Consider the following 71,321-nt stretch of genomic DNA (forward strand, 5'->3'; position numbering starts at 1 on the left):
GTGATCCACAGAGAGTAGCTCAAACCTTCAAAGTGTCAGGCCAGCAGCAGGACATTAGCACTTTAGGGTTTGGTTGGGTGTGGCAGTGATATCACAAAGGCCTTATCCTGGACCTCAGCCTATGGGTCAAAGGTGTTAGGGAGGTGGTTACCTGAGAGAGAGATGCTGACATCAGCCAGGCAGGACAGGAGCGCAGGGCCAGGGAAACCTCAGAGACCCCTTTGGCTTTGCTTTAGCAAGTCTCCTTCTCGAGGTCTCCCTTTTTAGGACTCAGAGAGTATTAGGGTTCAAGTATGTGAGTGCGAGGAGGAACCTCTTTCGAGTTTCTCCTTTTATTGATTTTACTAGAAAACAGACGTGCCTGTTGAGAAGGTAAGAACCTTGGAGAGGTTTTTAACCTGCTCAGTCTGCAGTCTGATCCATCTGGTGCCAGCTGAATTCTAGGCATGGAAAACACTAGTTCAAGGTGGCAGAATTTTATAGCCCACCTGGGATTTTGTGCCATAGAATCACTGGGGACATTAGGGTTTGTCCTTTTCGTTTTACCTTTTCCTCCATCCCTCCTTGCTTTCTCTTGTTCCCCTCCCACCACCAGGAGTGGTGTGTGTGTGTGTGTTGCTGGGGGTGCTCTTCACCTCCCCTTGTGGGAAGTTGACACTGCAAGGGCTGTGCCTCTGTGGACATCAGCAACTCCCACTCCCTGCTGCAGGTACTGCTCTGGCTCACTGTAAATGGGGTGCTAGTGGAAGGGGAAATGGAACCCCCTGGCACTCACTAAAAGGGAAAGTGGTGGATTCTCCATCTCTTGATGTCATTGCATGAAGACTAGATGCCTTTCTGGAATGTGTGTGCCCAAAGAGTAACTATTGTACGATACAGGAAGCCTATGATATGCAGGGGCTTAGATTAGATGCTCTAAAGGTCTCTTGTGGCCATAAAGTCTACTAATTTTGGAACCACTGAGTGTAGCATTGGGAGCAGCCTCTGATGTTTTACTGTCTAGCCCACTTGCTTCCTAGAATGAAGACGCATTGAGTGGGGTGATCCACAGAGAGTAGCTCAAACCTTCATAGTGTCAGGCCAGCAGCAGGACATTAGCACTTAAGGGTTTGATTGGTGGCAGTGATATCACAAAGGTCTTTTGCAGGACCTCAGCATATTGGTCAAAAGTGTTAGGGAGGTGGTAACCTCAGAGAGAGATGCTGCCATCAGCGAGGCAGGACAGGGGCGCATGGCCAGGGAAACCTCAGAGACCCCTGTGGCTTTGCTTCAGCAAGTCTCCTTCTCGAGGTTTCTCTTGAGGACTGAGAGAGTATTAGGATTCACGTATTTGAGTGAGAGCAGGAGCCTCTTTCGAGTTGTCTCCTTTCCTTTTACTGATTTTACTAGAAAACAGACATCCCTGTTTAGAAAGTAAGAGCCTCCAAGAGGTTTTGGAACCTGCTCAGTCTGATCCATCTGGTGCCAGCTGAATTCTAGGCAGGCATGGAAAACACTAGTTCAAGGTGGCAGAATTTTAATCCCTCCCTGTAATTTTGTCTGGTAGAATCACTGGGGACATTAGGGTTTGTCCTTTTCGTTTTACCTTTTCCTCCATCCCTCCTTCCTTTCTCTTTATCTCTTACTTCTTTTGTCCTTTCTCTTGTTCCCCTCCCACCACCAGGAGTGGTGTGTGTGTGTGTGTGTGTGTGTGTGTGTTGGTGGGGGTGCTCTTCACCTCCCCTTGTTGGGAGTTGATCCAAAACTGTATGGTTGAAATAGTGCTTGGACTCCACTGACACTAGATGCTGCCATCGTGTGGTTTAGCATTAGTGTCTGGGATGACTTGGGGCAAGATCTCAACCTCCCCGCAACCCACTTCACTGCTGCCAGAATCCCACCTGCCCCCCCTGCTAGAGCCGCCTCCCTGCCCAACCTGGGTGGGGGTGGAGAAGAGGGTTCTGATAACTTGAGCTGTGGTTTGGAGGTGGAACAGCTGTCAAGGGCACTGAGGGGGAGGTAGCAGGAGCTCACCCTACAAGGACGGGGGTTGGCACTGGAGATTCCTAGAAAGGAGAAGACGACTCCATTCTGGGGTTCAGGAGGTGAATTCATCCCTCAGTGGTGGGCAGGTGCTGGGTGTAAATACTGCTGGTTCCAGGTGTCCTTAATTGCCCCTGATTCCTCGGGGCATTTGAGTCTCTGACAGGTTCTCGTTCCCTTGCAGGAGGAGGACGTCACGGCCAAAGGGATGCACCAGCTCCGCATCATCCGGCACTTACGCCATGTGCCTGAGACACTGCAGGGGCTGTTCCTCTGAGGCCTTAGCAACTCCCTCTCCCGGCTGCAGGTACTGCTCTGGCTCACTGTAAATGGGGAGCTAGTGGAAGGGGAAATGGAGCCCCCTGGCACTCACTAAAAGGGAAAGTGGTGGATTCTCCAACTCTTGATGTCATTGATTGAAGACTAGATGCCTTTCTGGAATGTGTGTGCCCAAAAAGTAACTATTGTACTCTACTGGAAACCTATGATATGGAGGGGGTTAGATGAGATGCTGTAAAGGTCTCTTCTGGCCAGAAAGTCTCCTACTTTTGGAAACACTGAGTGTAGTATTGGGAGCAGCCTCTGATGTTTTACTGTCTAGCTAGCTTGCTTCCTAGAATAAAGACGAATTTTGTGGTGTGATCCACAGAGCGTAGCTCAAACCTTGAAAGTGTCAGGCCAACAGCAGGACATGAGCACTTTAGGGTTTGGTTGGGTGTGGCAGTGATATCACAAAGGCTTTTTCAAGGACCTCAGCGTACTGGTCAAAGGTGTTAGGGAGGTGGTGACCTCAGAGAGAGATGCTGTCTTCAGCCAGGGAGGACAGGGGCTTACGACCAGGGAAACCTCAGAGACCCCTGTGGCTTTGCTTCAGCAAGTCTCCTTCTCGAGGTTTCTTTTTGAGGACTGAGAGAGTGTTAGGGTTGACGTATGTGAGTGCGAGCAGGAGCCTCTTTCGAGTTTTCTCCTTTCCTTTTACTGATTTTACTTGAAAATTAGAAGGTAAGAGCCTCCAAGAGGTTTTGGAACCTGCTCAGTCTGATCCATCTGGTGCCAGCTGAATTCTCGGCATGGAAAACAGTAGTTTAAGGTGGCAGAATTTTCTTCCCTCCCTGGAATTTTGTCCCGTGGAATCACTGGGGACACTAGGGTTTGTCCTTTTCGTTTTACCTTTTCCTCCATCCCTCCTTCCTTTCTCTTCATCTCTTACTTCTTTTGTCCTTTCTCTTGTTCCCCTCCCACCTCCAGGAGTGGTGTGTGTGTTGCTGGGGGTGCTCTTCACCTCCCCTTGTGGGAAGTTGATCCAAAACTGTCGGGTTCAAATAGTGCTTGGACTCCACTGACACTAGATGCTGCCATCCTGTGGCTTAGCATTAGTGTCTGGGACAACTTGGGGCAAGATCTCAACTTTCCCGCAACCCACTTCACTGCTGGCAGAATCCCTCCTGCCCCCCCTGCTAGGGCCGCCTCCCTGCGCAACCTGGGTTGGGGTGGAGAAGAGGGTTCTGATAACTTGAGCTGTGGTTTGGAGGTAGAACAGCTGTCAAGGGTACTGAGGGGGAGGTAGCAGGAGCTCACCCTACAAGGTGGTGGGTTGGCACTGGAGGTTACTAGAAAGGACAAGAAGACTCCATTCTGGGGTTCAGGAGGTGAATTCATCCCTCAGTGGTGGGCAGGTAGTCAGTTTAAATACTGCTGGTTCCAGGTGCCCTTAATTCCCCCTGATTCCTCGGGGCGTTTGAGTCTCTGACAGGTTCTCGTTCCCTTGCAGCAGGAGGACGTCACGGCCAAAGTGATGCACCAGCTCCGCATCATCCGCCACTTGCGCCAGGTGCCTGAGACACTGCAGGGGCTGCGCCTCTGAGGCCTTCAGCAACTCCCGCTCCCTGCTGCAGGTACTGCTCTGTCTCCCTGTAAATGGCGAGCTAGTGGAAGGGGAAATGGAGCCCCCTGGCACTCACTAAAAGGGAAAGTGGTGGATTCTCCATCTCTTGATGTCATTGAATGAAGACTAGATGCCTTTCTGGAATGTGTGTGCCCAAAAAGTAACTATTGTACTATACAGGAGGCCTATGATATGCAGGGGCTTAGATGAGATGCTCTAAAGGTCTCTTGTGGCCATAAAGTCTACAAATTTTGGAAACACTGAGTGTAGTATTGGGAGCAGCCTCTGATGTTTTACTGTCTAGCCGGCTTGCTTCCTAGAATGAAGACGCATTGAGTGGGGTGATCCACAGAGAGTACCTGTGTCAAGGCTGTATCCCCACTTTGAAGTTTAGGGTACAAATGTAGGGGCCTGCATGAAAACCTCTAAGCTTAACCACCATCCCAAGGCTAATTTCCTCCCCTGGGTAGCCTTGAGAAACCTTTCACCAATTCCCTGGTGAATACAGATCCAAACCCCTTGGATCTTAAAACAAGGAGAAATAAACCACCCCCCCTCCTTCCTCCCACCAACTTCTGGTGAATACAGATCCAACCCCCTTGGATCTAAAAGAAGGAGAAATTAACCATTCCCCTCCTTCCTCCCACCAACTCCTGGTGAATCAAGATCCAAACTCCTTGGATCTTAAAACAAGGAAAAATCAATCAGGTTCTTAAAAATAAGGCTTTTAATTAAAGAAAAAGGTAAAAATCATCTCTGTAAAATCAGTATGGAAATTAACCTTACAGGGTAATCAAACTTAAAAAGCTCAGAGGACTCCCCTCTAGTCTTAGGTTCAAAGTACAGCAAACAAAGATAAACACTCTAGTAAAAGGTACATTTACAAGTTGAGAAAACAAAGGAAAACTAACATGCCTTGTTTGAAATAGGAGAGACTTGTTTAGAAAGATGTGGAGAATCTGGATTGATGTCTGGTCCCTCTCAGTCCCGAGGGCGAACACCCACACAAACAAAGAACACAAACAAAAGCCTTCCCCTCCCCAAGATTTGAAAGTATCTTGTCCCCTTATTGGTCCTTTAGGTCAGATGCCAGCCAGGTTACCTGAGCTTCTTAACCCTTTAGAGGGAAAAGGATTTTGGAGTCTCTGGCCAGGAGGATTTTATAGTACTGTACACAGGACAGCTGTTACCCTTCCCTTTATAGTTATGACAACCTCAAACCTTCAAAGTGTCAGGCCAGCAGCAGGACATTAGCACTTGAGGGTTTGGTTGGGTGTGGCAGTGACATCACAAAGGCCTTTTGCAGGATGTCAGCTTATTGGTCAAATGTGTTAGGGAGGTGGTGACCTCAGAGAGAGATGCTGACATCAGCCTGGCAGGACAGGAGCACAGGGCCAGGGAAACCTCAGAGACCCCTGTGGCTTTGCTTCAGCAAGTCTCCTTCTCGAGGTTTCTCTTGAGGACTGAGAGAGTATTAGGATTCACGTATTTGAGTGAGAGCAGGAGCCTCTTTCGAGTTGTCTCCTTTCCTTTTACTGATTTTACTAGAAAACAGACATCCCTGTTTAGAAAGTAAGAGCCTCCAAGAGGTTTTGGAACCTGCTCAGTCTGATCCATCTGGTGCCAGCTGAATTCTAGGCATGGAAAACACTAGTTCAAGGTGGCAGAATTTTAATCCCTCCCTGTAATTTTGTCTGGTAGAATCACTGGGGACATTAGGGTTTGTCCTTTTCGTTTTACCTTTTCCTCCATCCCTCCTTCCTTTCTCTCTATCTCTTACTTCTTTTGTCCTTTCTCTTGTTCCCCTCCCACCACCAGGAGTGGTGTGTGTGTGTGTGTGTGTGTGTGTGTGTGTGTGGTGATGGTGCTCCTCACCTCCCCTTGTTGGGAGTTGATCCAAAACTGTATGGTTGAAATAATGCTTGGACTCCACTGACACTAGATGCTGCCATCGTGTGGTTTAGCATTAGTGTCTGGGATGAGTTGGGGCAAGATCTCAACCTCCCCGCAACCCACTTCACTGCTGCCAGAATCCCACCTGCCCCCCCTGCTAGAGCCGCCTCCCTGGCCAACCTGGGTGGGGGTGGAGAAGAGGGTTCTGATAACTTAAGCTGTGGTTTGGAGGTGGAACAGCTGTCAAGGGCACTGAGGGGGAGGTAGCAGGAGCTCACCCTACAAGGACGGGGGTTGGCACTGGAGATTACTAGAAAGGAGAAGACGACTCCATTCTGGGGTTCAGGAGGTGAATTCATCCCTCAGTGGTGGGCAGGTGCTGGGTGTAAATACTGCTGGTTCCAGGTGTCCTTAATTGCCCCTGATTCCTCGGGGCATTTGAGTCTCTGACAGGTTCTCGTTTCCTCACGGCCAAAGGGATGCACCAGCTCCGCATCATCCGGCACTTACGCCATGTGCCTGAGACACTGCAGGGGCTGTTCCTCTGAGGCCTTAGCAACTCCCGCTCCCTGCTGCAGGTACTGCTCTGGCTCACTGTAAATGGGGAGCTAGTGGAAGGGGAAATGGAGCCCCCTGGCACTCACTAAAAGGGAAAGTGGTGGATTCTCCATCTCTTGATATCATTGAATGAAGACTAGATGCCTTTCTGGAATGTGTGTGCCCAAAAAGTAACTATTGTACTATACTGGAAGCCTATGATATGGAGGGGGTTAGATGAGATGCTGTAAAGGTCTCTTCTGGCCAGAAAGTCTCCTACTTTTGGAAACACTGAGTGTAGTATTGGGAGCAGCCTCTGATGTTTTACTGTCTAGCCGGCTTGCTTCCTAGAATGAAGACGCATTGAGTGGGGTGATCCACAGAGAGTACCTGTGTCAAGGCTCTATCCCCACTTTGAAGTTTAGGGTACAAATGTAGGGGCCTGCATGAAAACTTCTAAGCTTAACCACCATCCGAAGGCTAATTTCCTCCCCTGGGTAGCCTTGAGAAACCTTTCAGCAATTCCCTGGTGAATACAGATCCAAACCCCTTGGATCTTAAAACAAGGAGAAATAAACCGTCCCCCCTCCTTCCTCCCACCAACTTCTGGTGAATACAGATCCAACCCCCTTGGATCTAAAAGAAGGAGAAATTAACCATTCCCACCTTCCTCCCACCAACTCCTGGTGAATCAAGATCCAAACTCCTTGGATCTTAAAACAAGGAAAAATCAATCAGGTTCTTAAAAATAAGGCTTTTAATTAAAGAAAAAGGTAAAAATCATCTCTGTAAAATCAGTATGGAAATTAACCTTACAGGGTAATCAAACTTAAAGAGCTCAGAGGACTCCCCTCTAGTCTTAGGTTCAAAGTACAGCAAACAAAGATAAACACTCTAGTAAAAGGTACATTTACAAGTTGAGAAAACAAAGGAAAACTAACACGCCTTGTTTGAAATAGGAGAGACTTGTTTAGAAAGATGTGGAGAACCTGGATTGATGTCTGGTCCCTCTCAGTCCCGAGGGCGAACACCCACACAAACAAAGAACACAAACAAAAGCCTTCCCCTCCCCAAGATTTGAAAGTATCTTGTCCCCTTATTGGTCCTTTAGGTCAGATGCCAGCCAGGTTACCTGAGCTTCTTAACCCTTTAGAGGGAAAAGGATTTTGGAGTCTCTGGCCAGGAGGATTTTATAGTACTGTACACAGACAGCTGTTACCCTTCCCTTTATAGTTATGACAACCTCAAACCTTCAAAGTGTCAGGCCAGCAGCAGGACATTAGCACTTGAGGGTTTGGTTGGGTGTGGCAGTGACATCACAAAGGCCTTTTGCAGGATGTCAGCTTATTGGTCAAATGTGTTAGGGAGGTGGTGACCTCAGAGAGAGATGCTGACATCAGCCTGGCAGGACAGGAGCACAGGGCCAGGGAAACCTCAGAGACCCTGTGGTTTTGCTTCAGCAAGTCTCGGGGTCTTTCTTTGAGGACTGAGAGAGTATTAGGGTTCACGTACATGAGTGCGTGCAGGAGCCTCTTTCGAGTTTTCTCCTTTCCTTTTACTGATTTTACTAGAAAACAGACGTCCCTGTTTAGAAGGTAAGAGCCTCCAAGAGGTTTTGGCAGCTGCTCCGTCTGATCCACGTGGTGCCAGCTGAATTCTAGGCATGGAAAACAGTAGTTTAAGATGGCAGAATTTTATTCCATCCCTTGGATTTTGTCCCGTAGAATCACTGGGGACATTAGGGTTTGTCCTTTTTGTTTTAACTTTTCCTCCATCCCTCCTTCCTTTCTCTTCATCTCTTACTTCTTTTGTCCTTTCTCCTGTTCCCCTCCCACCACCAGGAGTGGTGTGTGTGTGTGTGTGTGTGTGTGTGTGTGTGTGTGTTGCTGGGGGTGCTCATCACCTCTCCTTGTGGGAAGTTCATCGAAAACTGTGGGGTTGAAATAGTGTTTGGACTCCACTGACACTAGATGCTGCCATCCTGTGGCTTAGCATTAGTGTCTGGGATGACTTGGGTCAAGATCTCAACTTCCCCGCAACCCACTTCACTGCTGACAGAATCCTTCCTGCCCTCCCTGCTAGAAAACCTGTCGTATGAAAAGAGATTAGAGGAGCTCGGGTTGTTTAGTCTGACAAAACGAAGGCTGAGGGGGGATATGATTGCTATCTTTAAATATATCAGAGGGATAAATACAAGGGAGGGAGAGGAATTATTTCAGCTGAGTACTAATGTGGACACGAGAACCAATGGATATAAACTGGCCGTGGGGAAGTTCAGGCTTGAAATCAGACGAAGGTTTCTGACCGTCAGAGGGGTGAAATATTGGAACGGCCTTCCGAGGGAAACGGTGGGGGCAACGGACCTGTCTGGTTTTAAGATTAAGTTGGATAAGTTTATGGAGGGAATGGTTTAATGGTAAAACATAGTAGCCGAGGAAAACCAAGCAATGGTACGTAAATAGCATAATGGCAAACAAGGGTCAGGCTAGAGACTCTTGCCTACATGCTCGGGGTATTACTGATCGCCATATTTGGGGTCGGGAAGGAATTTTCCTCCAGGGTAGATTGGCTGAGCCTCTGGAGGTTTTTCGCCTTCCTCCGCAGCATGGGGCAGGGATCACTAGCAGGAGGGTCCCTGCCGATTGAAGTCACTAAAACACAGGATTGGGGACTTCAACGGCACAGTCCAGGGAAGGGTCTTGTGGCCTGCAGCATGCAGGGGGTCAGACCAGATGATCACAATGGTCCCTTCTGACCTTAAAGTCTATGAGTCTATGAGACCAAATACCATCCCTGATAGACATTTATCTAACCTCCTCTTAAATATCTCAAGAGATGGAGATTCCACAACCTCCCTCGGCAATTTATTCCAGTGTTTAACCACCCTGACAGTTAGGAACTTTTTCCTAATGTCCAACCTAGACCTCCCTTGCTGCACTTTAAACCCATTGCTTCTGGTTCTATCCTTAGAGGCTAAGGTGAACAAATTTTCTCCCTCCTCCTTATGACACCCTTTTAAATACCTGAAAACTGCTATCATGTCTCCTCTCAGTCTTCTCTTTTCCAAACTAAACAAAGCCAATTCTTTCAGCCTTCCTTCATAGGTCATGTTCTCAAGACCTTTAATCATTCTTGTTGCTCTTCTCTGGACCCTTTCCAATTTCTCCACATCTTTTTTAAAATGCGGTGCCCAGAACTGGACACAATACTCCAGCTGAGGCCTAACCAGAGCAGAGTAGAGCGGAAGAATGACTTCTCGTGTCTTGCTCACAACACACCTGTTAATACATCCCAGAATCAGGTTTGCTTTTTTTGCAACAGCATCACACTGTTGACTCATATTTAGCTTGTGGTCCACTATAACCCCGAGATCCCTTTCTGCCGTACTCCTTCCTAGACAGTCTCTTCCCATTCTGTATGTGTGAAACTGATTGTTCCTTCCTAAGTGGAGCACTTTGCATTTGTCTTTGTTAAACTTCATCCTGTTTAACTCAGACCATTTCTCCAATTTGTCCAGATCATTTTGAATTATGACCCTGTCCTCCAAAGCAGTTGCAATCCCTCCCAGTTTGGTATCATCCGCAAACTTAATAAGCGTACTTTCTATGCCAATATCTAAGTCGTTGATGAAGATATTGAACAGCGCCGGTCCCAAAACAGACCCCTGCGATACCCCACTCGTTATGGCTTTCCAGCAGGATTGGGAACTATTAATAACAACTCTCTGAGTACGGTTATCCAGCCAGTTATGCACCCACCTTATAGTAGCCCCATCTAAATTGTATTTGCCTAGTTTATCAATAAGAATATCATGCGAGACCGTATCAAATGCCTTACTAAAGTCTAGGTATACCACATCCACAGCCTCACCCTTATCCACAAGGCTCGTTATCCTATCAAAGAAAGCTATCAGATTGGTTTGACATGATTTGTTCTTCACAAATCCATGCTGGCTGTTCCCTATCACCTTACCACCTTCCAAGTGTTTGCAGATGATTTCCTTAATTACTTGCTCCATTATCTTCCCTGGCACAGAAGTTAAACTCACTGGGGTCTGTAGTTTCCTGGGTTATTTTTATTTCCCTTTTTATAGATGGGCACTATATTTGCCCTTTTCCAGTCTTCTGGAATCTCTCCCGTCTCCCATGATTTTCCAAAGATAATAGCTAGAGGCTCAGATACCTCCTCTATTAGCTCCTTGAGTATTCTAGGATGCATTTCATCAGGCCCGGGTGACTTGCAGGCATCTAACTTTTCTAAGTGATTTTTAACTTGTTCTTTTTTTATTTTATCTGCTAAACCTACCCCCTTCCCATTAGCATTCACTATGTTAGGCATTCCTTCAGACTTCTCGGTGAAGACCGAAACAAAGAAGTCATTAAGCATCTCCGCCATTTCCAAGTTTCCTGTTACTGTTTCTCCCTCTTCACTATGCAGTGGGCCTACCCTGTCTTTGGTCTTCCTCTTGCTTCTAATGTATTGATAAAAAGTCTTCTTGTTTCCCTTTATTCCCGTAGCTAGTTTGAGCTCATTTTGTGCCTTTGCCTTTCTAATCTTGCCCCTGCATTCCTGTGTTGTTTGCCTATATTCATCCTTTGTAATCTGTCCCAGTTTCCATTTTTGATATGACTCCTTTTTATTTTTTAGATCATGCAAAATCTCATGGTTAAGCCAAGGTGGTCTTTTGCCACATTTTCTATCTTTCCTAACCAGCGGAATAGCTTGCTTTTGGGCCCTTAATAGTGTCCCTTTGAAAAACTGCCAACTCTCCTCAGTTGTTTTTCCCCTCAGTCTTGATTCCCATGGGACCTTACCTATCAGCTCTCTGAGCTTACCAAAATCTGCCTTCCTGAAATCCATTGTCTCTATTTTGCTGTTCTCCCTTCTACCCTTCCTTAGAATTGCAAACTCTATGATTTCATGATCACTTTCACCCAGGCTGCCTTCTACTTTCAAATTCTCAACGAGTTCCTCCCTATTTGTTTAAATCAAGTCTAGAACAGCTTCCCCCCAGTAGCTTTTTCAACCTTCTGAAATAAAAAGTTGTCTCCAATGCAGTCCAGGAATTTGTTGGATAGTCTGTGCCCCGCTGTGTTATTTTCCCAACATATAGCCGGATAGTTGAAGTCCCCCATCACCACCAAATCTTGGGCTTTGGATGATTTTGTTAGTTGCTTAAAAAAAGCCTCATCCACCTCTTCCACCTGGTTAGGTGGCCTGTAGTAGACTCCTAGCATGACATCTCCCTTGTTTTTTACCCCTTTTAGCCTAACCCAGAGACTCTCAACACTTCCGTCTCCTATGTCCATCTCTACCTCAGTCCAAGTGTGTACATTTTTAATATACAAGGCAACACCTCCTCCCTTTTTCCCCTGTCTATCCTTCCTGAGCAAGCTGTACCCATCCACACCAACATTCCAATCATGTGTATTATCCCACCAAGTTTCAGTAATGCCAACAATGTCATAGTTGTATTTATTTATTAGCACTTCCAGTTCTTCCTGCTTATTCCCCATACTTCTCGCATTTGTATATAGACATCTAAGATACTGGTTTGATCTTTCCTCCCAGTTTTGTCTTGACCCTCCTTTCCCTCTGACAATATAGCCCACACTCCCTCTCGTTTTTGACCCATCTCCCCGGTCTCCATGTTCCCCACTTACCTGTGGGCTTTGCTCACCTGTCCCCGTCGAACCTAGTTTAAAGCCCTCCTCACTAGGTTAGCCAGTCTGTGTCCAAAGGTACTAATAACTTGAGCTGTGGTTTGGAGGTGGAACAGCTGTCAAGGGCACTGAGGGGGAGATAGCAGGAGCTCATCCTTCAAGGAGGGGGGTTGGCACTGGAGGTTACTAGAAAGGACAAGAAGACTCCATTCTGGGGTTCAGGAGGTGAATTTATCCCTCAGTGGTGGGCAGGTGATGGGTGGAAGTAGTGCTGGTTCCAGGTGCCCTTAATTCCCGCTGATTCCTCGGGGCGTTTGAGTCTCTGACAGGTTCTCGTTCCCTTGCAGCAGGAGGACGTCACGGCCAAAAGTGATGCACCAGCTCCGCATCATCCGGCACTTGCGCCAGATTCCTGAGACACTGCAGGGGCTGTGCCTCTGAGGCCATCAGCAACTCCCGCTCCCTGCTGCAGGTACTGCTCTGGCTCACTGTAAATGGGGAGCTAGTGGAAGGGGAAATGGAGCCCCCTGTTACTCACTAAAAAGGAAAGTGGTGGATTCTCCATCTCTTGATGTCATTGAAGGAAGACTAGATGCCTTTCTGGAATGTGTGTGCCCAAAAAGTAACTATTGTACTATACAGCAAGCCTATGGTATGCAAGGGGTTAGATGAGATGCTCTAAAGGTCTCTTGTGGCCATAAAGTCTACAAATTTTGGAAACACTGAGTGTAGTATTGGGAGCAGCCTCTGATGTTTTACTGTCTAGCCGGCTTGCTTCCTAGAATGAAGACGCATTGAGTGGGGTGGTCCACACAGAGTAGCTCAAACCTTCAAAGTGTCAGGCCAGCAGCAGGACATTAGCACTTCCGGGGATGGGTGGGTGTGGCAGTGACATCACAAAGGCCTTTTCAGGACCTCAGCCTATTGGTCAAAGGTGTTAGGGAGGTGGTGACCTCAGAGAGAGATGCTGACATCAGCCAGGCAGGACAGGGGCTTTGGGCCAGGGAAACCTCAGAGACCCCTGTGACTTTCATAGAATCATAGAATATCAGGGTTGGAAGGGACCTCAAGAGGTCATCTACTCCAACCCCGTCCTCAAAGCAGGACCAATTCCCAACTAAATCATCCCAGCCAGGGCTTTGTCAAGCCGGGCCTTAAAAACCTCCAAGGAAGGAGACTCCACCACCTCCCTAGTTAACGCATTCCAGTGCTTCACCACCCTCCTAGTGAAATAGTGTTTCCTAATATCCAACCTGGACCTCCCCCACTGCAACTTGAGACCATTGCTCCTTGTTCTGTCATCTGTCACCACTGAGAACAACCGAGCTCCATCCTCTTTGGAACCCCCCTTCACGTAGTTGAAGGCTGCTATCAAATCCCCCCTCATTCTTCTCTTCTGGAGACTAAACAATCCCAGTTCCCTCAGCCTCTCCTCATAAGTCATGTGCTCCAGACCCCTAATCATTTTTGTTGCTCTCCACTGGACTCTTTCCAATTTTTCCACATCCTTCTTGTAGTGTGGGGCCTGTCGGAGAAAAACAGAGTTCTCACTATTTGTTTAGGTACAGCAAGTCAGATGCTTTATTAACTCTCACAATTGCCCAGAGGGAGAGAGCTAAGCAGGTCTCTCCCAGGTAACTAATTACAGCAAGCATTTATACCTTTCATTACAGAAATAACGAGGGACAGCTGCGTTTTGTTTATACATAGGCCATCTTGATATCTCATTTCTTCACTTGTTTTGACTCTTGCCAACATACAATATTTTCTATACCTTATCTACACAAGGTCTTCTACACCTTATCTATACCAGGTCATAATGACTTCTTACACAGTTCTTTCTCACCTGCCTCACACATTCCTCGCTTCTACAAATCTCGCGTTATTAGGGTTACAGTTAGCCTAACTCTTGCTAACGAACTGTCATGCATTGCATCCCCTTCCTGTGAGCTCTTTCTCTGCTTCCACAGGCCCAAAACTGGACACAGTATTCCAGATGAGGCCTCACCAATGTCGAATAAAGGGGAACGATCACGTTCCTCGATCTGCTGGCAATGCCCCTACTTATACAGCCCAAAATGCCGTTAGCCTTCTTGGCAACAAGAGCACACTGTTGACTCATATCCAGCTTCTCGTCCACTGTGACCCCTAGGTCCTTTTCTGCAGAACTGCTACCTAGCCATTCGGTCCCTAGTCTGTAGCAGTGCATGGGATTCTTCCGTCCTAAGTGCAGGACTCTGCACTTGTCCTTGTTGAACTTCATCAGGTTTTTTTTGGCCCAATCCTCTAATTTGTCTAGGTCCCTCTGTATCCGATCCCTACCCTCTAGCGTATCTACCACGCCTCCTAGTTTAGTGTAATCTGCAAACTTGCTGAGAGTGCAGTCCACACCATCCTCCAGATCATTAATAAAGATATTAAACAAAACCGGCCCCAGGACTGACCCTTGGGGCACTACTCCGCTTGAAACCGGCTGCCAACTAGACATGGAGCCATTGATCACTACCCGTTGAGCCCGACGATCCAGCCAGCTTTCTATCCACCTTACAGTCCATTCATCCAGCCCATACTTCTTTAACTTGGTGGCAAGAATACTGTGGGAGAGCGTATCAAAAGCTTTGCTAAAGTCAAGGAATAACACATCCACTGCTTTCCCCTCATCCACAGAGCCAGTTATCTCATCATAGAAGGCAATTAGGTTAGTCAGGCACGACTTCCCCTTGGTGAATCCATGCTGACTGTTCCTGATCACTTTCCTCTCCTCTAAGTGTTTCATAATTGATTCCTTGAGGACCTGCTCCATGATTTTTCCAGGGACTGAGGTGAGGCTGACTGGCCTGTAGTTCCCCGGATCCTCCTCCTTCCCTTTTTTAAAGATGGGCACGACATTAGCCTTTTTCCAGTCATCCGGGACCTCCCTCGATCGCCATGAGTTTTCAAAAATAATGGCTAATGGCTGTGCAATCTCATCCGCCAAGTCCTTTAGCACCCTCGGATGCAGCGCATCCAGCCCCATGGAGTTGTGCACGTCCAGTTTTTCTAAATAGTCCCGAACCACTTCTTTCTCCACAGAGGGCTGGTCACCTTCTCCCCATATTGTGCTGCCCAGTGCAGCAGTCTGGGAGCTGACCTTGTTCGTGAAGACAGAGGCAAAAAAAGCATTGAGTACATTAGCTTTTTCCACATCCTCAGTCACTAGGTTGCCTCCCTCATTCAGTAAGGGGCCCACACTTTCCTTGACTTTCTTCTTGTTGCTAACATACCTGAAGAAACCCTTCTTGTTACTCTTAACATCTCTTGCTAGCTGCAACTCCAAGTGTGATTTGGCCTTCCTGATTTCACTCCTGCATGCCTGAGCAATATTTTTATACTCCTCTCTGGTCATTTGTCCAATCTTCCACTTCTTGTAAGCTTCTTTTTTGCGTTTAAGATCAGCAAGGATTTCACTGTTTAGCCAAGCTGGTCGCCTGCCATATTTACTATTCTTTCTACACATCGGGATGGTTTGTTCCTGCAACCGCAATAAGGATTCTTTAAAATACAGCCAGCTCTCCTGGACCCCTTTGCCCTTCATGTTATTCTCCCAGGGGATCCTGCCCATCTGTTCCCTGAGGGAGTCAAAGTCTGCTTTTCTGAAGTCCAGGGTCCGTATTCTGCTGCTCTCCTTTCTTCCTTGTGTCAGGATCCTGAACTCGACCATCTCCTGGTCACTGCCTCCCAGGTTCCCATCCACTTTTGCTTCCCCTACTAATTCTTCCCTGTTTGTGAGCAGCAGGTCGAGAAAAGCTCTGCCCCTAGTTGGTTCCTCCAGCACTTGCACCAGGAAATTGTGCCCTACACTTTCCAAAAACTTCCTGGATTGTCTGTGCACCGCTGTATTGCTCTCCTAGCAGATATCAGGGTGATTAAAGTCTCCCATGAGAACCAGGGCCTGCGATCTAGCAACTTCTGCTAGTTCCCAGAAGAAAGCCTCGTCCACCTCATCCCCCTGGTCTGGTGGTCTATACCAGACTCCAACCGTGACATCCCCATTGTTGCTCACACTTCTCAACTTTATCCAGAGACTCTCAGGTTTTTCTACAGTTTCATACCGGACCTCTGAGCACTCATACTCCTCTCTTACATACAATGCAACTCCCCTACCTTTTCTGCCCTGCCTGTCCTTCCTGAACAGTTTATATCCATCCATGACAGTACTCCAGTCATGTGAGTTATCCCACCAAGTGTCTGTTATTGCTTCAGCAAGTCTCCTTCTCGAGGTCTCTCTTTGAGGACTGAGAGAGTATTAGTGTTCACATGTGTGAGTGCGAGCAGGAGCCTCTTTGGAGTTTTCTCCTTTCCTTTGACGGATTTTACTAGAAAACAGACGTCCCTATTTAGAAGGTAAGAGCCTCCAAGAGGTTTTGGAACCTGCTCAGTCTGATCCATCTGGTGCCAGCTGAATTCTAGGCATGGAAAACACTAGGTTAAGGTGGCAGAATTTTATTCCCTCTGTGGGATTTTGTCCCGTAGAATCACAGGGGACATTAGTGTTTGTCATTTTCGTTTTACCTTTTCCTCCATCCCTCCTTCCTTTCTCTTCATCTCTTACTTCTTTTGTCCTTTCTCCTGTTCACCTGCCACCACCAGGAGTGGTGTGTGTGTGTGTGTGTGTGTGTGTGTGTGTTGCTGGGGGTGCTCTTCACCTCTCCTTGTGGGAAGTTGATCCAAAACTGTGAGGTTGAAATAGTGCTTGAACTCCAATGACACAAGATGCTGCCATCCTGTGGCTTAGCATTAGTGTCTGGGATGATTGGGGCAAGATCTCAACCTCCCCGCAACCCACTTCACTGCTGGCAGAATCCCTCCTGCCCCCCCTGCTAGAGCCGCCTTCCTGCCCAACCTGGGTGGGGGTGGAGAAGAGGGTTCTGATAACTTGAGCTGTGGTTTGGAGGTGGAACAGCTGTCAAGGGCACTGAGGGGGAAGTAGCAGGATCTCATCCTTCAAGGAGGGGGGTTGGCACTGGAGGTTACTAGAGAGGACAAGAAGACTCCATTCTGGGGTTCAGGAGGTGAATTCATCCCTCAGTGGTGGGGAGGTGCTGGGTGGAAATACTGCTGGTTCCAGATGCCCTTAATTCCCCCTGATTCCTCGGGGCGTTTGAGTCTTTGACAGGTGTGGTCCCGTTAGACTGGAGAATAGCTAATGTGGTTCCTATTTTCAAGAAAGGGAAAAAAAGTGATCCGGGTAACTACAGGCCTGTTAGTCTAACATCTGTAGTGTGCAAGGTGTTAGAGAAAATTCTGAAAGAGAAACTAGTTGAGGACCTGGAGGGTAGTGGCAATTGCGATAAATTACAACATGGTTTTACGAAGGGCAGATCGTGCCAAACGAATCTGATCTCCTTCTTTGAGAAAGTAACGGATTTATTAGACAAGGGAAATGCGGTGGACCTAATATACCTGGATTTCAGTAAAGCGTTTGATACTGTACCCCATGAGGAATTATTGGTTAAACTGAAAAACATGGGGATCGATATGAAAATCCAGAGGTGGATAAGGAATTGGTTACTGGGGAGAATGCAGCGGGTCGTATTAAAGGGTGAACTGTCGGGTTGGAGGGAGGTTACTAGTGGAGTGCCTCAAGCTTCGGTTTTGGGACCCATTTTATTTAATCTATTTATAACTGACCTCGGAACCGATTGCAGGAGTGGGCTGATAAAATTTGCGGATGATACGAAGGTGGGAGGCGTTGTAAATTCGGAGGAGGATAGGGATATCCTGCAGGGAGACTTGAATGAGCTTGTGAATTGGAGTATCAGAAATAAGATGAAATTTAATAGTGAAAAGTGTAAGGTGATGCATTTGGGGATGACTAATAACAATTTTAGTTACAAGATGGGGACGCATTGGTTAGAAGTAACGGAAGAGGAGAAGGACCTAGGGGTTCTTGTAGACCGCAGGATGACTATGAGTCGACAATGTGACGTGGCGGTGAAAAAAGCCAATGCTGTCTTGGGATGCATTAGGCGAGGTATATCTAGTAGGGATAAGGAGGTCCTGCTTCCGTTGTACAAGGCGCTGGTGAGACCTCATTTGGAGTACTGTGTGCAGTTCTGGTCTCCCATGTTTAAAAAAGATGAACTCAAACTGGAACGGGTGCAGAGAAGGGCCACTAGGATGATCAGAGGAATGGAAAAGCTGTCGTACGAAAGGAGACTAGAGGAGCTTGGGTTGTTTAGTCTTGTTGCCTGCACAGGTGTGCTCGAGGACAGCAACAGTGGGTTCGTTGCCCGGTGTGCTTCGCGTCAATAAACACACCAGGGGGAGAAGCAAACAAAGTTTATTTGGGATCCCAAAGCGGTGCAAGGAGACAGGCACGTCTCAAATCAAGCACATTAACAGGAACAGTTTTTCTTCTTTTATACATTTTGCAGTTAAGCCTCACCCCCCCCCCGCCCTTTCCGCTCTAGCCCTCCCTTTCTCCCCCCCATTCCTCCCTCTACCCCTTCCGTCCCTGGTAATAGTTAAGTCATTCTTGGCAGCTATAAGCCTAGCTTGTTAGTAACTTCTTTAAACCGTTATCTTGTCCTTTTTCCCTTCAGCCAGAAACATGCAGACCTCATTATTACTGCTTGAGCAGGGGGTTGCACACAGATAACTGGTTGCTTACATATTCCAATTGCACCTGGCTTTTGAGGTTGATTAGAGTTTAAACATGGAAGGATAGAGTTTGGTTCACTTAGGCCTAGTGCAGGAAGGCTTCATTGACACTTAGTGGCCTTCCACCCTCCCGAGTTACCTAGGGTGAGGCTTAATGACGTCAACAGCTCCCTCCTTTGAGAATACTCAACAAGCTTTTGGCTGAGTTTTCTCATATTCTGTGGACAAGATATGATTAAGTGCTATGAAGCTGGGGTTTTCAATGAGAGGGTATGCCGGGATTTTTGAGGAACGGGGGGCACAAAGCTTACGGAGGAGCATTTTAAAACAAGCAATTAGGAGGAGGGTGACCAGGCACAATACCACACCGGTGAGGAGGAGACGCACAAGGCCACCCCCCAGTCCTCCTAGGTTGGGCAACCAACTTCAAAGGGAATTGAAAACTGTGGGTTTCCTTTCCTGGGCCTTCCACTGCTTGAAAGCCTGTTCGGCCGACAGGACGTGCTTGTTAATGTCCTGTGAGTTTTCTGGGACATAAGCTTCTTCCTTAATGGGCTCTGAGGTGGCATACAAAGATTTACGCTGCCTGGGGCAGCCAGGGGTTGTCCCTTAATGCATACTGGGATTCAATGGTACAGTTTTGTGACAAGGGGGTACCCGAGGTATTTCTTCCCCTACTGAACCATCCCCAACAGATATCTGACCAATTTTGGGGGACCACCCTCCAGGGTAACCCTGCTGCGTGGTGTGGGATTTGGGAGCATACCCAGCAGTTAGAGAGGTTAAACTCTTGGGCAAAGCAAACTTTCAAGGACTCATATGTGTTTGTTTCCAAGTTAGTAGGGATCCCTTTCCATCCCACATGTGCCTGGGGGGAAAACGGGAGGTAACGAGAGGAGTGTCCCTATGGCAAAGAGTACCACTGTGGCGGACCCTGGACCTGAACTCATGCTGGGCAGGTGACCCTAGGGCCTAACAATTACAATTCCCCAAATACCCACAAAATATCAATTACCAATAGTAGGCAGATTAAAAACAAAAGGACTAGGCCACCAGGTTAGGCTGGCCCTGTGAGAGTAAACACAACCAACGCTTAGAGTTTTCACGGGGAGTGCACTGAGACTGTCCAAAGAGACCACAGGGCATTCCCAGCAGGCCTTATTGTCTTTTGAATAACAGTTTAAATCTCAGGTCGTCGCTGGTAGTCCTTTTCCGTAGGCTGGACGGTCCACCGTTCAGGAGCGGGCACTGCCTTCAGACGGGAGTGATGAATCCAGTTCTTGTGTCCCTTGACCTTTGCTGCTGTGTGGGAGACCAGCAGGACGGTGTGGGGTCCCTTCCACTTCTCTTGGAGAGGCTAGTCCTTCCAGGTCCGAACGAGAATGGAATCGCCTGGCTGCAAGGAGTGGACAGGGGCATCCAGTGGGAGAGGCTGCAAATCTCTGCTATACCTGTGGAGAGAACAGAGAACAGCAGACAGAGAGCACATATACTGAGATAAAAAGCCACACCCCATTTCCCACTTCCCTGCCAGAACCGGTGTACCGTTCATAGGCCATGCCCTTCCAAACATAATCTCGAAGGGACTGAGCCCTAACCTGCCCTTTGGGAGAGTGCGCATGTGGAGCAAAACAAGGGGTAAGGCATCAGGCCACTTAAGGGAAGCCTCTTGTCACACCTTTGAGAGGTGCCGCTTAAGTGTTTGATTTGTGCGTTCCACTACTCCACTGGCCTGCAGTCGCCATGGAGTGTGGAGCTTCCAGGGGATTTGCAGGGCATCCGATATCTTCTGGTCGAGGGTTGTTCTTTTGGCAGACTAGACATTCAGCCTGTACCTGGGAGGCCAGGGGTCTAACAGCCTCCCTGCCAGCGTATAATTCTTTGTTTCTTCACCAGGGTCAGTTCTTAATGTCTTTTGTAGTCAGGAATTCCTGGACTTTGTGGTTTCAGTGAAGCAAGTGTTCCTTCTTCTCTTTTCCTGAAACAGTGTGGTTCAGCATCATACAGGGGAGAGGTTACTAGCACATCACCCTGTCTTTAAATAGGCTTATCATCAGTCGGAGAATCCTCCCGAGGTGGAGGGGTCTTTTTACAGTGAGAAGCCTGGGTCCAGGTGGGCAGTCCTTGGTACTTCACAGCGGTGTTGGTGGTGAACAGGACTTGGAAAGGGCCTTTCCAGTGTGGAGCCAAAGCAGTTTTTCGTTGATGGACTTTACGTAGACTCAGTCTCCTTGTTTCAATGAGTGGCAGGGCTGCTAGGGTCTTTGGTTAGCACGTCTTTTTTCTGTGAGAAAAGAAACCTAACACATTTCATTAATGCCTGACAGTGTTTTGCAGATCTCATAGTTGCTTGGGCACATTCAGGCCCCCCCTTTTCTTGGCTGTCGGCCAAGTCTTAGCTCTGGGCAGTGTCCTTGGATGGTGCCAGCATCTTATCTTTGGACTGAGCTTGCTAGCTATATTTTTTCCCTCAGATAACTCGTTCTGTTCTTTTTCCTGCTCTCCTTCTTGGCTTCTTTTAACTTACAAAGGAAACTTCCACTCTTCACTCATACACCTTTTCCCAACAATGAACACATACACATTGCCATTATCCAGCAAAATAACTTCTATACAGAGCTTTGGAGCAACAAACCAGGATGAGCACACCCACTTTTGAGGAGTCCAACAAAGTTCAGGAGGCTCACAGTGGCTTTAAGGCAAGGGGTGAGACCCACAGCAGCAATCAACAAGTCATCCACATATTGCAGGAGGAGGACCCTGTCCTCATTGTCCCACTCCCCCAAGTCTCTGGCCAGGGCCTGGGCGAAAAGGGTGGGGGAATTTTTAAATCCCTGGGCCAGCACTGTCCAGCAAAGCTGCTTTTTAACCCTCCTTTTGTCTTCCCACTGGCTCCACTCTGGGGCTTGCAAAGCTGAGGGCTCAGTTGCAAGAGTCATTATCCAGGCATTCTCTGGGGGTAAGGTGAGGGTTATTTCATCTTGGGTGAAATGCAGGGTGGCTCCTAAGCGACAAAGCAGGTCCCATCCTAGTAGAAGCGTTGGACAATCAGGGAGGTAAACCAGTTTGTGAGATAGAGTTCTGTTTCCCAAAGCACATTCCGCTGGGGCATATACTGGGCATTTGATTCCTTTCCCTGAGGCACCCACCACAGTGAGGGACTCTAACACAGGCAGCTGCAGAGGTTGGTTTACGGCTGTTCGTGCAGCTCCAGAGTCTATTAAAAAGTTGATGTCCAAGTCTCCCACCCTCATGTTTACTCGGGGTTCCAGGGGCAGGATGGTCCGTCTCCCCTGACACTCCTATTCTTGATCCTCCGCTGCCATCATAGGGGTACCTTCCCTTTCGGGGCACTCATTTTTCCAATGTCCCTCCTTCCGGCATCTGGCACACTGGTTGCGACCCAGACGCCTTTCCTGTGAGCCAGGGCGCCCACGTCCTCTCATTCCCCGGTCCCTTCCACCTTCCTGGAATTTTCCCCTGCCACCGGCCTGTACTGCTGCAACCATCATTTTCGCCTGCCTCTTTTCCTTTTCTTTAGACACAACCTGATTACGCTCCACCTCAGACAGCAGGGTCCGCGTAAGAACATTACAATCATCACAATCAGGCTTACAGCTAGCCAGGCACCCTTCAAAGACCCAGATAAACTTGCTTGGGTTCGTAGAGAATTCCCCTGCCTGTGCCTTAAAGACTGCTAGGTCCACCGGGTTAAAAAGCACATGGGTGTAAACCTGCATAGTAGTGGCCTGATTCCTATCTGAGCCATGTCTGGACACCACGGTCTCACTGATCAACGGATAAAATTCCACCGAGGGGGCAATCTCTGGGACCTGAGACACCTTGTCTTTATATGGTGGGGGTGTGATAGCCGAAGGGGACACCGGACCTGCCATTACAGCTGTGGGGGGGTTCTGGGAACTAACAATAGCTACTACCGAACCTGTCGGAGTCAAATTACACTTTTGCAAAATATCTAACCTATCTCTTAGCAACATAAACAACTGTACATACATATGTTCATTCCATTTACCCATTTGCTGACAAAACAGAAGTAATTGAAGGATCGTGTTATAATTAAGTGATCCTTCCGGTGGCCACCTTTCCTGGTCCTCTAGCTGATATTGAGGCCAGTCTACTGTACAGAACCTTTTCAGTTTACTTTTAATCAACGGATCCGATCCAAACACTTTCCAATTCACCAGAATGCATTCCAAGGGTGTACACCTTGCCCTGCCTGCCATACTCTGTCCCTGCCCCGTAGGGAGACACTGGGCGTCCCCAGGTCATAACAGGTAGACATTGGGCGTCCCCAGGTCAAGACAGATAAAGTCCCCACTGGACTGTTCCTACCTTATCCAAGGGTCCGGTTCTGCACCGTCGCCCTATCCACGGGACCGGTTCCCCACCGTCGCCCGCAGCTGCTTCTCCACTACTCGAGCGCGTTGCACCGTTGTGCCCTCCGGGGTCGACCAAACCACGTCTCCGCCGAGGCCCCCAGTAAAGTCACCGGTGCGCGCTGGGCGTTGGTCGTCGCCGCAATCTGTCGACCTCTGAGAGGGGTCCGGGCAAGGCTAAATTTCAGCCTCGAGCCCCACGTTGGGCGCCAAAACTGTTGCCAGCACAGGTGTGCTCGAGGACAGCAACAGTGGGTTCGTTGCCCCGTGTGCTTCGCGTCAATAAACACACCAGGGGGAGAAGCAAACAAAGTTTATTTGGGATCCCAAATAAACTTTGTTTGCTTCTCCACCTGGTGTGTTTATTGACGCGAAGCACACCGGGCAACGAACCCCTCTGTTGCTTTGCCTCGGGCACTCTGTGCTGGCAACAGTCTGACAAAGCGAAGGCTGAGAGGGGATATGATTGCTATCTTTAAATATATTAGAGGGATTAATACAAGGGAGGGAGAAGAATTATTCCAGCTTAGTACTAACGTGGATACCAGAACGAATGGATACAAACTGGCCGTGGGGAAGTTCAGACTTGAAATTAGACGAAGGTTTCTGACCATCAGAGGGGTGAAATATTGGAACGGCCTTCCGAGGGAAACGGTGGGGGCGACGGACCTGTCTGGTTTTAAGATAAAGTTAGATAAGTTTATGGAGGGAATGGTTTAATGGTAAAACATAGTAGTCAAGGAAAGCCAAGCAATGGTAGGTAAATAGTATAATGGCAAACAAGGGTCAGGCTAGAGACTCTTGCCTACATGCTCGGGGTCTTACTGATCGCCACATTTGGGGTCGGGAAGGAATTTTCCTCCAGGGTAGATTGGCTGAGCCTCTGGAGGTTTTTCGCCTTCCTCCGCAGCATGGGGCAGGGATCTCTAGCAGGAGGGTCTCTGCCGATTGCAGTCACTAAAAACAGGATTGGGGACTTCAACAGCAGAGTCCAGGGAAGGGGTAGGGACGGTTTCATGGCCTGCAGCATGCAGGGGGTCAGACCAGATGATCATAATGGTCCCTTCTGACCTTAAAGTCTATGAGTCTATGAGTCTATGAGGTTCTCGTTCCCTTGCAGCAGGAGGACGTTATGGCCAGAGTGATGCACCAGCTCTGCATCATCCGGCACTTGTGCCAGGTGCCTGAGACACTGCAGGGGCTGTGCCTCTGAGGCCATCAGCAACTCCCGCTCCCTGCTGCAGGTACTGCTCTGGCTCACTGTAAATGGGGAGCTAGTGGAAGGGGAAATGGAGCCCCCTGGCACTCAGTAAAAGGGAAAGTGGTGGATTCTCCATCTCTTGATGTCATTTCATGAAGACTAGATGCCTTTCTGGAATGTGTGTGCCCAAAAAGTACCTATTGTACTATACAGGAAGCCTATGATATGCAGGGGGTTAGATGAGATGTTCTAAAGGTCTCTTCTGGCCATAAAGTGTAGTAATTTTGGAAACACTGAGTGTAGCATTGGGAGCAGCCTCTGATGCTTTACTGTCTAGCCGGCTTGCTTCCTAGAATGAAGACGCATCGAGTGGGGTGATCCACAGAGAGTAGCTGAAACCTTCAAAGTGTCAGGGCAGCAGCAGGACATTAGCACTTCAGGGGATGGGTGGGTGTGGCAGTGACATCACAAAGGCCTTTTGCAGTGTAGTAGTTCCGGGGTGGGGCTCGTCCCTTCCTGGGGTACCTGGGAGCCAGGCCGCCCCGCTACAAAGCGAATAACAGTTAGGGCCCAGACCTTTGGGTAGGGGCTGAGCACACAATCAACAGTTCAGAGCTCAGGCCCTTATGCAGGGACTGAGCACACAATCAACAGTTCAGAGCTCAGGCCCTTATGCAGGGACTGAGCACACAATCAACAGCTCCGGCCCTGGGTCAGGGCGGGGAACAAACCAGTAGTCAGTCAGCGGCCCAGGCTTTGTAGCAGGAGCTGGGTCAGTTTGGGTTAGCCCAGGCCCTAGGTCAGGGCGGGGAACAAACCAGTAGTCAGTCAGCGGCCCAGGCCTTGTAGCAGGAGCTGGGTCAGTTTGGGTTAGCCCAGGCCCTAGGTCAGGGCGGGGCAGCAAACCAATCGTCAGTCAGAGGCCCAGGCCCCTTGGACAAGGAGGAGGAGAGACTGCCACCCAGCACGGGGTGGCAGGGGGGAACACAGGCCCACCCACTCCACTGTGTTCCAGCCCGGGGCCCTATCCGCAGCAGTCCGTCTGCCGCGCAGTCAGTGGGGATCCTGACCGCAACACACTGACATGGGTTCGGGGTCTGCTATCCCCGGGCCACTTCCCATCTCCTCCTCCATGGGTACCTGTTCCTCCTGAGTTCCGTCTGCTGGGTCGCAGATCATGGGCTGCTCCGGGCCCCGAGCAGCAGGTAGGTCTGTCACTCCCTCTGGGCCCTTGGCGGGGGGAAGCTCAGACCGTTCCTCAGGATACCGGGCTCTCGGCAGGCTCAGGTCCGCGGGAGCTCGGGCACCAGCGTTTGTCCTCTCCCGCTGCCGGCCAGCTACTGAGCGCTGTGGCTTGGCCTTTATACTTCCTGTCCCGCCCCTTGACTTCCGGGGGGTGGGGACAGGCCGCGGTGGCCTTGACTTCCTGGGGCGCCTGGGAGCCAGGCCGCCCCGCTACATGCAGTATCTCAGCGTATTGGTCAAAGGTGTTAGGGAGGTGGTGACCTCAGAGAGAGATGCTGACATCAGTCAGGGGCGCAGGGCCAGGGAAACCTCAGAGACCCCTGTGGCTTTGCTTTAGCAAGTCTCCTTCTCGAGGTCTCTCTTTGAGGACTGAGAGAGTATTAGGGTTCACGTATGTGAGTGCGAGCAGGAGCCTCTTTCGAGTTTTCTCCTTCCCTTTTACTGATTTTACTAGAAAACAGACGTCCCTGTTTAGAAGGTAAGAGCCTCCAAGAGGTTTTTGAACCTGCTCAGTCTGATCCACCTGGTGCCCGTTGAATTCTAGGCATGGAAAACACTAGTTCAAGGTGACAGAATTTTGTAGTCCACACGGGATTTTGTCCCGTGGAATCACTGGGGACATTAGGGTTTGTCCTTTTCGTTTTACCTTTTCCACCATCCCTCCTTCCTTTCTCTTCATCTCTTACTTCTTTTGTCCTTTCTCCTGTTCCCCTCCCACCACCAGGAGTGGTGTGTGTGTGTGTGTGTGTGTGTGTGTGTGTGTGTGTGTGTGTGTTGCTGGGGATGATCTTCACCTCCTCTTGTGGGAAGTTCATCCAAAACTGTGAGGTTGAAATAGTGCTTGGACTCCACAGACACTAGATGCTGCCATCCTGTGGCTTAGCGTTAGTGTCTCGGATGACTTGGGCAAGATCTCAACCTCCCCGCAACCCACTTCACTGCTGCCAGAATCCCTCCTGCCCCCACTGCTAGACCCGCCTCCCAGCCCAACCTTGGTGGGGGTCTAGAAGAGGTTTCTGATGACTTAAGCTGTGGTTTGGAGGTGGAACAGCTGTCAAGGACACTGAGGGGGAGGTAGCAGGAGCTCACCCTAGAAGGAGGGGGATTGGCACTGGAGGTTACTAGAAAGGACAAGAAGACTCCATTCTGGGATTCAGGAGGTGAATTCATCCCTCAGTGTTGGGCAGGTGCTGAGTGGAAATACTGCTGGTTCCAGGTGCCCTTAATTCCCCCTGATTCCTCGGGGCGTTTGAGTCTGACAGGTTCTCATTCCCTTGCAGCAGGAGGGCGTCACGGCCAAAGTGAGGCACCAGCTCCGCATCATCCATCACTTGCGCCAGGTGCCTGAGACACTGCAGGGGTTGTGCCTCTGAGGCCTTCAGCAACTCCCGCTCTCTGTTGCAGGTACTGCTCTGGCTCACTGTAAATGGGGAGCTAGTGGAAGGGGAAATGGAGCCCCCTGGCACTCAGTGAAAGGGAAAGTGGTGGATTCTCCATCTCTTGAAGTCATTGAATGAAACTAGATGCCTTTCTGGAATGTTTGTGCCCAAAAAGTAACTATTGTCCTATACAGGAAGCCTATGATATGCAGGGGGTTAGATGAGATGCTCTAAAGGTCTCTTCTGGCCATAAAGTGTATTAATTTTGGAAACACTGAGTGTAGCATTGGGAGCAGCCTCTAATGTTTTACTGTCTAACCGGCTTGCTTCCTAGAATGAAGACGCATTGAGTGGGGTGATCCACAGAGAGTAGCTCAAACCTCCAAAGTGTCAGGCCAGCAGCAGGATATTAGCACTTCAGGGGATGGGTGGGTGTGGCAGTGACATCACAAAGGCCTTTTGCAGGAGCTCAGCCTATTGGTCAAAGTTGTTAGGGAGGTGGTGACCTCAGAGAGAGATGCTCACATCAGCCAGGCAAAACAGGGGCGCAGGGCCAGGGAAACCTCAGAGACCCCTGTGGCTTTGCTTCAGCAAGTCTCCTTCTCGAGCTCTCTTTGAGGACTGAGAGAGTATTAGGGTTCACATATGTGAGTGTGAGCAGGAGCCTCTTTCGAGTTTTCTCCTTTCCTTTTACCCATTTTACTAGAAAACAGAAGTCCCTGTTGAGAAAGTAAGTGCCTCGGAGAGGTTTGTAACCTGTTCAGTCTGATCCACCTGGTGCCATCTGAATTCTAGGCACGGAAAACACTAGTTTAAGGTGGCAGAATTTTATTCCCTCCCTGGGATTTTGTCCCGTAGAATCACTGGGGATATTAGGAAAACAACAAGGAGTCTGGTGGCACCTTAAAGACTAACAGATTTATTTGGGCATAAGCTTTCGTGAGTAAAAACCTCACTTCTTCGGATGCATAGAGTGAAAGTTACAGATGCAGGCATTATATACTGACACATGGAGAGCAGGGAGTTACTTCACAAGTGGAGAACCAGTGTTGACAGGGCCAATTCAAAAATCAGGGTGGATGTAGTCCACTCCAAATAATAAATGAGGAGGTGTCAATTCCAGGAGAGGAAAAGCTGCTTCTGTAGTGAGCCAGCCACTCCCAGTCCCTATTCAAGCCCAGATTAATGGTGTTGAATTTGCAAATGAATTTTAGTTCTGCTGTTTCTCTTTGAAGTCTGTTTCTGAAGTTTTTTTGTTCAATGATAGTGACTTTTAAATCTGTAATAGAATGACCAGGGAGATTGAAGTGTTCACTTACTGGCTTATGTATGTTACCACTCCTGATGTCCGATTTGTGTCCATTTATTCTTTTGCGGAGGGACTGTCCGGTTTGGCCAATGTACATGGGAGAGGGGCATTGCTGGCACATGATGGCATATATGACATTAGTGGATGTGCAGGTGAATGAGTCCCTGATGGTGTGGCTGATGTGGTTGGGTCCTCTGATGCTGTTGCCAGAGTAGATATGGGGACAGAGTAGGCAACAAGGTTTGCTACGGGGATAGGTTCCTGGGTTGGTGTTTCTGTGGTGTGGTGTGTAGTTGCTGGTGAGTATTTGCTTCAGGTTGGGGGGTTGTCTGTAAGCGAGGACTGGCCTGCCTCCCAAGGTCTGTGAGAGTGAGGGATCATTTTCCAGGATAGGTTGTAGATCGTGGATAATGCGCTGGAGAGGTTTTAGCTGGGGGCTGTATGTGATGGCCAGTGGTGTTCTGTTATTGTCCTTGTTGGGCCTGTCCTGTAGTAGGTGATTTCTGGGTACCCGTCTTGCTCTGTCAATCTGTTTCCTCACTTCCCCAGGTGGGTATTGTAGTTTTACGAATGCTTGATAAAGATCTTGTAGGTGTTTGTCTCTGTCTGAGGGGTTGGAGCAAATTCGGTTGTATCTTAGGGCTTGGCTGTAGACAATGGATCGTGTGATGTGTCTTGGATGGAAGCCGGAGGCATGTAGGTACGTATAGCGGTCAGTAGGTTTCCGGTATAGGGTGGTGTTTATGTGACCATCACTTATTTGTACTGTAGTGTCCAGGAAGTGGATCTCTTGTGTGGACTGGTCCAGGCTGAGGTTGATGGTGGGGTGGAAATTGTTGAAGTCCAGGTGGAATTCTTCAAGGGCCTCCTTTCCGTGGGTCCATATGATGAAGATGTCGTCAATGTAGCGCAAGTAGAGGAGGGGCACTAGGGGACGAGAGCTGAGGAAGCGTTGTTCTAAGTCAGCCATAAAAATGTTGGCATACTGTGGGGCCATGCGAGTACCCATAGCAGTGCCACTGACTTGAAGGTATAAGTTGTCCCCAAATCTGAAGTGGTTGTGGGTGAGGACAAAGTCACAAAGCTCAGCCACCAGGCTTGCTGTGGCCTCATCAGGGATACTGTTCCTGACAGCTTGTAGTCCATCCTCATGTAGAATATTGGTATAAAGTGCTTCTACATGCATGGTGGCCAGGATGGTGTTTCCAGGAAGAACATCAATGCATTGTAGTTTCCTCAGGAAGTTGGTGGTGTCTCGAAGATAGCTGGGAGTGCTGGTAGCATAGGGCCTGAGGAGAGAGGCCAAATAGCCAGATAATCCTGCCGTCAGAGTGCCAATGCCTGAGATGATGGGGCGTCCAGGGTTTCCGGGTTTATGGATCTTGGGTAGCAGATAGAATACCCCTGGTCGGGGTTCTGGGGGTGTGTCCATGTAGATTTGTTCCCGTACTGTAGCTGGGAGTTTCTTGAGCAGATGGTGTAGTTTCTTTTGGTATTCCTCAGTGGGATCAGAGGATAGTGGCCTGTAGAATGTGGTCTTGGAGAGTTGCCTGGCAGCCTCCTGTTCATAATCTGACCTGTTCATTATGACTACAGCACCTCCTTTGTCAGCCCCTTTGATGATGATGTCAGAGTTGTTTCTGAGGCTGTGGATGGCATTGCGTTCTGTACGGCTGAGGTTATGGGACAAGTGATGTTGTTTGTCCACAATTTCAGCCTGTGCACGTCTGCGGAAACACTCTATGTAGAGGTCCAGTCTGTCATTTCGACCGTCAGGAGGAGTCCACGCAGAATTCTTCTTTTTGTAGTGTTGGTAGGAGGGTTCCTGTGGGTCAGTGCACTGTTCAGTGGTGCGTTGAAAATATTCCTTGAGTCGGAGACGAGGAAAGTAGGCTTCCAGATCACCGCAGAACTGTATCATGTTCGTGGGGACGGTGGGACAGAAAGAGAGTCCCCGAGATAGGACAGACTCTTCTGCTGGGCTAAGCGTGTGATTGGAAAGATTGACAATGTTGTTAGATGAGTTGAGGGTACCATTGTTATAGCCCCTAGTGGCAGGTATTAGTTTAGATAACTTACAGTCCTTTTTCCTCTGTAGAGAAGTGAAGTGTGCATTGTAAATGGCTTGTCTCATTTTTGTAAAGTCCAGCCACGTGGAAGTTTGTGTAGAAGGCTGGTATTGTATGAGAGTCTCCAGTTCTGAGAGCTCATTCTTGATCTTCTCCTGTCTGCTGTACAGGATGCTGATCAGGTGCTTCCTCAGTTTCTTTGAGAGAGTGTGTGGCACAATCTCTCACCATACTCAGTGTAGTATGTTGATTGCAATGGATTTTTTACCTTCAGTCCTTTTGGTATGATGTCCATCTGTTTGCATTTGGAGAGGAAGATGATGTCTGTCTGTATCTGTGCAAGTTTTTTGTTGAGGTTGATGGATTTCCACTCCATACGGCTAAATTTAGTGTCTTGCATGGTGTCAAGTATCAGGGGGTAGCCATGTTAGTCTGTATCTACAAAAACAACAAGGAGTCTGGTGGCACCTTAAAGACTAACAGATTTATTTGGGCATAAGCTTTCGTGAGTAAAAACCTCACTTCTTCGGATGCATAGAGTGAAAGTTACAGATGCAGGCATTATATACTGACACATGGAGAGCAGGGAGTTACTTCACAAGTGGAGAACCAGTGTTGACAGGGCCAATTCAAAAATCAGGGTGGATGTAGTCCACTCCCAATAATAGATGAGGAGGTGTCAATTCCAGGAGAGGAAAAGCTGCTTCTGTAGTGAGCCAGCCACTCCCAGTCCCTATTCAAGCCCAGATTAATGGTGTTGAATTTGCAAATGAATTTTAGTTCTGCTGTTTCTCTTTGAAGTCTGTTTCTGAAGTTTTTTTTGTTTAATGATAGTGACTTTTAAATCTGTAATAGAATGACCAGGGAGATTGAAGTGTTCACATACTGGCTTATGTATGTTACCATTCCTGATGTCCGACATGGGGACATTAGGGTTTGTCCTTTTCCTTTTCCCTTTTCCTCCATCCCTCCTTCCTTTCTCTTCATCTCTTACTTCTTTTGTCCTTTCTCTTGTTCCCCTCCCACCACCAGGAGTGGTGTGTGTGTGTGTGTGTGTGTTGCTGGGGGTGCTCTTCACCTCCCCTTGTGGGAAGTTGACACTGCAAGGGCTGTGCCTCTGTGGACATCAGCAACTTCCACTCCCTGCTGCAGGTACTGCTCTGGCTCACTGTAAATGGGGAGCTAGTGGAAGGGGAAATGGAACCCCCTGGCACTCACTAAAAGGGAAAGTGGTGGATTCTCCATCTCTTGATGTCATTGAATGAAGACTAGATGCCTTTCTGGAATGTGTGTGCCCAAAGAGTAACTATTGTACTATACAGGAAGCCTATGATATGCAGGGGCTTAGATTAGATGCTCTAAAGGTCCCTTGTGGCCATAAAGTCTACTAATTTTGGAAACACTGAGTGTAGCATTGGGAGCAGCCTCTGATGTTTTACTGTCTAGCCCACTTGCTTCCTAGAATGAAGACGCATTGAGTGGGGTGATCCACAGAGAGTAGCTCAAACCTTCATAGTGTCAGTCCAGCAGCAGGACATTAGCACTTAAGGGTTTGATTGGTGGCAGTGATATCACAAAGGTCTTTTGCAGGACCTCAGCATATTTGTCAGGTGTTAGGGAGGTGGTAACCTCCGAGAGAGAGGCTGCCATCAGCGAGGCAGGACAGGGGCGCATGGCCAGGGAAACCTCAGAGACCCCTGTGGCCTTGCTTCAGCAAGTCTCCTTCTCGAGGTTTCTCTTGAGGACTGAGAGAGTATTAGGATTCACGTATTTGAGTGAGAGCAGGAGCCTCTTTCGAGTTGTCTCCTTTCCTTTTACAGATTTTACTAGAAAACAGACATCCCTGTTTAGAAAGTAAGAGCCTCCAAGAGGTTTTGGAACCTGCTCAGTCTGATCCATCTGGTGCCAGCTGAATTCTAGGCATGGAAAACACTAGTTCAAGGTGGCAGAATTTTAATCCCTCCCTGTAATTTTGTCTGGTAGAATCACTGGGGACATTAGGGTTTGTCCTTTTCGTTTTACCTTTTCCTCCATCCCTCCTTCCTTTCTCTTCATCTCTTACTTCTTTTGTCCTTTCTCTTGTTCCCCTCCCACCACCAGGAGTGGTGTGTGTGTGTGTGTGTGTGTGTGTGTGTGTGTGTGTGTGTGTGTGTGTTGCTGGGGGTGCTCTTCACCTCCCCTTGTTGGGAGTTGATCCAAAACTGTATGGTTGAAATAGTGCTTGGACTCCACTGACACTAGATGCTGCCATCGTGTGGTTTAGCATTAGTGTCTGGGATGACTTGGGGCAAGATCTCAACCTCCCCGCAACCCACTTCACTGCTGCCAGAATCCCACCTGCCCCCCCTGCTAGAGCCGCCTCCCTGCCCAACCTGGGTGGGGGTGGAGAAGAGGGTTCTGATAACTTGAGCTGTGGTTTGGAGGTGGAACAGCTGTCAAGGGCACTGAGGGGGAGGTAGCAGGAGCTCACCCTACAAGGACGGGGGTTGGCACTGGAGATTCCTAGAAAGGAGAAGACGACTCCATTCTGGGGTTCAGGAGGTGAATTCATCCCTCAGTGGTGGGCAGGTGCTGGGTGTAAATACTGCTGGTTCCAGGTGTCCTTAATTGCCCCTGATTCCTCGGGGCATTTGAGTCTCTGACAGGTTCTCGTTCCCTTGCAGGAGGAGGATGTCACGGCCAAAGGGATGCACCAGCTCCGCATCATCCGGCACTTACGCCATGTGCCTGAGACACTGCAGGGGCTGTTCCTCTGAGGCCTTAGCAACTCCCTCTCCCTGCTGCAGGTACTGCTCTGGCTCACTGTAAATGGGGAGCTAGTGGAAGGGGAAATGGAGCCCCCTGGCACTCACTAAAAGGGAAAGTGGTGGATTCTCCAACTCTTGATGTCATTGATTGAAGACTAGATGCCTTTCTGGAATGTGTGTGCCCAAAAAGTAACTATTGTACTATACTGGAAGCCTATGATATGGAGGGGGTTAGATGAGATGCTGTAAAGGTCTCTTCTGGCCAGAAAGTCTCCTACTTTTGGAAACACTGAGTGTAGTATTGGGAGCAGCCTGTGATGTTTTACTGTCTAGCCGGCTTTCTTCCTAGAATGAAGACGCATTGAGTGGGGTGATCCACAGAGAGTACCTGTGTCAAGGCTGTATCCCCACTTTGAAGTTTAGGGTACAAATGTAGGGGCCTGCATGAAAACTTCTAAGCTTAACCACCATCCCAAGGCTAATTTCCTCCCCTGGTAGCCTTGAGAAACCTTTCACCAATTCCCTGGTGAATACAGATCCAACCCCCTTGGATCTTAAAACAAGGAGAAATTAACCATCCCCCCTCCTTCCTCCCACCAACTCCTGGTGAATCAAGATCCAAACTCCTTGGATCTTAAAACAAGGAAAAATCAATCAGGTTCTTATAAATAAGGCTTTTAATTAAAGAAAAAGGTAAAAATCATCTCTGTAAAATCAGTATGGAAATTAACCTTACAGGGTAATCAAACTTAAAGAGCTCAGAGGACTCCCCTCTAGTCTTAGGTTCAAAGTACAGCAAACAAAGATAAACACTCTAGTAAAAGGTACATTTACAAGTTGAGAAAACAAAGGAAAACTAACACGCCTTGTTTGAAATAGGAGAGACTTGTTTAGAAAGATGTGGAGAACCTGGATTGATGTCTGGTCCCTCTCAGTCCCGAGGGCGAACACCCACACAAACAAAGAACACAAACAAAAGCCTTCCCCTCCCCAAGATTTGAAAGTATCTTGTCCCCTTATTGGTCCTTTAGGTCAGATGCCAGCCAGGTTACCTGAGCTTCTTAACCCTTTAGAGGGAAAAGGATTTTGGAGTCTCTGGCCAGGAGGATTTTATAGTACTGTACACAGGACAGCTGTTACCCTTCCCTTTATAGTTATGACAACCTCAAAGCTTCAAAGTGTCAGGCCAGCAGCAGGACATTAGCACTTGAGGGTTTGGTTGGGTGTGGCAGTGACATCACAAAGGCCTTTTGCAGGATGTCAGCTTATTGGTCAAATGTGTTAGGGAGGTGGTGACCTCAGAGAGAGATGCTGACATCAGCCTGGCAGGACAGGAGCACAGGGCCAGGGAAACCTCAGAGACCCTGTGGCTTTGCTTCAGCAAGTCTCCTTCTCGGGGTCTTTCTTTGAGGACTGAGAGAGTATTAGGGTTCACGTACGTGAGTGCGTGCAGGAGCCTCTTTCGAGTTTTCTCCTTTCCTTTTACTGATTTTACTAGAAAACAGACGTCCCTGTTTAGAAGGTAAGAGCCTCCAAGAGGTTTTGGCAGCTGCTCAGTCTGATCCACGTGGTGCCAGCTGAATTCTAGGCATGGAAAACAGTAGTTTAAGATGGCAGAATTTTATTCCATCCCTTGGATTTTGTGCCGTAGAATCACTGGGGACGTTAGGGTTTGTCCTTTTTGTTTTACCTTTTCCTCCATCCCTCCTTCATTTCTCTTCATCTGTTACTTCTTTTGTCCTTTCTCCTCTTCCCCTCCCACCACAAGGAGTGGTGTGTGTGTGTGTGTGTGTGTTGCTGGGGGTGCTCATCACCTCTCCTTGTGGGAAGTTCATCGAAAACTGTGGGGTTGAAATAGTGTTTGGACTCCACTGACACTAGATGCTGCCATCCTGTGGCTTAGCATTAGTGTCTGGGATGACTTGGGTCAAGATCTCAACTTCCCCGCAACCCACTTCACTGCTGCCAGAATCCCTCCTGCCCCCCCTGCTAGAGCCGCCTCCCTGGCCAACCTGGCTGGGGGTGGAGAACAGTGTTTTTTTCATACGTTCATAGATTCTAGGACTGGAAGGGACCTCGAGAGGTCATCGAGTCCAATCCCCTGCCCGCATGGCAGGACCATGTAACGGACTTATTAGATAAGGGAAATGTGGTAGACCTAATATGCCTGGATTTCAGTAAAGCGTTTGATACTGTACCCCATGAGGAATTATTGGTTAAACTGGAAAACATGGGGATCGATATGAAAATCCAGAGGTGGATAAAGAATTGGTTAATGGGGAGAATGCAGCGGGTCGTATTAAAGGGTGAACTGTCGGGTTGGAGGGAGGTTACTAGTGGAGTGCCTCAAGGTTCGGTTTTGGGACCCATTTTATTTAATCTATTTATAACTGACCTCGGAACCGATTGCAAGAGTGGGCTGATAAAGTTTGCGGATGATACGAAGGTGGGAGGAGTTGCAAATTTGGAGGAGGATAGGGATATTCTGCAGGGAGACTTGAATGAGCTTGTGAATTGGAGTGTCAGAAATAAGATGAAATTTAATAGTGAAAAGTGTAAGGTGATGCACTTGGGGATGACTAATAACAATTTTAGTTACAAGATGGGGACGCATTGGTTAGAAGTAACGGAAGAGGAGAAGGACCTAGGGGTCCTTGTAGACCGCAGGATGACTATGAGTCGACAATGTGACGTGGCTGTGAAAAAAGCCAATGCGGTCTTGGGATGTATTAGGCGAGGTATATCTAGTAGGGATAAGGAGGTCCTGCTTCCGTTGTATACGGCGCTGGTGAGACCTCATTTGGAGTACTGTGTGTAGTTCTGGTCTCCCATGTTTAAAAAAGATGAACTCAAATTGGAACGGGTGCAGAGAAGGGCGACTAGGATGATCAGAGGAATGGAAAACCTGTCGTATGAAAAGAGATTAGAGGAGCTCGGGTTGTTTAGTCTGACAAAACGAAGGCTGAGGGGGGATATGATTGCTATCTTTAAATATATCAGAGGGATAAATACAAGGGAGGGAGAGGAATTATTTCAGCTTAGTATACTAATGTGGACACGAGAACCAATGGATATAAACTGGCCGTGGGGAAGTTCAGGCTTGAAATCAGACGAAGGTTTCTGACCGTCAGAGGGGTGAAATATTGGAACGGCCTTCCGAGGGAAACGGTGGGGGCAACGGACCTGTCTGGTTTTAAGATTAAGTTGGATAAGTTTATGGAGGGAATGGTTTAATGGTAAAACATAGTAGCCGAGGAAAACCAAGCAATGGTACGTAAATAGCATAATGGCAAACAAGGGTCAGGCTAGAGACTCTTGCCTACATGCTCGGGGTATTACTGATCGCCATATTTGGGGTCGGGAAGGAATTTTCCTCCAGGGTAGATTGGCTGAGCCGCTGGAGGTTTTTCGCCTTCCTCCGCAGCATGGGGCAGGGATCACTAGCAGGAGGGTCCCTGCCGATTGAAGTCACTAAAACACAGGATTGGGGACTTCAACGGCACAGTCCAGGGAAGGGTCTTGTGGCCTGCAGCATGCAGGGGGTCAGACCAGATGATCATAATGGTCCCTTCTGACCTTAAAGTCTATGAGTCTATGAGACCAAATACCATCCCTGATAGACATTTATCTAACCTCCTCTTAAATATCTCAAGAGATGGAGATTCCACAACCTCCCTCGGCAATTTATTCCAGTGTTTAACCACCCTGACAGTTAGGAACTTTTTCCTAATGTCCAACCTAGACCTCCCTTGCTGCACTTTAAACCCATTGCTTCTGGTTCTATCCTTAGAGGCTAAGGTGAACAAGTTTTCTCCCTCCTCCTTATGACACCCTTTTAAATACCTGAAAACTGCTATCATGTCTCCTCTCAGTCTTCTCTTTTCCAAACTAAACAAAGCCAATTCTTTCAGCCTTCCTTCATAGGTCATGTTCTCAAGACCTTTAATCATTCTTGTTGCTCTTCTCTGGACCCTTTCCAATTTCTCCACATCTTTTTTAAAATGCGGTGCCCAGAACTGGACCCAATACTCCAGCTGAGGCCTAACCAGAGCAGAGTAGAGCGGAAGAATGACTTCTCGTGTCTTGCTCACAACACACCTGTTAATACATCCCAGAATCAGGTTTGCTTTTTTTGCAACAGCATCACACTGTTGACTCATATTTAGCTTGTGGTCCACTATAACCCCTAGATCCCTTTCTGCCGTACTCCTTCCTAGACCGTCTCTTCCCATTCTGTATGTGTGAAACTGATTGTTCCTTCCTAAGTGGAGCACTTTGCATTTGTCTTTGTTAAACTTCATCCTGTTTAACTCAGACCATTTCTCCAATTTGTCCAGATCATTTTGAATTATGACCCTGTCCTCCAAAGCAGTTGCAATCCCTCCTAGTTTGGTATCATCCGCAAACTTAATAAGCGTACTTTCTATGCCAATATCTAAGTCGTTGATGAAGATATTGAACAGCGCCGGTCCCAAAACAGACCCCTGCGATACCCCACTCGTTATGGCTTTCCAGCAGGATTGGGAACTATTAATAACAACTCTCTGAGTACGGTTATCCAGCCAGTTATGCACGCACCTTATAGTAGCCCCATCTAAATTGTATTTGCCTAGTTTATCAATAAGAATATCATGCGAGACCGTATCAAAAGCCTTACTAAAGTCTAGGTATACCACATCCACAGCCTCACCCTTATCCACAAGGCTCGTTATCCTATCAAAGAAAGCTATCAGATTGGTTTGACATGATTTGTTCTTCACAAATCCATGCTGGCTGTTCCCTATCACCTTACCACCTTCCAAGTGTTTGCAGATGATTTCCTTAATTACTTGCTCCATTATCTTCCCTGGCACAGAAGTTAAACTCACTGGGGTCTGTAGTTTCCTGGGTTGTTTTTATTTCCCTTTTTATAGATGGGCACTATATTTGCCCTTTTCCAGTCTTCTGGAATCTCTCCCGTCTCCCATGATTTTCCAAAGATAATAGCTAGAGGCTCAGATACCTCCTCTATTAGCTCCTTGAGTATTCTAGGATGCATTTCATCAGGCCCGGGTGACTTGCAGGCATCTAACTTTTCTAAGTGATTTTTAACTTGTTCTTTTTTTATTTTATCTGCTAAACCTACCCCCTTCCCATTAGCATTCACTATGTTAGGCATTCCTTCAGACTTCTCGGTGAAGACCGAAACAAAGAAGTCATTAAGCATCTCCGCCATTTCCAAGTTTCCTGTTACTGTTTCTCCCTCTTCACTAAGCAGTGGGCCTACCCTGTCTTTGGTCTTCCTCTTGCTTCTAATGTATTGATAAAAAGTCTTCTTGTTTCCCTTTATTCCCGTAGCTAGTTTGAGCTCATTTTGTGCCTTTGCCTTTCTAATCTTGCCCCTGCATTCCTGTGTTGTTTGCCTATATTCATCCTTTGTAATCTGTCCCAGTTTCCATTTTTTATATGACTCCTTTTTATTTTTTAGATCATGCAAGATCTCATGGTTAAGCCAAGGTGGTCTTTTGCCACATTTTCTATCTTTCCTAACCTGCGGAATAGCTTGCTTTTGGGCCCTTAATAGTGTCCCTTTGAAAAACTGCCAACTCTCCTCAGTTGTTTTTCCCCTCAGTCTTGATTCCCATGGGACCTTACCTATCAGCTCTCTGAGCTTACCAAAATCTGCCTTCCTGAAATCCATTGTCTCTATTTTGCTGTTCTCCCTTCTACCCTTCCTTAGAATTGCAAACTCTATGATTTCATGATCACTTTCACCCAGGCTGCCTTCTACTTTCAAATTCTCAACGAGTTCCTCCCTATTTGTTAAAATCAAGTCTAGAACAGCTTCCCCCCTAGTAGCTTTTTCAACCTTCTGAAATAAAAAGTTGTCTCCAATGCAGTCCAGGAATTTGTTGGATAGTCTGTGCCCCGCTGTGTTATTTTCCCAACATATAGCCGGATAGTTGAAGTCCCCCATCACCACCAAATCTTGGGCTTTGGATGATTTTGTTAGTTGCTTAAAAAAAGCCTCATCCACCTCTTCCACCTGGTTAGGTGGCCTGTAGTAGACTCCTAGCATGACATCTCCCTTGTTTTTTACCCCTTTTAGCCTAACCCAGAGACTCTCAACACTTCCGTCTCCTATGTCCATCTCTACCTCAGTCCAAGTGTGTACACTTTTAATATACAAGGCAACACCTCCTCCCTTTTTCCCCTGTCTATCCTTCCTGAGCAAGCTGTACCCATCCACACCAACATTCCAATCATGTGTATTATCCCACCAAGTTTCAGTAATGCCAACAATGTCATAGTTGTATTTATTTATTAGCACTTCCAGTTCTTCCTGCTTATTCCCCATACTTCTCGCATTTGTATAGAGACATCTAAGATACTGGTTTGATCTTTCCTCCCAGTTTTGTCCTGACCCTCCTTTCCCTCTGACAATATAGCCCACACTCCCTCTCGTTTTTGACCCATCTCCCCGGTCTCCATGTTCCCCACTTACCTGTGGGCTTTGCTCACCTGTCCCCGTCGAACCTAGTTTAAAGCCCTCCTCACTAGGTTAGCCAGTCTGTGTCCAAAGGTACTAATAACTTGAGCTGTGGTTTGGAGGTGGAACAGCTGTCAAGGGCACTGAGGGGGAGATAGCAGGAGCTCATCCTTCAAGGAGGGGGGTTGGCACTGGGAGGACAGGGGCTTACGACCAGGGAAACCTCAGAGACCCCTGTGGCTTTGCTTCAGCAAGTCTCCTTCTCGAGGTCTCTCTTTGAGGACTGAGAGAGTATTAGGGTTGACGTATGTGAGTGTGAGCAGGAGCCTCTTTCGAGTTTTCTCCTTCCTTTTGACGAATTTTACTAGAAAACAGACGTCCCTATTTAGAAGGTAAGAGCCTCCAAGAGGTTTTGGAACCTGCTCAGTCTGATCCATCTGGTGCCAGCTGAATTCTCGGCATGGAAAACAGTAGTTTAAGATGGCAGAATTTTATTCCCTCCCTGGGATTTTGTCCCGTAGAATCACTGGGGACATTAGGGTTTGTCCTTTTCGTTTTACCTTTTCCTCCATCCCTCCTTCCTTTCTCTTCATCTCTTACTTCTTTTGTCCTTTCTCCTGTTCCCCTTTCACCACCAGGAGTGGTGTGTGTGTGTGTGTGTGTGTGTGTGTGTGTGTGTGTGTGTGTGTGTTTGTGTGTGTTGCTGGGGGTGCTCTTCACCTCCCCTTGTTGGGAGTTGATCCAAAACTGTATGGTTGAAATAGTGCTTGGACTCCACTGACACTAGATGCTGCCATCCTGTGGCTTAGCATTAGTGTCTGGGATGACTTGGGGCAAGATCTCAACCTCCCCTCAACCCACTTCACTTCTGGCAGAATCCCTCCTGCCCCCCCGCTAGAGCCGCCTCGATGCCCAACCTGGTTGGGGGTGCAGAAGAGGGTTCTGATAACTTGAGGTTTGGTTTGGAGGTGGAACAGCTGTGAAGAACACTGAGGGGGAGGTAGCAGGAGCTAATCCTACAAGGAGGGGGGTTGGCACTGGAGGATACTAGAAAGGACAAGAAGACTCCATTCTGGGGTTCAGGAGGTTAATTCATCCCTCAGCGGTGGGCAGGTGGTGGGTGGAAATACTGCTGGTTCCAGGTGCCCTTAATTCCCCCTGATTCCTCGGGACCTTTGAGTCTCTGACAGGTTCTCGTTCCCTTGCAGCAGGAGGACGTCACGGCCAAAGTGATGCACCAGCTCCGCATCATCCGGCACTTGCGCCAGGTGCCTGAGACACTGCAGGGGCTGTTCCTCTGAGGCCTTCAGCAACTCCCGCTCCCTGCTGCCGGTACTGCTCTGGCTCACTGTAAATGGGGAGCTAGTGGAAGGGGAAATGGAGCCCCCTGGCCCTCACTAAAAGGGAAAGTGGTGGATTCTCCATCTCTTGATGTCATTGAATGAAGACTAGATGCCTTTCTGGAATGTGTGTGCCCAAAGAGTAACTATTGTACTATACAGTAAGCCTATGATATGCAGCGGGTTAGATTAGATGCTCTAAAGGTCTCTTCTGACCATAAAGTCTACTAATTTTGGAAACACTGAGTGTAGCATTGGGAGCAGCCTCTGATGTTTTACTGTCTAGCCCGCTTGCTTCCTAGAATGAGGATGCATTGAGTGGGGTGATCCACAGAGAGTAGCTCAAACCTTCAAAGTGTCAGGCCAGTAGCAGGACATTAGCACTTTAGGGTTTGGTTGGGTGTGGCAGTGATATCACAAAGGCCTTATCCTGGACCTCAGCCTATGGGTCAAAGGTGTTAGGGAGGTGGTTACCTGAGAGAGAGATGCTGACATCAGCCAGGCAGGACAGGAGCGCAGGGCCAGGGAAACCTCAGAGACCCCTTTGGCTTTGCTTTAGCAAGTCTCCTTCTCGAGGTCTCCCTTTTTAGGACTCAGAGAGTATTAGGGTTCAAGTATGTGAGTGCGAGGAGGAACCTCTTTCGAGTTTCTCCTTTTATTGATTTTACTAGAAAACAGACGTGCCTGTTGAGAAGGTAAGAACCTTGGAGAGGTTTTTAACCTGCTCAGTCTGCAGTCTGATCCATCTGGTGCCAGCTGAATTCTAGGCATGGAAAACACTAGTTCAAGGTGGCAGAATTGTATAGCCCACCTGGGATTTTGTGCCGTAGAATCACTGGGGACATTAGGGTTTGTCCTTTTCGTTTTACCTTTTCCTCCATCCCTCCTTGCTTTCTCTTGTTCCCCTCCCACCACCAGGAGTGGTGTGTGTGTGTGTGTGTGTGTGTGTTTGTGTGTGTGTTGCTGGGGGTGCTCTTCACCTCCCCTTGTTGGGAGTTCATCCAAAACTGTATGGTTGAAATAGTGCTTGGACTCCACTGACACTAGATGCTGCCATCCTGTGGCTTAGCATTAGTGTCTGGGATGACTTGGGGCAAGATCTCAACCTCCCCTCAACCCACTTCACTTCTGGCAGAATCGCTCCTGCCCCCCCGCTAGAGCCGCCTCGATGCCCAACCTGGTTGGGGGTGCAGAAGAGTGTTCTGATAACTTGAGGTTTGGTTTGGAGGTGGAACAGCTGTGAAGAACACTGAGGGGGGTTGGCACTGGAGGATACTAGAAAGGACAAGAAGACTCCATTCTGGGGTTCAGGAGGTGAATTCATCCCTCAGCGGTGGGCAGGTGGTGGGTGGAAATACTGCTGGTTCCAGGTGCCCTTAATTCCCCCTGATTCCTCGGGACCTTTGAGTCTCTGACAGGTTCTCGTTCCCTTGCAGCAGGAGGACGTCACGGCCAAAGTGATGCACCAGCTCCGCATCATCCGGCACTTGCGCCAGGTGCCTGAGACACTGCAGGGGCTGTTCCTCTGAGGCCTTCAGCAACTCCCGCTCCCTGCTGCAGGTACTGCTCTGGCTCACTGTAAATGGGGAGCTAGTGGAAGGGGAAATGGAGCCCCCTGGCCCTCACTAAAAGGGAAAGTGGTGGATTCTCCATCTCTTGATGTCATTGAATGAAGACTAGATGCCTTTCTGGAATGTGTGTGCCCAAAGAGTAACTATTGTACTATACAGGAAGCCTATGATATGCCGGGGCTTAGATTAGATGCTCTAAAGGTCCCTTGTGGCCATAAAGTCTACTAATTTTGGAAACACTGAGTGTAGCATTGGGAGCAGCCTCTGATGTTTTACTGTCTAGCCCACTTCCTTCCTAGAATGAAGACGCATTGAGTGGGGTGATCCACAGAGAGTAGCTCAAACCTTCATAGTGTCAGGCCAGCAGCAGGACATTAGCACTTAAGGGTTTGATTGGTGGCAGTGATATCACAAAGGTCTTTTGCAGGACCTCAGCATATTGGTCAAATGTGTTAGGGAGGTGGTGACCTCAGAGAGAGATGCTGTCTTCAGCCAGGGAGGACAGGGGCTTACGACCAGGGAAACCTCAGAGACCCCTGTGGCTTTGCTTCAGCAAGTCTCCTTCTCGAGGTTTCTTTTTGAGGACTGAGAGAGTGTTAGGGTTGACGTATGTGAGTGTGAGCAGGAGCCTCTTTCGAGTTTTCTCCTTTCCTTTTACTGATTTTACTTGAAAATTAGAAGGTAAGAGCCTCCAAGAGGTTTTGGAACCTGCTCAGTCTGATCCATCTGGTGCCAGCTGAATTCTCGGCATGGAAAACAGTAGTTTAAGGTGGCAGAATTTTCTTCCCTCCCTGGAATCTTGTCCCGTGGAATCACTGGGGACACTAGGGTTTGTCCTTTTCGTTTTAACTTTTCCTCCATCCCTCCTTCCTTTCTCTTCATCTCTTACTTCTTTTGTCCTTTCTCTTGTTCCCCTCCCACCTCCAGGAGTGGTGTGTGTGTTGCTGGGGGTGCTCTTCACCTCCCCTTGTGGGAAGTTGATCCAAAACTGTCGGGTTCAAATAGTGCTTGGACTCCACTGACACTAGATGCTGCCATCCTGTGGCTTAGCATTAGTGTCTAGGACAACTTGGGGCAAGATCTCAACTTCCCCGCAACCCACTTCACTGCTGGCAGAATCCCTCCTGCTCCCTCTGCTAGGTCTGCCTCCCTGCGCAACCTGGGTTGGGGTGGAGAAGACGGTTCTGATAACTTGAGCTGTGGTTTGGAGGTGGAACAGCTGTCAAGGGCACTGAGGGGGAGATAGCAGGAGCTCACCCTACAAGGTGGTGGGTTGGCACTGGAGGTTACTAGAAAGGACAAGAAGACTCCATTCTGGGGTTCAGGAGGTGAATTCATCCCTCAGTGGTGGGCAGGTAGTCAGTTTAAATACTGCTGGTTCCAGGTGCCCTTAATTCCCCCTGATTCCTCGGGGCGTTTGAGTCTCTGACAGGTTCTCGTTCCCTTGCAGCAGGAGGACGTCACGGCCAAAGTGATGCACCCGCATCATCCGCCACTTGCGCCAGGTGCCTGAGACACTGCAGGGGCTGCGCCTCTGAGGCCTTCAGCAACTCCCGCTCCCTGCTGCAGGTACTGCTCTGTCTCCCTGTAAATGGGGAGCTAGTGGAAGGGGAAATGGAGCCCCCTGGCACTCACTAAAAGGGAAAGTGGTGGATTCTCCATCTCTTGATGTCATTGAATGAAGACTAGATGCCTTTCTGGAATGTGTGTGCCCAAAAAGTAACTATTGTACTATACAGGAGGCCTATGATATGCAGGGGCTTAGATGAGATGCTCTAAAGGTCTCTTGTGGCCATAAAGTCTACAAATTTTGGAAACACTGAGTGTAGCATTGGGAGCAGCCTGTGATGTTTTACTGTCTAGCCGGCTTGCTTCCTAGAATGAAGACGCATTGAGTGGGGTGATCCACAGAGAGTACCTGTGTCAAGGCTGTATCCCCACTTTGAAGTTTAGGGTACAAATGTAGGGGCCTGCATGAAAAATTCTAAGCTTAACCACCATCCCAAGGCTAATTTCCTCCCCTGGGTAGCCTTGAGAAACCTTTCACCAATTCCCTGGTGAATACAGATCCAACCCCCTTGGATCTAAAAGAAGGAGAAATTAACCATTCCCCTCCTTCCTCCCACCAACTCCTGGTGAATCAAGATCCAAACTCCTTGGATCTTAAAACAAGGAAAAATCAATCAGGTTCTTAAAAATAAGGCTTTTAATTAAAGAAAAAGGTAAAAATCATCTCTGTAAAATCAGTATGGAAATTAACCTTACAGGGTAATCAAACTTAAAGAGCTCAGAGGACTCCCCTCTAGTCTTAGGTTCAAAGTACAGCAAACAAAGATAAACACTCTAGTAAAAGGTACATTTACAAGTTGAGAAAACAAAGGAAAACTAACACGCCTTGTTTGAAATAGGAGAGACTTGTTTAGAAAGATGTGGAGAACCTGGATTGATGTCTGGTCCCTCTCAGTCCCGAGGGCGAACACCCACACAAACAAAGAACACAAACAAAAGCCTTCCCCTCCCCAAGATTTGAAAGTATCTTGTCCCCTTATTGGTCCTTTAGGTCAGATGCCAGCCAGGTTACCTGAGCTTCTTAACCCTTTAGAGGGAAAAGGATTTTGGAGTCTCTGGCCAGGAGGATTTTATAGTACTGTACACAGGACAGCTGTTACCCTTCCCTTTATAGTTATGACAACCTCAAAGCTTCAAAGTGTCAGGCCAGCAGCAGAACATTAGCACTTCAGGGTTTGGTTGGGTGTGGCAGTGACATCACAAAGGCCTTTTGCAGGATGTCAGATTATTGGTCAAATGTGTTAGGGAGGTGGTGACCTCAGAGAGAGATGCTGACATCAGCCTGGCAGGACAGGAGCACAGGGCCAGGGAAACCTCAGAGACCCTGTGGCTTTGCTTCAGCAAGTCTCCTTCTCGGGGTCTTTCTTTGAGGACTGAGAGAGTATTAGGGTTCACGTACGTGAGTGAGAGCAGGAGCCTCTTTCGAGTTTTCTCCTTTCCTTTTACTGATTTTACTAGAAAACAGACGTCCCTGTTTAGAAGGTAAGAGCCTCCAAGAGGTTTTGGCAGCTGCTCAGTCTGATCCACGTGGTGCCAGCTGAATTCTAGGCATGGAAAACAGTAGTTTAAGATGGCAGAATTTTATTCCATCCCTTGGATTTTGTGCCATAGAATCACTGGGGACGTTAGGGTTTGTCCTTTTTGTTTTACCTTTTCCTCCATCCCTCCTTCCTTTCTCTTCATCTCTTACTTCTTTTGTCCTTTCTCCTGTTCCCCTCCCACCACCAGGAGTGGTGTGTGTGTGTGTGTGTGTGTGTTGCTGGGGGTGCTCATCACCTCTCCTTGTGGGAAGTTCATCGAAAACTGTGGGGTTGAAATAGTGTTTGGACTCCACTGACACTAGATGCTGCCATCCTGTGGCTTAGCATTAGTGTCTGGGATGACTTGGGTCAAGATCTCAACTTCCCCGCAACCCACTTCACTGCTGCCAGAATCCCTCCTGCCCCCCCTGCTAGAGCCGCCTCCCTGGCCAACCTGGGTGGGGGTGGAGAACAGTGTTTTTTTCATACGTTCATAGATTCTAGGACTGGAAGGGACCTCGAGAGGTCATCGAGTCCAGTCCCCTGCCCGCATGGCAGGACCATGTAACGGACTTATTAGATAAGGGAAATGCGGTGGACCTAATATACCTGGATTTCAGTAAAGCGTTTGATACTGTACCCCATGAGGAATTATTGGTTAAACTGGAAAACATGGGGATCGATATGAAAATCCAGAGGTGGATAAAGAATTGGTTAATGGGGAGAATGCAGCGGGTCGTATTAAAGGGTGAACTGTCGGGTTGGAGGGAGGTTACTAGTGGAGTGCCTCAAGGTTCGGTTTTGGGACCCATTTTATTTAATCTATTTATAACTGACCTCGGAACCGATTGCAAGAGTGGGCTGATAAAGTTTGCGGATGATACGAAGGTGGGAGGAGTTGCAAATTCGGAGGAGGATAGGGATATTCTGCAGGGAGACTTGAATGAGCTTGTGAATTGGAGTGTCAGAAATAAGATGAAATTTAATAGTGAAAAGTGTAAGGTGATGCACTTGGGGATGACTAATAACAATTTTAGTTACAAGATGGGGACGCATTGGTTAGAAGTAACGGAAGAGGAGAAGGACCTAGGGGTCCTTGTAGACCGCAGGATGACTATGAGTCGACAATGTGACGTGGCTGTGAAAAAAGCCAATGCGGTCTTGGGATGTATTAGGCGAGGTATATCTAGTAGGGATAAGGAGGTCCTGCTTCCGTTGTATACGGCGCTGGTGAGACCTCATTTGGAGTACTGTGTGTAGTTCTGGTCTCCCATGTTTAAAAAAGATGAACTCAAATTGGAACGGGTGCAGAGAAGGGCGACTAGGATGATCAGAGGAATGGAAAACCTGTCGTATGAAAAGAGATTAGAGGAGCTCGGGTTGTTTAGTCTGACAAAACGAAGGCTGAGGGGGGATATGATTGCTATCTTTAAATATATCAGAGGGATAAATACAAGGGAGGGAGAGGAATTATTTCAGCTGAGTACTAATGTGGACACGAGAACCAATGGATATAAACTGGCCGTGGGGAAGTTCAGGCTTGAAATCAGACGAAGGTTTCTGACCGTCAGAGGGGTGAAATATTGGAACGGCCTTCCGAGGGAAACGGTGGGGGCAACGGACCTGTCTGGTTTTAAGATTAAGTTGGATAAGTTTATGGAGGGAATGGTTTAATGGTAAAACATAGTAGCCGAGGAAAACCAAGCAATGGTACGTAAATAGCATAATGGCAAACAAGGGTCAGGCTAGAGACTCTTGCCTACATGCTCGGGGTATTACTGATCGCCATATTTGGGGTCGGGAAGGAATTTTCCTCCAGGGTAGATTGGCTGAGCCTCTGGAGGTTTTTCGCCTTCCTCCGCAGCATGGGGCAGGGATCACTAGCAGGAGGGTCCCTGCCGATTGAAGTCACTAAAACACAGGATTGGGGACTTCAACGGCACAGTCCAGGGAAGGGTCTTGTGGCCTGCAGCATGCAGGGGGTCAGACCAGATGATCATAATGGTCCCTTCTGACCTTAAAGTCTATGAGTCTATGAGACCAAATACCATCCCTGATAGACATTTATCTAACCTACTCTTAAATATCTCAAGAGATGGAGATTCCACAACCTCCCTCGGCAATTTATTCCAGTGTTTAACCACCCTGACAGTTAGGAACTTTTTCCTAATGTCCAACCTAGACCTCCCTTGCTGCACTTTAAACCCATTGCTTCTGGTTCTATCCTTAGAGGCTAAGGTGAACAAGTTTTCTCCCTCCTCCTTATGACACCCTTTTAAATACCTGAAAACTGCTATCATGTCTCCTCTCAGTCTTCTCTTTTCCAAACTAAACAAAGCCAATTCTTTCAGCCTTCCTTCATAGGTCATGTTCTCAAGACCTTTAATCATTCTTGTTGCTCTTCTCTGGACCCTTTCCAATTTCTCCACATCTTTTTTTAAAATGCGGTGCCCAGAACTGGACACAATACTCCAGCTGAGGCCTAACCAGAGCAGAGTAGAGCGGAAGAATGACTTCTCGTGTCTTGCTCACAACACACCTGTTAATACATCCCAGAATCAGGTTTGCTTTTTTTGCAACAGCATCACACTGTTGACTCATATTTAGCTTGTGGCCCACTATAACCCCTAGATCCCTTTCTGCCGTACTCCTTCCTAGACAGTCTCTTCCCATTCTGTATGTGTGAAACTGATTGTTCCTTCCTAAGTGGAGCACTTTGCATTTGTCTTTGTTAAACTTCATCCTGTTTAACTCAGACCATTTCTCCAATTTGTCCAGATCATTTTGAATTATGACCCTGTCCTCCAAAGCAGTTGCAATCCCTCCCAGTTTGGTATCATCCGCAAACTTAATAAGCGTACTTTCTATGCCAATATCTAAGTCGTTGATGAAGATATTGAACAGCGCCGGTCCCAAAACAGACCCCTGCGATACCCCACTCGTTATGGCTTTCCAGCAGGATTGGGAACTATTAATAACAACTCTCTGAGTATGGTTATCCAGCCAGTTATGCACCCACCTTATAGTAGCCCCATCTAAATTGTATTTGCCTAGTTTATCAATAAGAATATCATGCGAGACCGTATCAAATGCCTTACTAAAGTCTAGGTATACCACATCCACAGCCTCACCCTTATCCACAAGGCTCGTTATCCTATCAAAGAAAGCTATCAGATTGGTTTGACATGATTTGTTCTTCACAAATCCATGCTGGCTGTTCCCTATCACCTTACCACCTTCCAAGTGTTTGCAGATGATTTCCTTAATTACTTGCTCCATTATCTTCCCTGGCCCAGAAGTTAAACTCACTGGGGTCTGTAGTTTCCTGGGTTGTTTTTATTTCCCTTTTTATAGATGGGCACTATATTTGCCCTTTTCCAGTCTTCTGGAATCTCTCCCGTCTCCCATGATTTTCCAAAGATAATAGCTAGAGGCTCAGATACCTCCTCTATTAGCTCCTTGAGTATTCTAGGATGCATTTCATCAGGCCCGGGTGACTTGCAGGCATCTAACTTTTCTAAGTGAGTTTTAACTTGTTCTTTTTTTATTTTATCTGCTAAACCTACCCCCTTCCCACTAGCATTCACTATGTTAGGCATTCCTTCAGACTTCTCGGTGAAGACCGAAACAAAGAAGTCATTAAGCATCTCCGCCATTTCCAAGTTTCCTGTTACTGTTTCTCCCTCTTCACTAAGCAGTGGGCCTACCCTGTCTTTGGTCTTCCTCTTGCTTCTAATGTATTGATAAAAAGTCGTCTTGTTTCCCTTTATTCCCGTAGCTAGTTTGAGCTCATTTTGTGCCTTTGCCTTTCTAATCTTGCCCCTGCATTCCTGTGTTGTTTGCCTATATTCATCCTTTGTAATCTGTCCCAGTTTCCATTTTTTATATGACTCCTTTTTATTTTTTAGATCATGCAAGATCTCATGGTTAAGCCAAGGTGGTCTTTTGCCACATTTTCTATCTTTCCTAACCAGCGGAATAGCTTGCTTTTGGGCCCTTAATAGTGTCCCTTTGAAAAACTGCCAACTCTCCTCAGTTGTTTTTCCCCTCAGTCTTGATTCCCATGGGACCTTACCTATCAGCTCTCTGAGCTTACCAAAATCTGCCTTCCTGAAATCCATTGTCTCTATTTTGCTGTTCTCCCTTCTACCCTTCCTTAGAATTGCAAACTCTATGATTTCATGATCACTTTCACCCAGGCTGCCTTCTACTTTCAAATTCTCAACGAGTTCCTCCCTATTTGTTAAATTCAGTCTAGAACACCTTCCCCCCAGTAGCTTTTTCAACCTTCTGAAATAAAAAGTTGTCTCCAATGCAGTCCAGGAATTTGTTGGATAGTCTGTGCCCCGCTGTGTTATTTTCCCAACATATAGCCGGATAGTTGAAGTCCCCCATCACCACCAAATCTTGGGCTTTGGATGATTTTGTTAGTTGCTTAAAAAAAGCCTCATCCACCTCTTCCACCTGGTTAGGTGGCCTGTAGTAGACTCCTAGCATGACATCTCCCTTGTTTTTTACCCCTTTTAGCCTAACCCAGAGACTCTCAACACTTCCGTCTCCTATGTCCATCTCTACCTCAGTCCAAGTGTGTACATTTTTAATATACAAGGCAACACCTCCTCCCTTTTTCCCCTGTCTATCCTTCCTGAGCAAGCTGTACCCATCCACACCAACATTCCAATCACGTGTATTATCCCACCAAGTTTCAGTGATGCCAACAATGTCATAGTTGTATTTATTTATTAGCACTTCCAGTTCTTCCTGCTTATTCCCCATACTTCTCGCATTTGTATATAGGCATCTAAGATACTGGTTTGATCTTTCCTCCCAGTTTTGTCCTGACCCTCCTTTCTCTCTGACAATATAGCCCACACTCCCTCTCGTTTTTGACCCATCTCCCCGGTCTCCATGTTCCCCACTTACCTGTGGGCTTTGCTCACCTGTCCCCGTCGAACCTAGTTTAAAGCCCTCCTCACTAGGTTAGCCAGTCTGTGTCCAAAGGTACTAATAACTTGAGCTGTGGTTTGGAGGTGGAACAGCTGTCAAGGGCACTGAGGGGGAGATAGCAGGAGCTCATCCTTCAAGGAGGGGGGTTGGCACTGGAGGTTACTAGAAAGGACAAGAAGACTCCATTCTGGGGTTCAGGAGGTGAATTTATCCCTCAGTGGTCGGCAGGTGCTGGGTGGAAATATTGCTGGTTCCAGGTGCCCTTAATTCCTCCAGTTTCCTCGGGGCGTTTGAGTCTCTGACAGGTTCTCGTTCCCTTGCAGGAGGAGGACGTCACGGCCAAAGTGATGCACCCGCATCATCCGCCACTTGCGCCAGGTGCCTGAGACACTGCAGGGGCTGCGCCTCTGAGGCCTTCAGCAACTCCCGCTCCCTGCTGCAGGTACTCCTCTGTCTCCCTGTAAATGGGGAGCTAGTGGAAGGGGAAATGGAGCCCCCTGGCACTCACTAAAAGGGAAAGTGGTGGATTCTCCATCTCTTGATGTCATTGAATGAAGACTAGATGCCTTTCTGGAATGTGTGTGCCCAAAAACTAACTATTGTACTATACAGGAGGCCTATGATATGCAGGGGCTTAGATGAGATGCTCTAAAGGTCTCTTGTGGCCATAAAGTCTACAAATTTTGGAAACACTGAGTGTAGTATTGGGAGCAGCCTCTGATGTTTTACTGTCTAGCCGGCTTGCTTCCTAGAATGAAGACGCATTGAGTGGGGTGATCCACACAGAGTAGCTCAAACCTTCAAAGTGTCAGGCCAGCAGCAGGACATTAGCACTTCCGGGGATGGGTGGGTGTGGCAGTGACATCACAAAGGCCTTTTCAGGACCTCAGCCTATTGGTCAAAGGTGTTAGGGAGGTGGTAACCTCAGAGAGAGATGCTGACATCAGCCAGGCAGGACAGGGGCTTAGGGCCAGGGAAACCTCAGAGACCCCTGTGACTTTCATAGAATCATAGAATCATAGAATATCAGGGTTGGAAGGGACCTCAAGAGGTCATCTACTCCAACCCCGTCCTCAAAGCAGGACCAATTCCCAACTAAATCATCCCAGCCAGGGCTTTGTCAAGCCGGGCCTTAAAAACCTCCAAGGAAGGAGCCTCCACCACCTCCCTAGTTAACGCATTCCAGTGCTTCACCACCCTCCTAGTGAAATAGTGTTTCCTAATATCCAACCTGGACCTCCCCCACTGCAACTTGAGACCATTGCTCCTTGTTCTGTCATCTGCCACCACTGAGAACAACCGAGCTCCATCCTCTTTGGAACCCCCCTTCACGTAGTTGAAGGCTGCTATCAAATCCCCCCTCATTCTTCTCTTCTGGAGACTAAACAATCCCAGTTCCCTCAGCCTCTCCTCATAAGTCATGTGCTCCAGACCCCTAATCATTTTTGTTGCTCTCCACTGGACTCTTTCCAATTTTTCCACATCCTTCTTGTAGTGTGGGGCCTGTCGGAGAAAAACAGAGTTCTCACTATTTGTTTAGGTACAGCAAGTCAGATGCTTTATTAACTCTCACAATTGCCCAGAGGGAGAGAGCTAAGCAGGTCTCTCCCAGGTAACTAATTACAGCAAGCATTTATACCTTTCATTACAGAAATAACGAGGGACAGCTGCGTTTTGTTTATACATAGGCCATCTTGATATCTCATTTCTTCACTTGTTTTGACTCTTGCCAACATACAATATTTTCTATACCTTATCTACACAAGGTCTTCTACACCTTATCTATACCAGGTCATAATGACTTCTTACACAGTTCTTTCTCACCCGCCTCACACATTCCTCGCTTCTACAAATCTCGCGTTATTAGGGTTACAGTTAGCCTAACTCTTGCTAACGAACTGTCATGCATTGCATCCCCTTCCTGTGAGCTCTTTCTCTGCTTCCACAGGCCCAAAACTGGACACAGTATTCCAGATGAGGCCTCACCAATGTCGAATAAAGGGGAACGATCACGTTCCTCGATCTGCTGGCAATGCCCCTACTTATACAGCCCAAAATGCCGTTAGCCTTCTTGGCAACAAGAGCACACTGTTGACTCATATCCAGCTTCTCGTCCACTGTGACCCCTAGGTCCTTTTCTGCAGAACTGCTACCTAGCCATTCGGTCCCTAGTCTGTAGCAGTGCATGGGATTCTTCCGTCCTAAGTGCAGGACTCTGCACTTGTCCTTGTTGAACTTCATCAGGTTTTTTTTGGCCCAATCCTCTAATTTGTCTAGGTCCCTCTGTATCCGATCCCTACCCTCTAGCGTATCTACCACGCCTCCTAGTTTAGTGTCATCTGCAAACTTGCTGAGAGTGCAGTCCACACCATCCTCCAGATCATTAATAAAGATATTAAACAAAACCGGCCCCAGGACCGACCCTTGGGGCACTACTCCGCTTGAAACCGGCTGCCAACTAGACATGGAGCCATTGATCACTACCCGTTGAGCCCGACGATCCAGCCAGCTTTCTATCCACCTTACAGTCCATTCATCCATCCCATACTTCTTTAACTTGGTGGCAAGAATACTGTGGGAGAGCGTATCAAAAGCTTTGCTAAAGTCAAGGAATAACACATCCACTGCTTTCCCCTCCTCCACAGAGCCAGTTATCTCATCATAGAAGGCAATTAGGTTAGTCAGGCACGACTTCCCCTTGGTGAATCCATGCTGACTGTTCCTGATCACTTTCCTCTCCTCTAAGTGTTTCATAATTGATTCCTTGAGGACCTGCTCCATGATTTTTCCAGGGACTGAGGTGAGGCTGACTGGCCTGTAGTTCCCCGGATCCTCCTCCTTCCCTTTTTTAAAGATGGGCACTACATTAGCCTTTTTCCAGTCATCCGGGACCTCCCTCGATCGCCATGAGTTTTCAAAAATAATGGCTAATGGCTGTGCAATCTCATCCGCCAAGTCCTTTAGCACCCTCGGATGCAGCGCATCCAGCCCCATGGAGTTGTGCACGTCCAGTTTTTCTAAATAGTCCCGAACCACTTCTTTCTCCACAGAGGGCTGGTCACCTTCTCCCCATATTGTGCTGCCCAGTGCAGCAGTCTGGGAGCTGACCTTGTTCGTGAAGACAGAGGCAAAAAAAGCATTGAGTACATTAGCTTTTTCCACATCCTCAGTCACTAGGTTGCCTCCCTCATTCAGTAAGGGGCCCACACTTTCCTTGACTTTCTTCTTGTTGCTAACATACCTGAAGAAACCCTTCTTGTTACTCTTAACATCTCTTGCTAGCTGCAACTCCAAGTGTGATTTGGCCTTCCTGATTTCACTCCTGCATGCCTGAGCAATATTTTTATACTCCTCCCTGGTCATTTGTCCAATCTTCCACTTCTTGTAAGCTTCTTTTTTGCGTTTAAGATCAGCAAGGATTTCACTGTTTAGCCAAGCTGGTCGCCTGCCATATTTACTATTCTTTCTACACATCGGGATGGTTTGTTCCTGCAACCGCAATAAGGATTCTTTAAAATACAGCCAGCTCTCCTGGACCCCTTTGCCCTTCATGTTATTCTCCCAGGGGATCCTGCCCATCGGTTCCCTGAGGGAGTCAAAGTCTGCTTTTCTGAAGTCCAGGGTCCGTATTCTGCTGCTCTCCTTTCTTCCTTGTGTCAGGATCCTGAACTCGACCATCTCATGGTCACTGCCTCCCAGGTTCCCATCCACTTTTGCTTCCCCTACTAATTCTTCCCTGTTTGTGAGCAGCAGGTCGAGAAAAGCTCTGCCCCTAGTTGGTTCCTCCAGCACTTGCACCAGGAAATTGTGCCCTACACTTTCCAAAAACTTCCTGGATTGTCTGTGCACCGCTGTATTGCTCTCCTAGCAGATATCAGGGTGATTAAAGTCTCCCATGAGAACCAGGGCCTGCGATCTAGCAACTTCTGCTAGTTGCCAGAAGAAAGCCTCGTCCACCTCATCCCCCTGGTCTGGTGGTCTATACCAGACTCCAACCGTGACATCCCCCTTGTTGCTCACACTTCTCAACTTTATCCAGAGACTCTCAGGTTTTTCTACAGTTTCATACCGGACCTCTGAGCACTCATACTCCTCTCTTACATACAATGCAACTCCCCCACCTTTTCTGCCCTGCCTGTCCTTCCTGAACAGTTTATATCCATCCATGACAATACTCCAGTCATGTGAGTTATCCCACCAAGTGTCTGTTATTGCTTCAGCAAGTCTCCTTCTCGAGGTCTCTCTTTGAGGACTGAGAGAGTATTAGTGTTCACATGTGTGAGTGCGAGCAGGAGCCTCTTTGGAGTTTTCTCCTTTCCTTTGACGGATTTTACTAGAAAACAGACGTCCCTATTTAGAAGGTAAGAGCCTCCAAGAGGTTTTGGAACCTGCTCAGTCTGATCCATCTGGTGCCAGCTGAATTCTAGGCATGGAAAACACTAGGTTAAGGTGGCAGAATTTTATTCCCTCTGTGGGATTTTGTCCCGTAGAATCACAGGGGACATTAGTGTTTGTCATTTTCGTTTTACCTTTTCCTCCATCCCTCCTTCATTTCTCTTCATCTCTTACTTCTTTTGTCCTTTCTCCTGTTCACCTGCCACCACCAGGAGTGGTGTGTGTGTGTGTGTGTGTGTTGCTGGGGGTGCTCTTCACCTCCCCTTGTGGGAAGTTGATCCAAAACTGTGGGGTTGAAATAGTGCTTGAACTCCAATGACACTAGATGCTGCCATCCTGTGGCTTAGCATTAGTGTCTGGGATGATTGGGGCAAGATCTCAACCTCCCCGCAACCCACTTCACTGCTGGCAGAATCCCTCCTGCCCCCCCTGCTAGAGCCGCCTCCCTGCCCAACCTGGGTGGGGGTGGAGAAGAGAGTTCTGATAACTTGAGCTGTGGTTTGGAGGTAGAACAGCTGTCAAGGGTACTGAGGGGGAGGTAGCAGGAGCTCACCCTACAAGGTGGTGGGTTGGCACTGGAGGTTACTAGAAAGGACAAGAAGACTCCATTCTGGGGTTCAGGAGGTGAATTCATCCCTCAGTGGTGGGCAGGTAGTCAGTTTAAATACTGCTGGTTCCAGGTGCCCTTAATTCCCCCTGATTCCTCGGGGCGTTTGAGTCTTTGACAGGTTCTCGTTCCCTTGCAGCAGGAGGACGTCATGGCCAGAGTGATGCACCAGCTCCGCATCATCCGGCACTTGTGCCAGGTGCCTTAGACACTGCAGGGGCTGTGCCTCTGAGGCCATCAGCAACTCCCGCTCCCTGCTGCAGGTACTGCTCTGGCTCACTGTAAATGGGGTGCTAGTGGAAGGGGAAATGGAGCCCCTTGGCACTCAGTAAAAGGGAAAGTGGTGGATTCTCCATCTCTTGATGTCATTTCATGAAGACTAGATGCCTTTCTGGAATGTGTGTGCCCAAAAAGTACCTATTGTACTATACAGGAAGCCTATGATATGCAGGGGGTTAGATGAGATGTTCTAAAGGTCTCTTCTGGCCATAAAGTGTAGTAATTTTGGAAACACTGAGTGTAGCATTGGGAGCAGCCTCTGATGCTTTACTGTCTAGCCGACTTGCTTCCTAGAATGAAGACGCATCGAGTGGGGTGATCCACAGAGAGTAGCTGAAACCTTCAAAGTGTCAGGCCAGCAGCAGGACATTCGCACTTCAGGGGATGGGTGGGTGTGGCAGTGACATCACAAAGGCCTTTTGCAGTGTAGTAGTTCCGGGGTGGGGCTCGTCCCTTCCTGGGGTACCTGGGAGCCAGGCCGCCCCGCTACAAAGCGAATAACAGTTAGGGCCCAGACCTTTGGGTAGGGGCTGAGCACACAATTAGCAGTTCGGCGCTCAGGCCTTTGTTCAGGGACTGAGCACACAATCAACAGTTCAGAGCTCAGGCCCTTATGCAGGGACTGAGCACACAATCAACAGTTCAGAGCTCAGGCCCTTATGCAGGGACTGAGCACACAATCAACAGCTCCGGCCCTGGGTCAGGGCGGGGAACAAACCAGTAGTCAGTCAGCGGCCCAGGCCTTGTAGCAGGAGCTGGGTCAGTTTGGGTTAGCCCAGGCCCTAGGTCAGGGCGGGGCAGCAAACCAATCGTCAGTCAGAGGCCCAGGCCCCTTGGACAAGGAGGAGGAGAGACTGCCACCCAGCACGGGGTGGCAGGGGGGAACACAGGCCCACCCACTCCACTGTGTTCCAGCCCGGGGCCCTATCCGCAGCAGTCCGTCTGCCGCGCAGTCAGTGGGGATCCTGACCGCAACACACTGACATGGGTTCGGGGTCTGCTATCCCCGGGCCACTTCCCATCTCCTCCTCCATGGGTACCTGTTCCTCCTGAGTTCCGTCTGCTGGGTCGCAGATCATGGGCTCCTCCGGGCCCCGAGCAGCAGGTAGGTCTGTCACTCCCTCTGGGCCCTTGGCGGGGGGAAGCTCAGACCGTTCCTCAGGATACCGGGCTCTCGGCAGGCTCAGGTCCGCGGGAGCTCGGGCACCAGCGTCTGTCCTCTCCCGCTGCCGGCCAGCTACTGAGCGCTGTGGCTTGGCCTTTATACTTCCTGTCCCGCCCCTTGACTTCCGGGGGGTGGGGACAGGCCGCGGTGGCCTTGACTTCCTGGGGCGCCTGGGAGCCAGGCCGCCCCGCTACATGCAGTATCTCAGCGTATTGGTCAAAGGTGTTAGGGAGGTGGTGACCTCAGAGAGAGATGCTGACATCAGTCGGGGCCCAGGGCCAGGGAAACCTCAGAGTCCCCTGTGGCTTTGCTTTAGCAAGTCTCCTTCTCGAGGTGTCTCTTTGAGGACTGAGAGAGTATTAGGGTTCACGTATGTGAGTGAGAGCAGGAGCCTCTTTCGAGTTTTCTCCTTCCCTTTTACTGATTTTACTAGAAAACAGACGTCCCTGTTTAGAAGGTAAGAGCCTCCAAGAGGTTTTTGAACCTGCTCAGTCTGATCCACCTGGTGCCCGTTGAATTCTAGGCATGGAAAACACTAGTTCAAGGTGACAGAATTTTGTAGTCCACACGGGATTTTGTCCTGTGGAATCACTGGGGACATTAGGGTTTGTCCTTTTCGTTTTACCTTTTCCACCATCCCTCCTTCCTTTCTCTTCATCTCTTACTTCTTTTGTCCTTTCTCCTGTTCCCCTCCCACCACCAGGAGTGGTGTGTGTGTGTGTGTGTGTGTGTGTGTGTGTGTTGCTGGGGATGATCTTCACCTCCTCTTGTGGGAAGTTCATCCAAAACTGTGGGGTTGAAATAGTGCTTGGACTCCACAGACACTAGATGCTGCCATCCTGTGGCTTAGCGTTAGTGTCTCGGATGACTTGGGCAAGATCTCAACCTCCCCGCAACCCACTTCACTGCTGCCAGAATCCCTCCTGCCCCCACTGCTAGACCCGCCTCCCAGCCCAACCTTGGTGGGGGTCTAGAAGAGGTTTCTGATGACTTAAGCTGTGGTTTGGAGGTGGAACAGCTGTCAAGGACACTGAGGGGGAGGTAGCAGGAGCTCACCCTAGAAGGAGGGGGATTGGCACTGGAGGTTACTAGAAAGGACAAGAAGACTCCATTCTGGGATTCAGGAGGTGAATTCATCCCTCAGTGTTGGGCAGGTGCTGAGTGGAAATACTGCTGGTTCCAGGTGCCCTTAATTCCCCCTGATTCCTCGGGGCGTTTGAGTCTGACAGGTTCTCATTCCCTTGCAGCAGGAGGGCGTCACGGCCAAAGTGAGGCACCAGCTCCGCATCATCCATCACTTGCGCCAGGTGCCTGAGACACTGCAGGGGTTGTGCCTCTGAGGCCTTCAGCAACTCCCGCTCCCTGTTGCAGGTACTGCTCTGGCTCACTGTAAATGGGGAGCTAGTGGAAGGGGAAATGGAGCCCCCTGGCACTCAGTGAAAGGGAAAGTGGTGGATTCTCCATCTCTTGAAGTCATTGAATGAAACTAGATGCCTTTCTGGAATGTTTGTGCCCAAAAAGTAACTATTGTCCTATACAGGAAGCCTATGATATGCAGGGGGTTAGATGAGATGCTCTAAAGGTCTCTTCTGGCCATAAAGTGTATTAATTTTGGAAACACTGAGTGTAGCATTGGGAGCAGCCTCTAATGTTTTACTGTCTAACCGGCTTGCTTCCTAGAATGAAGACGCATTGAGTGGGGTGATCCACAGAGAGTAGCTCAAACCTTCAAAATGTCAGGCCAGCAGCAGGATATTAGCACTTCAGGGGATGGGTGGGTGTGGCAGTGACATCACAAAGGCCTTTTGCAGGAGCTCAGCCTATTGGTCAAAGTTGTTAGGGAGGTGGTGACCTCAGAGAGAGATGCTCACATCAGCCAGGCAAAACAGGGGCGCAGGGCCAGGGAAACCTCAGAGACCCCTGTGGCTTTGCTTCAGCAAGTCTCCTTCTCGAGCTCTCTTTGGGGACTGAGAGAGTATTAGGGTTCACATATGTGAGTGTGAGCAGGAGCCTCTTTCAAGTTTTCTCCTTTCCTTTTACCCATTTTACTAGAAAACAGAAGTCCCTGTTGAGAAAGTAAGTGCCTCGGAGAGGTTTGTAACCTGTTCAGTCTGATCCACCTGGTGCCATCTGAATTCTAGGCATGGAAAACACTAGTTTAAGGTGGCAGAATTTTATTCCCTCCCTGGGATTTTGTCCCGTAGAATGACTGGGGATATTAGGAAAACAACAAGGAGTCTGGTGGCACCTTAAAGACTAACAGATTTATTTGGGCATAAGCTTTCGTGAGTAAAAACCTCACTTCTTCGGATGCATAGAGTGAAAGTTACAGATGCAGGCATTATATACTGACACATGGAGAGCAGGGAGTTACTTCACAAGTGGAGAACCAGTGTTGACAGGGCCAATTCAAAAATCAGGGTGGATGTAGTCCACTCCCAATAATAGATGAGGAGGTGTCAATTCCAGGAGAGGAAAAGCTGCTTCTGTAGTGAGCCAGCCACTCCCAGTCCCTATTCAAGCCCAGATTAATGGTGTTGAATTTGCAAATGAATTTTAGTTCTGCTGTTTCTCTTTGAAGTCTGTTTCTGAAGTTTTTTTGTTCAATGATAGTGACTTTTAAATCTGTAATAGAATGACCAGGGAGATTGAAGTGTTCACTTACTGGCTTATGTATGTTACCACTCCTGATGTCCGATTTGTGTCCATTTATTCATTTGCGGAGGGACTGTCCGGTTTGGCCAATGTACATGGGAGAGGGGCATTGCTGGCACATGATGGCATATATGACATTAGTGGATGTGCAGGTGAATGAGTCCCTGATGGTGTGGCTGATGTGGTTGGGTCCTCTGATGCTGTTGCCAGAGTAGATATGGGGACAGAGTAGGCAACGAGGTTTGCTACGGGGATAGGTTCCTGGGTTGGTGTTTCTGTGGTGTGGTGTGTAGTTGCTGGTGAGTATTTGCTTCAGGTTGGGGGGTTGTCTGTAAGCGAGGAGTGGCCTGCCTCCCAAGGTCTGTGAGAGTGAGGGATCATTTTCCAGGATAGGTTGTAGATCGTGGATAATGCGCTGGAGAGGTTTTAGCTGGGGGCTGTATGTGATGGCCAGTGGTGTTCTGTTCTTGTTCTTGTTGGGCCTGTCCTGTAGTAGGTGATTTCTGGGTACCCGTCTTGCTCTGTCAATCTGTTTCCTCACTTCCCCAGGTGGGTATTGTAGTTTTACGAATGCTTGATAAAGATCTTGTAGGTGTTTGTCTCTGTCTGAGGGGTTGGAGCAAATTCGGTTGTATCTTAGGGCTTGGCTGTAGACAATGGATCGTGTGATGTGTCTTGGATGGAAGCCGGAGGCATGTAGGTACGTATAGCGGTCAGTAGGTTTCCGGTATAGGGTGGTGTTTATGTGACCATCACTTATTTGTACTGTAGTGTCCAGGAAGTGGATCTCTTGTGTGCACTGGTCCAGGCTGAGGTTGATGGTGGGGTGGAAATTGTTGAAGCCAGGTGGAATTCTTCAAGGGCCTCCTTTCCATGGGTCCATATGATGAAGATGTCGTCAATGTAGTGCAAGTAGAGGAGGGGCACTAGGGGACGAGAGCTGAGGAAGCGTTGTTCTAAGTCAGCCATAAAAATGTTGGCATACTGTGGGGCCATGCGAGTACCCATAGCAGTGCCACTGACTTGAAGGTATAAGTTGTCCCCAAATCTGAAGTGGTTGTGGGTGAGGACAAAGTCACAAAGCTCAGCCACCAGGCTTGCTGTGGCCTCATCAGGGATACTGTTCCTGACAGCTTGTAGTCCATCCTCATGTGGAATATTGGTATAAAGTGCTTCTACATGCATGGTGGCCAGGATGGTGTTTCCAGGAAGAACATCAATGCATTGTAGTTTCCTCAGGAAGTTGGTGGTGTCTTGAAGATAGCTGGGAGTGCTGGTAGCATAGGGCCTGAGGAGAGAGGCCAAATAGCCAGATAATCCTGCCGTCAGAGTGCCAATGCCTGAGATGATGGGGCGTCCAGGGTTTCCGGGTTTATGGATCTTGGGTAGCAGATAGAATACCCCTGGTCGGGGTTCTGGGGGTGTGTCCATGTAGATTTGTTCCCGTACTGTAGCTGGGAGTTTCTTGAGCAGATGGTGTAGTTTCTTTTGGTATTCCTCAGTGGGATCAGAGGATAGTGGCCTGTAGAATGTGGTCTTGGAGAGTTGCCTGGCAGCCTCCTGTTCATAATCTGACCTGTTCATTATGACTACAGCACCTCCTTTGTCAGCCCCTTTGATGATAATGTCAGAGTTGTTTCTGAGGCTGTGGATGGCATTGCGTTCTGTACGGCTGAGGTTATGGGACAAGTGATGTTGTTTGTCCACAATTTCAGCCTGTGCACGTCTGCGGAAACACTCTATGTAGAGGTCCAGTCTGTCATTTCGACCATCAGGAGGAGTCCACGCAGAATTCTTCTTTTTGTAGTGTTGGTAGGAGGGTTCCTGTGGGTCAGTGCACTGTTCAGTGGTGCGTTGAAAATATTCCTTGAGTCGGAGACGAGGAAAGTAGGCTTCCAGATCACCGCAGAACTGTATCATGTTCGTGGGGACGGTGGGACAGAAAGAGAGTCCCCGAGATAGGACAGACTCTTCTGCTGGGCTAAGCGTGTGGTTGGAAAGATTGACAATGTTGTTAGATGAGTTGAGGGTACCATTGTTGTAGCCCCTAGTGGCAGGTATTAGTTTAGATAACTTACAGTCCTTTTTCCTCTGTAGAGAAGTGAAGTGTGCATTGTAAATGGCTTGTCTCATTTTTGTAAAGTCCAGCCACGTGGAAGTTTGTGTAGAAGGCTGGTATTGTATGAGAGTCTCCAGTTCTGAGAGCTCATTCTTGATCTTCTCCTGTCTGCTGTACAGGATGCTGATCAGGTGGTTCCTCAGTTTCTTTGAGAGAGTGTGTGGCACAATCTCTCACCATACTCAATGTAGTATGTTGATTGCAATGGATTTTTGACCTTCCGTCCTTTTGGTATGATGTCCATCTGTTTGCATTTGGAGAGGAAGATGATGTCTGTCTGTATCTGTGCAAGTTTTTTGTTGAGGTTGATGGATTTCCACTCCATACGGCTAAATTTAGTGCCTTGCATGGTGTCAAGTATCAGGGGGTAGCCATGTTAGTCTGTATCTACAAAAACAACAAGGAGTCTGGTGGCACCTTAAAGACTAACAGATTTATTTGGGCATAAGCTTTCGTGAGTAAAAACCTCACTTCTTCGGATGCATAGAGTGAAAGTTACAGATGCAGGCATTATATACTGACACATGGAGAGCAGGGAGTTACTTCACAAGTGGAGAACCAGTGTTGACAGGGCCAATTCAAAAATCAGGGTGGATGTAGTCCACTCCCAATAATAGATGAGGAGGTGTCAATTCCAGGAGAGGAAAAGCTGCTTCTGTAGTGAGCCAGCCACTCCCAGTCCCTATTCAAGCCCAGATTAATGGTGTTGAATTTGCAAATGAATTTTAGTTCTGCTGTTTCTCTTTGAAGTCTGTTTCTGAAGTTTTTTTTGTTCAATGATAGTGACTTTTAAATCTGTAATAGAATGACCAGGGAGATTGAAGTGTTCACTTACTGGCTTATGTATGTTACCATTCCTGATGTCCGACATGGGGACATTAGGGTTTGTCCTTTTCCTTTTAGCTTTTCCTCCATCCCTCCTTCCTTTCTCTTCATCTCTTACTTCTTTTGTCCTTTCTCTTGTTCCCCTCACACCACAAGGAGTGGGGGGTGTGTGTGTGTGTGTGTGTGTGTGTGTGTGTGTGTGTGTGTGTGTGTGTGTGTGGTGCTGATGGTTCTCTTCTCCTCCCCTTGTGGGGAGTTGATCCAAAACTGTGGGGTTGAAATAGTGCTTGGACCCCACTGACAGTAGATGCTGCCATTGTGTGACTTAGCATTAGTGTCTGGGATGACTTGGGTCAAGATCTCAACCTCCCTGCAACCCACTTCACTGCTGTCAGAATCCCTCCTGCACACCCTGTTAGAGCCGCCTCCCAGCCCAACCTGTGTCGGGGTGGAGAAGAGGGTTCTGATGACTTGAGCTGTGGTTTGGAGGTGGAATATCTGTGAAGGGCACTGAGCAGGAGGTAGCAGGAGCTCACCCTACAAGGAGGGGGGTTGGCTCTGGAGGTTTCTAGAAAGGACAAGAAGACTCCATTTTGGGGTTCAGGAGGTGAATTCATCTCTCATTGATGGGCAGGTGCTGGGTGGAAATACTGCTGGTTCCAGGTTCCCTTAATTCCCCCTGATTCCTCGGGGCGTTTGAGTCTCTGACAGGTTCTCGTTCCCTTGCAGCAGGAGGACGTCAGGGCCAAAATGATGCACCAGCTCCGCATCATCCTGCACTTAGGCCACGTGCCTGAGACACTGCAGGGGCTGCGCCTCTGAGGCCTTCAGGAACTCCCGCTCCCTGCTGCAGGTACTGCTCTGGCTCACTGTAAATGGGGAGCTAGTGGAAGGGGAAATGGAGCCCCCTGGCACTCACTAAAAGGGAAAGTGATGGATTCTCCATCTCTTAATGTCATTTAATTTAGACTAGATACCTTTCTGGAATGTTTGTACCCAAAAAGTAACTATTATACTATACAGGAAGCCCATGATATGCAGGGGCTTAGATTAGATGCTCTAAAGGTCTCTTCTGGCCATAAAGTGTAGTAATTTTGGAAACACGGAGTGTAGCATTGGGAGCAGCCTCTGATGTTTTATTGTCTAGCCGGCTTGCTTCCTAGAATGAAGATCCATTGAGTAGAGTAGAGCGGAAGAATGACTTCTCGTGTCTTGCTCACAACACACCTGTTAATACATCCCAGAATCAGGTTTGCTTTTTTTGCAACAGCATCACACTGTTGACTCATATTTAGCTTGTGGTCCACTATAACCCCTAGATCCCTTTCTGCCGTACTCCTTCCTAGACAGTCTCTTCCCATTCTGTATGTGTGAAACTGATTGTTCCTTCCTAAGTGGAGCACTTTGCATTTGTCTTTGTTAAACTTCATCCTCTTTAACTCAGACCATTTCTCCAATTTGTCCAGATCATTTTGAATTATGACCCTGTCCTCCAAAGCAGTTGCAATCCCTCCCAGTTTGGTATCATCCGCAAACTTAATAAGCGTACTTTCTATGCCAATATCTAAGTCGTTGATGAAGATATTGAACAGCGCCGGTCCCAAAACAGACCCCTGCGATACCCCACTCGTTATGGCTTTCCAGCAGGATTGGGAACTATTAATAACAACTCTCTGAGTACGGTTATCCAGCCAGTTATGCACCCACCTTATAGTAGCCCCATCTAAATTGTATTTGCCTAGTTTATCAATAAGAATATCATGCGAGACCGTATCAAATGCCTTACTAAAGTCGAGGTATACCACATCCACAGCCTCACCCTTATCCACAAGGCTCGTTATCCTATCAAAGAAAGCTATCAGATTGGTTTGACATGATTTGTTCTTCACAAATCCATGCTGGCTGTTCCCTATCACCTTACCACCTTCCAAGTGTTTGCAGGTGATTTCCTTAATTACTTGCTCCATTATCTTCCCTGGCCCAGAAGTTAAACTCACTGGGGTCTGTAGTTTCCTGGGTTGTTTTTATTTCCCTTTTTATAGATGGGCACTATATTTGCCCTTTTCCAGTCTTCTGGAATCTCTCCCGTCTCCCATGATTTTCCAAAGATAATAGCTAGAGGCTCAGATACCTCCTCTATTAGCTCCTTGAGTATTCTAGGATGCATTTCATCAGGCCCGGGTGACTTGCAGGCATCTAACTTTTCTAAGTGATTTTTAACTTGTTCTTTTTTTATTTTATCTGCTAAACCTCCCCCCTTCCCATTAGCATTCACTATGTTAGGCATTCCTTCAGACTTCTCGGTGAAGACCGAAACAAAGAAGTCATTAAGCATCTCCGCCATTTCCAAGTTTCCTGTTACAGTTTCTCCCTCTTCACTAAGCAGTGGGCCTACCCTGTCTTTGGTCTTCCTCTTGCTTCTAATGTATTGATAAAAAGTCTTCTTGTTTCCCTTTATTCCCGTAGCTAGTTTGAGCTCATTTTGTGCCTTTGCCTTTCTAATCTTGCCCCTGCATTCCTGTGTTGTTTGCCTATATTCATCCTTTGTAATCTGTCCCAGTTTCCATTTTTGATATGACCCCTTTTTATTTTTTAGATCATGCAAGTTCTCATGGTTAAGCCAAGGTGGTCTTTTGCCACATTTTCTATCTTTCCTAACCAGCGGAATAGCTTGCTTTTGGGCCCTTAATAGTGTCCCTTTGAAAAACTGCCAACTCTCCTCAGTTGTTTTTCCCCTCAGTCTTGATTCCCATGGGACCTTACCTATCAGCTCTCTGAGCTTACCAAAATCTGCCTTCCTGAAATCCATTGTCTCTATTTTGCTGTTCTCCCTTCTACCCTTCCTTAGAATTGCAAACTCTATGATTTCATGATCACTTTCACCCAGGCTGCCTTCTACTTTCAAATTCTCAACGAGTTCCTCCCTATTTGTTAAAATCAAGTCTAGAACAGCTTCCCCCCAGTAGCTTTTTCAACCTTCTGAAATAAAAAGTTGTCTCCAATGCAGTCCAGGAATTTGTCGGATAGTCTGTGCCCGCTGTGTTATTTTCCCAACATATAGCCGGATAGTTGAAGTCCCCCATCACCACCAAATCTTGGGCTTTGGATGATTTTGTTAGTTGCTTAAAAAAAGCCTCATCCACCTCTTCCACCTGGTTAGTTGGCTTGTAGTAGACTCCTAGCATGACATCTCCCTTGTTTTTTACCCCTTTTAGCCTAACCCATAGACTCTCAACACTTCCGTCTCCTATGTCCATCTCTACCTCAGTCCAAGTGTGTACATTTTTAATATACAAGGCAACACCTCCTCCCTTTTTCCCCTGTCTATCCTTCCTGAGCAAGCTGTACCCATCCACACCAACATTCCAATCACGTGTATTATCCCACCAAGTTTCAGTGATGCCAACAATGTCATAGTTGTATTTATTTATTAGCACTTCCAGTTCTTCCTGCTTATTCCCCATACTTCTCACATTTGTATATAGGCATCTAAGATACTGGTTTGATCTTTCCTCCCAGTTTTGTCCTGACCCTCCTTTCCCTCTGACAATATAGCCCACACTCCCTCTCATTTTTGACCCATCTCCCCGGTCTCCATGTTCCCCACTTACCTGTGGGCTTTGCTCACCTGTCCCCATCGAACCTAGTTTAAAGCCCTCCTCACTAGGTTAGCCAGTCTGTGTCCAAAGGTACTAATAACTTGAGCTGTGGTTTGGAGGTGGAACAGCTGTCAAGGGCACTGAGGGGGAGATAGCAGGAGCTCATCCTTCAAGGAGGGGGGTTGTCACTGGAGGTTACTAGAAAGGACAAGAAGATTCCATTCTGGGGTTCAGGAGGTGAATTTATCCCTCAGTGGTGGGCAGGTGATGGGTGGAAGTAGTGCTGGTTCCAGGTGCCCTTAATTCCCGCTGATTCCTCGGGGCCTTTGAGTCTCTGACAGGTTCTCATTCCCTTGCAGCAGGAGGACGTCACGGCCAAAAGTGATGCACCAGCTCCGCATCATCCGGCACTTGTGCCAGATTCCTGAGACACTGCAGGGGCTGTGCCTCTGAGGCCATCAGCAACTCCCGCTCCCTGCTGCAGGTACTGCTCTGGCTCACTGTAAATGGGGAGCTAGTGGAAGGGGAAATGGAGCCTCCTGGAACTCACTAAAAGGGAAAGTGGTGGATTCTCCATCTCTTGATGTCATTGAAGGAAGACTAGATGGCTTTCTGCAATGTGTGTGCCCAAAAAGTAACTATTGTACTATACAGCAAGCCTATGGTATGCAAGGGGTTAGATGAGATGCTCTAAAGGTCTCTTCTGGCCATAAAGTCCCCTAATTTTGGAAACACTGAGGGTACGTCTACACTACGAAATTAGTTCGAATTTATAGAAGCCGGTTTTATTGAAATCGGTTGTATACAGCCGATTGTGTGTGTCCACACAATAAAATGCTCTAGGTGCTCTAGTCGGCGGACCGCGTCCACAGTACAAGGCTAGCGTCGACTTCCAGAGCATTGCACTATGGGTAGCTATCCCACAGCTATCCCACAGTTCCCGCAGTCTCCGCCGCCCCTTTGAATTCTGGGTTGAGATCCCAATGCCCGGATGATGCAAAACAGTGTCGCGGGCGGTTCTGGGTACATGTCGTCAGGCCCCTCCCTCCCCCGTCACAGCAACAGCAGACAATAGATTCGCGCCTCTTTACCTGGGTTACCTGGGTTACCTGTGCAGACAACATGGAGCCCGCTCAGCTCAGCTCACCGTCACCATATGTCCTCTGGGTGTCGGCAGACGTGGGACTGCATTGCTACACAGCAGCAGCTGCTAACTGCCTTTTGGCGGTAGACGGTGCAGTAGACTGGTAGCCTTCATCGGCGATCTGGGTGCTGGCAGCCGTGGGGCTTGCCTTTTGGCAGTAAATGGTGTATTACGACTATTAGCCGTCCTATTACAAGTCGGGTCATCGCACGTTAGCAGAGTCTTCCCCGAGCAGCCGATTGTGCAATAGGCCTGAAGACCATCGTCATACGCCGCCCCGTATTTGCTGCCAAGCACCCAGAAAGATGCCGAGGGCTATCAGTCACGCTGCACCGTCGTCTTAAGATGTAAAAAATAGATTTGCTCTGTATTCATTTGCTTCCCCCTCCCTCCGTCAAATCAACGGCCTGCTAAGCCCAGGGTTTTCAGTTTAATCTTTGGGGGGAACATTCTGTGTGACAGTTGTTTGTGTTTCTCCCTGATGCACAGCCACCGTTCTTGATTTTAATTCCCTGTGCCTGTACGCCATGTCGTCACTCGGCCCCCCTCCCTCCTTCCCCTAGTCCGTCAGATACTACGTTTGCGCCACAGCTCAGAGAGCCGAGAAGCGGTTCGCGCCTTTTCTTTGAATTCTGGGTTGAGATTCCAATGCCCGGATGATGCAAAACAGTGTCGCGGGCGGTTCTGGGTACATGTCGTCAGGCCCCTCCCCCCTCGTCACAGCAACGCAGACAATAGATTCGCACCTTTTTACCTGGGTTACCTGTGCAGACAACATATCACGGCAAGCATGGAGCCCGCTCAGCTCAGCTGAGCTCACCGTCACCATATGTCCTCTGGGTGCTGGCAGACGTGGGACTGCATTGCTACACAGCAGCAGCTGCTAACTGCCTTTTGGCGGTAGACGGTGTAGCATGAGTGATAGCCATGGGGCTGGCAGCCGTAGGGCTGCATTGCACCAGCCCCTTGCCAGGCGATGGTATATTATGACTGGTACCCATCGTCGTCGTACTGGTGTGGCTGTCAATCATGGCCACCTGGGCAGACATGCTACTGTTTCGATGATGATGGCTACCAGTCGTAATATACTATTTTCTGCCAATTGCCCAGTATTGTCTGCTAAGCACCCAGAAGAGGCCGAGGGCGATGCTGGGTGCTGGCGGACGTGGGGCTGGCAGACGTGGGGCTGCATTGCTACACAGCAGCAGCCCCTTGCCTTTTGGCAGATGATGGTATTTTATGATTGGTATCCGTCATCGTCATACTGGTATGGGTATGGCTGTCACTCATGCTGCACCGTCGGCTGCCACCTTAAGATGTAAAAAATAGATTTGTTCTGTATTCATATGCTTCCCCTTCCTCCGTGAAATCAATGGCCTGCTAAGCCCAGGGTTTTCATTTTAATCTTTGGGGGGACCATTCTGTGTGACAGTTGTTTGTGTTTCTCCCTGTTCCTGTACCTGTACGCCATGTCGTCACTCGGCCCTCCCTCCCTCCCGCCCTCCCTCCTTCTCCTGGTCCATCAGATACTACTTTCGCGCCTTTTTTCTGACCAGGCGCCATAGCTAGCACTGGGATCATGGAGCCCGCTCAGATCACCGCGGCAATTATGAGCACTATGAACACCACGCGCATTGTCCTGGAGTATATGCAGAGCCAGGACATGCCAAGGTGAAACCCGGACCAGGCGAGGAGGCGATTGCAGCGCGGCGACGAGAGTGATGAGGAAATTGACATGGACATAGACCTCTCACAAGGCACAGGCACCAGCAATGTGGAAATCATGGTGTCACTGGGGCAGGTTGATGCCGTGGAACGCCGATTCTGGGCCCGGGAAACAAGCACAGACTGGTGGGACCGCATCGTGCTGCAGGTATGGGACGATTCCCAGTGGCTGCGAAACTTTCGCATGCGTAAGGGCACTTTCATGGAACTTTGTGACTTGCTGTCCCCTGCCCTGAAACGCCAGGATACCAAGATGAGAGCAGCCCTCACAGTTGAGAAGCGAGTGGCGATAGCCCTGTGGAAGCTTGCAACGCCAGACAGCTACCGGTCAGTCGGGAATCAATTTGGAGTGGGCAAATCTACGGTGGAGGCTGCTGTGATCCAATTTGCCAGGGCAATGAAAGACCTGGTGATAGCAAGGGTAGTGACTCTGGGCAACGTGCAGTCAATAGTGGATGGTTTTGCTGAAATGGGATTCCCAAACTGTGGCGGGGCCATAGACGGAACCCATATCCCTATCTTGTCACCGGAGCACCAAGCCACCGACTACGTAAACCGCAAGGGGTACTTTTCAATGCTGCTGCAAGCCCTGGTGGATCACAAGGGACGTTTCACCAACATCAACGTGGGATGGCCGGGAAAGGTACATGATGCTCGCGTCTTCAGGAACTCTGCTCTGTTTCGAAAGCTGGAGGAAGGGACTTTCTTCCCGGACCAGAAAGTGACCATTGGGGATGTTGAAATGCCTATCGTGATCCTTGGGGACCCAGCCTACCCCTTAATGCCATGGCTCATGAAGCCGTACACAGGCAGCCTGGACAGGAGTCAGGACCTGTTCAACTACAGGCTGAGCAAGTGCCGAATGGTGGTGGAATGTGCATTTGGACGTTTAAAAGCGCGCTGGCGCAGCTTACTGACTCGCTCAGACCTCAGCGAAAAGAATATCCCCATTGTTATTGCTACTTGCTGTGCGCTCCACAATATCTGTGAGAGTAAGGGGGAGACCTTTATGGCGGGGTGGGAGGTTGAGGCAACTCGCCTGGCCGCTGATTACGCGCAGCCAGACACCAGGGCGGTTAGAGGAGCACAGCAGGGCGCGGTGCGCATCAGAGAAGCTTTGAAAACGAGTTTTGTGACTGGCCAGGCTACGGTGTGAAACTTCTGTTTGTTTCTCCTTGATGAACCCTCCAAACCCCCCCCCCCCGACCCGGTTCACTCTACTTCCCTGTAAACCAACCACCCCACCCCACCCTCCCCTCCCGCTTGCAGAGGCAATAAAGTCATTTTTTTTTAACATTCATGCATTCTTTATTAGTTCCTTACAGAGGTAGGGGGATAATTGCCGAGGTAGCCTGGAATGGGTGGGGGTGGAGGGATGGAAAAGGACACACTGCATTTTAAAACTTTAACTCTTATTGAAGGCCAGCCTTCTGATGCTTGGGCGATCATCTGGGGTGGAGTGACTGGGTGGACGGAGGCCCCCCCACCGCGTTCTTGGGCGTCTGGGTGAGGAGGCTATGGAACTTGGGGAGGAGGGCTGTTGGTTACACAGGGGCTGTAGCGGCGGTCTCTGCTCCTGCTGCCTTTCCTGCAACTCAACCATACACTCGAGCATATCAGTTTGATGCTCCAGCAGACGGAGCATTGCCTCTTGCCGTCTGTCTGCAAGCTGACGCCACCTATCGTCTTCAGCCCGCCACTTGCTCTGTTCTTCCCGCGATTCAGCCCGCCACCTCTCCTCTCGTTCATATTGGGCTTTTCTCATCTCCGTCATTGACTGCCTCCACGCATTTTGCTGTGCTCTATCAGCCTGGGCGGACATCTGGAGCTCCGTGAACATCTCGTCCCTCGTCCTACGTTTTCTCTTTCTAATGTTCACGAGCCTCTGCGAAGGAGAAACATTTGCAGCTGGCGGAGGAGAAGGGAGAGGTGGTTAAAAAAGACACATTTTAGAGAACAATGGGTACACTCTTTCATTACAAGGTCGCATATTTCGGCTTGCAGGCAGCCATCGTAGGCCACAGTGTTTTGGCTTTTTTAACCTTCTTAACATGCGGGAAAGGTTGCAAACAGCAGCGCATTTCCCATATCAAGGATGAATTGGGTTGTCCATTTAAAATGGGGTTTCAATGTAAAAGGAGGGGGCTGTGGTTTCCCGGTTAACATGCGGCACAAACACAAGTAACCCCCCCCCCCCCACACACACACACACACGATTCTCTGGGATGATCACTTCACCCCTCCCCCCACCGCGTGGTTAACAGCGGGGAACATTTCTGGTCAGAAGAGCAGGAACGGGCGCCTCTGAATGTCCCCTTAATAAAATCACCCCATTTCAACCAGGAGAGCTTTCTGGAGATGTCCCTGGAGGATTTCCGCTCCATCCCCATACACGTTAACAGA

The 71,321-nt window shown here is 48.4% G+C and overlaps 1 long non-coding RNA gene across 1 annotated transcript; it reads right to left on the bottom strand.

Annotated features, from left to right (window-relative positions):
- Positions 1-19,082: 19,082 nt before the first annotated feature.
- Positions 19,083-24,236, bottom strand: LOC135978118 (uncharacterized). Its single transcript, XR_010595530.1, has 2 exons — positions 22,996-24,236; positions 19,083-20,926 (listed from the first exon to the last, which is right to left on the bottom strand). It is a non-coding gene; the product is annotated as an uncharacterized LOC135978118 (long non-coding RNA).
- Positions 24,237-71,321: the final 47,085 nt, after the last annotated feature.

This window comes from Chrysemys picta, unplaced genomic scaffold (assembly GCF_011386835.1).
Source record: "Chrysemys picta bellii isolate R12L10 unplaced genomic scaffold, ASM1138683v2 scaf127, whole genome shotgun sequence".
In the NCBI taxonomy this organism is placed as follows: domain Eukaryota; kingdom Metazoa; phylum Chordata; order Testudines; family Emydidae; genus Chrysemys; species Chrysemys picta.